This window comes from Malania oleifera, chromosome 2 (genome assembly GCF_029873635.1).
Source record: "Malania oleifera isolate guangnan ecotype guangnan chromosome 2, ASM2987363v1, whole genome shotgun sequence".
Classification (NCBI taxonomy): Eukaryota; Viridiplantae; Streptophyta; class Magnoliopsida; order Santalales; family Ximeniaceae; genus Malania; species Malania oleifera.
Window position 1 is genome coordinate 93,036,833 of NC_080418.1, and position 72,089 is coordinate 93,108,921.

At 38.4% G+C, this 72,089-nt stretch overlaps 2 protein-coding genes and 1 non-coding gene across 3 annotated transcripts; 1 reads left to right on the forward strand and 2 right to left on the reverse strand.

Moving 5' to 3' along the window:
- Positions 1-20,732: 20,732 nt before the first annotated feature.
- Positions 20,733-21,838, reverse strand: LOC131149868 (uncharacterized). Its single transcript, XM_058100653.1, has one exon. The coding sequence runs from the start codon at positions 21,716-21,718 to the stop codon at positions 21,038-21,040; it is 681 nt and encodes a 226-aa protein (XP_057956636.1). The 5' UTR covers positions 21,719-21,838; the 3' UTR covers positions 20,733-21,037.
- Positions 21,839-31,596: 9,758 nt separating this feature from the next.
- Positions 31,597-31,965, reverse strand: LOC131148281 (uncharacterized). Its single transcript, XM_058098001.1, has one exon. It carries the CDS (start codon positions 31,963-31,965, stop codon positions 31,597-31,599), a length of 369 nt encoding a protein of 122 aa, XP_057953984.1.
- A 35,118-nt stretch (positions 31,966-67,083) lies between these two features.
- On the forward strand, positions 67,084-67,189 carry LOC131149997 (small nucleolar RNA R71). The gene has a single exon (XR_009135384.1). It is a non-coding gene; the product is annotated as a small nucleolar RNA R71 (small nucleolar RNA).
- The last annotated feature ends 4,900 nt before the right edge of the window (positions 67,190-72,089 follow it).

Here is a 72,089-nt window from a genome sequence, read left to right on the forward strand (position 1 = left end):
GAAAGCTAAAAATGAGTAATGCTTCTGTGAAGACTTTGCACAATACTACAAAGTTTGTCTCAAAGAAGTTGGAAAAATCTTCCGCAGATGATGAAAGTGGAACTTAATTCCCTAGGGGAAAAGCTATATAATATGATGTGTAATGGCTCTGGTCCCATTAAACCTATAGGATATCCTCTTCTCTTTGTATTTTATCTTCAACTCATCCAAATTCTCATTTGTGCTATCAAGTTGCTTACCGAAAAATATCAGAAACTGTTCTTAATTTCGTGCATCTCATCTCTCAAACTCTATTGCATTTCAAAAACCATTCCAATCATTGCAGAACTTCACCCCATATCGATCTTCCTTGGTTCGTACACAGTCATTCCAAAAGGTATGAACTTTAATTTAAAAGGTTTAAATTTGGAGATCATCGATCTTTTCAACCAATATTCACAATATTATATAAATGACAACTCTTCCAACTTTTTCGTCCACTATGTTAAGAACAATCCCAGTTCCGAATTGGCCAAATATAGATCATTTCGCTTTCAAGTTTGAGAGGGGTCCGACTCATCAGTTAGGTTAGTTTTGAAGTATTTTGTCAAGATTCTCTTATATAATTTAATTAAACATATTGAAGTTGATACCTTTGGAATGACCGTGTACAGACCAAGGATGTTGTGGTCAAGTTCTGCAATGATGAACTAATTTTTTCAATGCCATAGATTTTGAGCGATCTTTTGAAGTTGTTCATCATCACAATACTAAATAAAATGGAATGGGATGCACGCGAAAGAAAGAGTTTGGTTCAAATATCTATACATGGGTGGGTTGCTCATGAAAATGATTACAATTCAGATGGGCTAGTAGAAGACTATCTTCGTAGTAGTGGACAGTTCCTGATATTGGTGAGGAAGCAAAACAAGGAAGACTATTAGTGACGGTTTAATAAATTCATCGCTAATAATAGACTATTAGTGACGGTTTTCATAAACCTTCACTAATATAGTTAAATAAATTTTTTTATATTTTTTAAAATAAAAACTATATTAGTGACGGTTTTAATAAATCGTGACTAATACAAGACAAATAGTAACGGTTTGGAAGAACCATTACTAAAAGGCAATTATTAGTGACGATTTAAAAGAACCGTCACTAAAATTGTTAAATTTTTCGGAGTCAACATGCATTATTAGTAATGGCTAAGGGCACTATGACTAATATTACACTATTAGTGACGGTTAAGAAACCGTCACGAATAATTGCCTTTTAGTGACGCCTTGAAATCGTCACTAATATCTTCAGAAATGTCGCTAATATTTTTTCGAGATAGTTTTCGCGCAAAAAGTGGTTTCCCACGAAGGTGTGAGTGGGAAAACTGGTTTTTAGTGACGAAACTACTAGTGATAGTTTCAATTTTGTCACTAAAAGGGACTTATTAGTGACGGTTGTCAAAACTGTCATTAATACTTAGACTAGTAGTGACAGTTTTCAAAAATCGTCACTAATAAGTCACTTTTAGTAACGAAATTGGAACCATCACTAAAAATTTCATCACTAAAAACAAGTTTTCTTGTAGTGTTAACTCATAGCACACATACAATTCAAAAATTTAGTTATATTGTTGAAATATTTTCTGAAAGGGCTGATGTGTTGTTCTTGCTAAAACCTCACGAAAATATGATTTGTGCTTCTACAATTCTCACCCTATAATCATATTACTAGTGATATAATTTTGAGCTTCATCTCTTTATTGATTTTATTGAAGTATATTGTGATTCTAACATGTACAAATTTGCTCTTTTGAGGAGTATTTCTATTGTACAAAAAATCTTGTTTTGTTTGTTTTGTTATTGACAATTCAGGGTTTTGAATCGTTGCCTAGTGAAAGGGTTGTTCTCGTTAGAGAGGCGTCTCCATCTTGAACGGAGAGAAGGATACTTCACCTCGTAACGAAGTGGAAAGGAAAATCCTTAAAGTGAGTTGCTTGAGGCAAAAACGTAGGCTACTAGTCAAACCTTGTAAAAAATCCGGTATTTAGCTCTTCTTCCCTTACTATTTAAACTCTTGTAAGATTATAACCTGTGTGTATAATTTTATATTCACTGGGAACTTGCTAAATATTGGTTTTGGTTGTGATTGAATCAAGTTACTATATTGGCTGTATAGTTCTGTTGTTGGATTGAAAATTCAGACAAGCTTAAATCTTTGAATTCTTAAGTGAAAAGCTAAAGTAAAAGGTGTGAGGTTGATAATTCTATTAAGGCACAAGTGGCAAGAAAATTCAAAATTGAATTATTGAAATTGTATCTTGAGAATATTATTAACTATAGCTGAAAATCTGATTATGATATTTGATTAAGTGAATTAACTGAAAGATAAGTTTGATTGGTAATTTCCGTTATCATATTCATATATATCTAGATTGCTATTGGTATAGTACGGTCGCTATTTAGATATTGTGATTGTGTGATTGTGGTGATATAAATTAAAAGGGCTTAACTAAATTAAAATCCTCTTAGAAATTTTTAAATACCCAATTCACCCTCCCCCTCTTGGGAATGCATCTTTAATTTTATATATTAAAAAGTGCTACAATAAAAAAAAAGTATTATAATTATTTTAATTAATTATTCTAGTTTCAAATTTTACTTTACAATAAAAATTTCATTGGATGTGAGAATTGAAAAATAATAAAAGTGTTTATAATTGGTTTTATCATTATCATTTGAAAGTTCTGTTTATTTTTCTTTTACGTATATGTAAATTCATATGATCATTCAATTTTTTATTTTAATTTGAAAGTGTATAAAATAAATAATTTAATCCAAAAAAACTATTTTATATACTAAAATTTCTAACAACAGGTTCCCCGAATAACTAAAAAGCGACAATAGAAATAGAAAACTAACAATATAAACAAACATACTTTTATAATCTATTTCTTCATTATGGAGAAATAGAAAGGAAAAACAGGAAACACTAAAGAGGCCCTTCCATGTCCAACACTTATACCCACTACTACCAACATATCTTTATAAAATAAACCCAACTAAGCACGTAATATAACTCAAAAGTACTTTAAAATACACAAATAAACCCAACGTAATAAACTTTTAAAATATCTAAATTTACTAATTCAAAAAAAAAATCCTTGGTTTCTAAATCTTCAAACAAGATATGGTCGCATAGAATAATTTGCAAGCCATCTTCCATCACATTAAAATCCAAATCCAACACAAAATTCATAATTCCATATGATACTTTATATAATTTTTGAAAAAAAAAATGAAAAACTATTTGTTTATTTTTGTAATTATTTTGAAATTTTGAACTAAAAAAAGAAAAATTGTTTTGCATAACTAGACAACCTTTGAATTTTATACCTTTGTAGTACAAGTCTTGGAAAACTAAAAAATCAGGTGAAATTTCTATAATTATTTGAAATAAAAAATAAAAAATATTTTCCATAACTAAACTGACCCTTAGGGTTTTTCTTTGTTTTTTCTTTTTAGTTTTCAAAAATAATAAAAATGGTCACTCTACTTTTTTGTGTTCTTTTTTTTTAATATATATTTTCTATGTTTCTACTCTTTTTCCTCATTTTTCTTATTTGTGAGTCCAATGCTAACCTCTCTCTATTAGCACCTCCAAATAGAATTCAACATTTTCAATAATTAAATAGACATCATTAAATTGTTGGTAGTTTATGATATGCCATTAATTGTACTAGGCCTAACATTACATGTACAAGAAGAGTTTTGGCTCGATTAATTAGTAGGTATAATTATTCACATTGGAATGTGTTATTTGTGGCTCTTATACTTTAAGAAAAGAACAAAGAAGGAAAAACATGAAGGAGGCAGCACAACAGACTCGTCGACGAGGAGCTATATTCGTCGACAAGGAGACAGCAACGGCTCGTCGACGAAGGCTCTAAATTTCGTCAATGAGTAATTACCGAGAGCAGGTGATTTCAGATTTCTGGATTCGTCAACGAAGCCTTGTGTTCGTCAACAAAGTTTCTTCTTGGTCTCATCGACGAAGCCCTGTGTTCGTCGATGAGAGACGCCTGGGTTGCAAGTAGTTTTTCAGAATTTTTGAATTTTGAATGTTGGGTGGTTGGCCAAACGGGGGGAAACCTTCGATAAACTTTTATATATGTTATTATGGGCATATATGAGAGAATTTTGATCATTTTGAGAAGTGTATCGTGTACATCTTGATTTCTTAGTGAAAAATTCGTGTGTCATTGCTTCCGTGGATGTAGGCTTTGCCAAACCACGTTAAATCTTTGTGTTGTCATTCTGATTGTGTATTTTAATTCACTTGTTGTTTTATTTCCGCTGTGCACCTTTATTATCCGATCTGACCATTTTCACAACAAATTGGTATCAGAGCGAAGTTGTTATGGCATCAGGATCATCTTCTACAAGGTTTGACATCGTTAAATTTGATGGAACCGAAAACTTTGGTTTATGGCAGAGGAGAGTGAAGGACATTCTTATGCAACAAGGAATGGCTAAGGCTCTACTTGATACTCAACCGGAAGGAATGGATGAGACAACGTGGGCAGATTTGAAAGCAAAGGCAGCATCTACAATACACTTGTGCTTGGCCGACGAGGTTCTCTATCAAGTGATGGAGGAGGATTCTCCAACAACTATTTGGCGAAAGTTAGAAAGTTGGTACATGTCTAAATCCCTTAATAACAAACTTTTTTCTTAAGCAGCGTTTATATTGGCTTAAGATGGTAGAAGGATCTAGTCTAGATCAACACATCAATGCGTTTAATCAAATCATAAGTGATCTTATGAGAGTTGATGTGAAGTTTGATGAGGATGATAAGGCTTTGATGCTGTTAAATTCCTTGCCCTCAACTCATACCTAGGAAAATCTTGTGACCACTCTTACGTAGGGAAAAGAAACTCTTGATTTAGAAGAGGTAACAAGTGCCTTGTTGAATTTTCATCAAAGATTAAAGATTTGTGATGAAGGAGAAAGACTTGTGATAAAAGGTAGTAATGAGCGAGGCAAAGGAAAGTTTAAGAATGGGTATAATCAGAAATCCCGAAATCAATCTAAGAATAAAAAGAAAATTAGGTGTTATAAATGCGGTAAAAAGGGGCATGTGAAACCGGAGTTTCCAGATTGGAAGAAGGGAAATGCTAATAAGCATGAAAGGATTTCAAAATTTGTGAATGTTGTTCAAGAAGAGGATTCAGTAGATGGTGATGTTCTATCAGTTTCATCGGAGTCGGATATTCTAATGAACTCTTGGATACTTGACTTGGTATGTTTTTATTATATGACTCCAAACAAGGAGTGGTTCAGCACTTACAGGTTAGTAAACTCTGGATCAGTTCTTATGGGTAATGATGCTTCTTGTAAGATTGTTGGCATAGGAAATGTAAAGAAAAAAATGTTTGATGGTACTGTAAGAACATTGTGTAATGTAAGACATATACCTGAGTTGAGAAAGAGTCTGATATCACTTGGCACTTTGGATTGTAATGGCTTCAATTACAAGTCCAAAGGTGGAGTCTTAACAGTGTTGAAAGGTAATCTGACTTTAATGAAAGGGCAGAAACTGGATGGAAATATCGACATGTTGCAGGGAACTACTGTTGTAGGTGGAGTTGCAACTATGGATGCTGAATCAAATGAGACTATCTTGTGGCATATGCGTCTTGGGCATATAAGAGAACATGGCATGAAAGAACTACACAAAAGAAAATTTGTTGAAAGGTTTGAAATCATGTCAGTAGGAATTTTGTAGATTTTTTGTTATTGGAAAATAGAATAGAGCAAAATTCAATTCAGCTACTTATAAGACAAAAGGAATTCTTGACTATGTACATTCAGATGTTTGGGGCCCAATTAGAGTTGCATCAAAGGGTGGACATGTGTATTACCTAAGTTTCATTGATGATTACTCACGGAAGGTTTAAGTTTACTTCAGGCGTCACAAATCTAGTACGTTTGCCAAGTTTAAGATTTGGAAGGCTGAAGTAGAAAACTTAACAGGGAGGAGAATCAAATACTTAAGGTCGGATAATGGGACTGAGTATGTTGATTCTCGGTTTATGGAATTTTGTGCGGAGTAGGGCATCAAGAGACATTTTACAGTTCGTCGGATAGCTCAGAAAAATGGTGTGGCAAAACAGATGAACCAGACTCTTGCTGATAGGGCTCGATGTCTCAGATTGAATGCAAGGCTACCAAAGAATTTCTAGGCCAAGGCAGTTAGTATGGCTTGTTTTCTGGTAAACCGATCACCAAGCGCATCACTAGCGGGTAAAGTGGCGGAAGAGATTTGGACGGGAAATGCAATAGATTACTCTGGATTGAAGGTATTCGGGTGTCCAGCCTATGTCCACGTGTCTAGTGAGGAGAGGTCTAAGTTTGATCCGAAGTCTCATCGTTGCATCTTCTTGGGGTATCCAGAGGGTGTGAAGGGGTATAAGTTGTGGGACCCGGCGGCAAACAAGGTGGTGATCAGTAGAGATGTAGTCTTTGATGAGAAGGCTATGGTGAAGCATACTCAAGAGTTTGATGATCAGAATCAGGAGCCAGAAAGCTGGAGCAATGATGAACATGTTGTGCAGGTGGAGTTGGAAGCTCAAGACAACGAAAATGATCATAGTCTTGTGGTTGCAGGGAGCTCTAGTTCGGAAAACCAGCAAGTCAACGATATTCCTATACGGAGATCCGGACGCACTATCATACCTCCATCAAGGTATGGTTTTGATGAATTAGTATCTTATGCTTTTCTTACTTGTTGCAAAGATCTAACTACCTTTCAAGAGGCAGTGCACGGCCAAGAGAAAGATAGGTGGATGGGAGCAATGATTGAGGAGATGGAATCTTTGCATAAGAACCAAACTTGGGACTTGGTGGAGCTTCCAGATGGAAAGAGACCGATAGGGTGCAAATGGGTGTATATGAAGAAGGAAGCAATTTCAAAAAAGGAAGGAGAGAAATTCAAGACACGGTTGGTGGCAAAAGGATACTCACAGAAGAAGGGAATATATTATGATGAGATCTTTTCTCTAGTGGTACGGCATACTTCTATTAGAATTATATTAGGGTTGGTAGCTCATTATGATCTTCATTTGGAACAAATGGATGTGAAGACGGCATTTCTTCACAGTGACTTGGATGAACAAATCCACATGGTACAGCCAGAGGGATTTATTGAATCAGGAAAAGAAAATTTTGTTTGCAGGTTAAATAAGTCTCTTTATGGGCTGAAACAATCTTCAAGGCAATGGTATAAACTTTTTGATTCCTACATGATCAAGATTGGCTATAAACGGTGTAAGTATGATTGTTGCGTTTATGTGGATAAACTTGAGGATAGTTCTCTTATTTTTTTTGTTATTGTACGTCGATGACATGTCGATAGCTGCAAAGTATTTAACTGAGGTGAATCAGTTAAAGGATCTGTTGCATAAGGAATTTGACATGAAGGATCTTGGTTCAGCCAAGAAAATACTTGGAATGGAAATTCGCTGTGATAGGAATGTAGGGAGATTATGGTTATCTCAGAGCGGTTATGTGCAGAAGGTGTTGGAGAGGTTTAGCATGATTGATGCAAGACCAGTGAGTACACCTTTAGCGAATCACTTTAAGTTATCTACTGATGATTGTCCAAGTTTGAATGAGGAAATTCAAGACATGTCAAAGGTCCCCTATGCTAGTGCTGTGGGGAGTTTAATGTATGCCATGGTACGTACAAGGCCAGATTTGGCGCATGCGGTAAGCGTGGTGAGCAAGTTTCTCTCTAATCCAAGAAGGCAGCATTGGGAAGTCGTTAAATGGATATTTAGATACTTACGAGGTATATCGGGATATGGCATCATGTTTGGCAAGAAACAGAATTGTCCTACAATTATGGGGTTTGCTGATGCAGATTGTGCTGGACATATAGATGACAAAAGGTCTACAACGAGATATGTGTTTACCTTTATAGGAGGACCGGTATGTTGGAGATCCATGGTACAGTCTCTGGTTGCATTATCCAGGACTAAGGCGGAATATATGGTAGTTACCGAAACTACAAAGGAAGCCTTATCGCTTACTGGTTTAGTCAGAGAGCAAGGAATACAGCAAAATGGTGTGGTGCTGCATTGTGATAGTCAGAGTGTTATTTACTTGGTGAAGAATCAGGTATATCATGCTAGAACCAAACATATTGATGTGAGATTTCATAGGGTTCGGGAATTGATTTCTTTGGGTGAACTTCTGTTAGAGAAAGTTCATACATCTGATAATGCAACAGATATTCTAACCAAATCAGTTACTTTAGAGAAGTTCAAGCATTGCTTGGACTTGCTTCATGTCTCCAAGTGATTGAAGGGAGACAAGCCCAAACTTAACGTTTTCAAGTTCAAGGTGGAGTTGATCATATTTTAGGACTCTCCTAAGGGGCGTATAATTGCCAAGGTGGAGATTGTTATTTGTGGCTCTTATACTTTAAGAAAAGAATAAAGAAGGAAAAACATGAAGGAGATAGCATAGCAGACTCGTCGACGAGGAGTTATATTCGTCGACGAGGAGAGAGCAAAGGCTTGTCGACGAAGGCTCTAAATTTCATCGACGAGTAATTATCGAGAGCAGGTGATTTCAGATTTTTGGATTCGTCAACGAAGTTCTGTGTTCGTTGACGAAGTTTCTTCTTGGTCTCGTCAACGAAGCCCTATGTTCATCGACGAGAGACGCTTGGGTTGTGAGCAGTTTTTTAGAATTTTTGAATTTTGAATGTTGGGTGGTTGGGCAAATGGGGGGAAACCTCTGAGAAAATTTTATATATGTTATTCTGGACATATATGAGAGAATGTTGATCATTTTGAGAAGTGTATTGTGTACATCTTGATTTCTTAGTAAAAAGTGTCATTACTTCCGTGGATGTAGGCTTTGTCGAACCACGTTAAATCTTTGTGTTGTCATTCTGATTGTGTATTTTAATTCACTTGTGTTTATTTCTGCTATGCATCTTTATTATCCGATCTGACCATTTTCACAACAGAATGTCATTACTCATGTAAGGTATTTGAAAAGAACTATAAACTATGATTTATTTTATAAGAGGTGGATACCAACTATAAATAGTGATGCTAGTGTTAATACATTTTCTCTTACAGTTCCTTGTTTACCATTGGCTATACATTTCCCCTATGGGTGATGCTAAATGCTAGAAGTCTAAGAAATACCAAATAATAGTGTTGCGGAATAAAAATGTCAATGACCTCCGACGAGCCTTCCGATCTCCAATCACCTGAAAAGGATGAAAAGAAGAGTGGCTTGGAGGACCCGAGATGTACTCCGGGGGATCACTCTGATGCCTAAGTAAGGGATTGTTTTTAAAGAGGTGGTATGCAACAGTGAAGTATGGTTTAGAATGAGATGAACTTACCTCTTCTCTGAATCCCCTCTTATAATGGTGGAGTTTGACCCAAGGGTGATGCGTCATTTATGATTGACTTATGGCGCGGGCGTGAATCGCTTCCTCCATTAAGGGCATTATAGGGCAAGCGTAAATCGCTCTCACTGAGCATTTGTCTTGGTAGGAGTCTCCTCTTGACTTATGGTAGGTGATATATTTGGGATATATCAGTTGCCCCCCCTTTAGTTTCAAACCTTTTGAAACTTGTTTCCAAAGTTCTAAAGTTGTATTGTTTGTTTGTTTTTTTTTTTTTTTTTCAAACTGTCTCCTTATATTTGCCTTCCTGAGCCGAAGGGCTTGCCGAGCTAACGTTGGTGGGTAGTCGGCTTATCTGAGCTGATCTTGCTGTAATTTTGGCTTAATCGAGCCGATCGTTTTCTTGTTACGCGGCTTCCCGAGCTGGCTATTGATGAGTACATGGCTTGCCGAGCCGACATTGAAGTAGTGTCGGCTTTTACTGAGTCGGTTATTGCCCAGTATGCAACTTCCAAGCTGAGAACGTTGCAATTTCGGCTTATCCGAGCCAGTTATTGATGAATATGTGGCTTTTGAGTTGACACCATGTCAATGTCGGCTTATTCGAGCTGACTTTTTTGGGGATGTGGCTTCTCGAGCTGAGATTGAAGTAGAGTCGGCTATTTTGAGCCTATTGTTGCTAGGTATTCAGTGCCAAACCGTTTTTCGAGGGGCGTTTCATGTCGAGTAGCTCTTCAAGGGCATTTTTGTGCAGAGCAGCTTTTTAAAGGCATTTTGTGCCAAGCAGCTCTTTACGAGACTTTTTTTTGTGCCGAGTAGCTCTTTGCAAGGCTTTTTGTACCGAGCAGCTCTTTGAGCCCATTTTACTTTACCTTTATGTGTATTTCTCATCAACTGGGCCAATTTTTCTTTGCCTACTAAGTTGTGCTCATCTTTTGGGCTGTCTTCAAGCCTTATAAGCGTTGCTCATCAACTGGATCGGTTTTCTTTGCCTAATGAGTTGTGCTTATCTTTTGGGTTGTCTTTAGGCCTCATGGGCATTGCTCATCAATTGGGCCGATTTTCTTTACCTATTTAGTCGTGCTCATCTTTTGGGCTATCTTTAGGCCTCATGAGCGTTGCTCATTAGTTGCACCGGTTTTCTTTGCCTAATGAGTCATGCTTATCTTTTGGGTTGTCTTCAGACCTCATGAGTGTTGCTCATCAGTTGGGCCGATTTTCTTTACCTAATGATTTGTGCTCATCTTCTGGGCTATCTTCGGGCCTCATGAGCATTGCTCATCAGTTAGGCCAGTTTTCTTTGTCTAATAAGTTGTGCTCTTCTTTTGGACTATCTTTGGAGCTCATGAGCATTGCTCATCAATTGTGCCGATTTTCTTTGCCTAATAAGTCGTGCTTATCTTTTGGGCTATCTTCAGACCTCATGAGTGTTGCTCATCAGTTGGGCCGATTTTCTTTGCCTAATGGGTCGTGCTCATCTTTTGGGCTGTCTTCGGGCCTCATGAGTGTTGCTCCTTAGTTGGGTCATTTCTTCATGCCTCATGAGCTATACTCATCTGTTTGGGTTGTCTCTTCAATAATATTTTGGTAATTTATCTACTAGAGAACCTTACTGTGATTTTCAAATGATAGGACAATTAAGTTGTTCCCATTATTTAATCAAAATAAAAGCTAACACCAAACGGCCAGTTGTGGGTTCTACAGTGTCGTTTTCATCTTTTCACGGTAATTATCATGGCTTTAATTGTATGTAAGTCGAGCATAAAAAATTAGATTTTTGATAAAAGAAACTAGCTTGAAGGAGAAAAGTCCATACCTTGAGAATCAGGCAAGGATGATTGGTCCATCCCTGGCATTCTTTGCTAGCTTCAGATATGGATCTCCATTCCTGGCATTTTTTTTTTTTTTATAGCTTTGAGAGAAGGAGTTTCTAGCTAAATCATGGGGATACACTTCGTTGTGTACTGTATGCTTGTTTGGATATAGGTTTGGACCACTTGAACTTTGCTGATTGTAATTACTGTATGCTCCAGTCCAATTGCCATCTTGACCTCTATTGCTAAGCCCTTGTAGCTGTCCATATTCATTATATCTTCTATGATCTTGGTTGTGAGAATAAGTACCAGCTGAAGCAAACCCATTTTGATTGTGCTGAACTTGGGGTTGACCCATTGATTGTATAGACGAAGTATATGTTTCCAATGTGCGCCACTCTTGGGAAATTGTGTCAAAATACCAACGAGGGTATTGGGGATCAAAAACCATATGGTTTGGATACTTATTACTCCCTTGTGACACCTGATTCCAGCTGGAAACACCCCTAGTTATGCTACCTTCAGTCACAATTTCCACTGAGTTGTTTGCTGCAAATATGAAACTTATGATTTCCTATCAAAACCTGCCTAATCACCTGTTGAGTTTGCATCAAATCTTAAAGTAATTACTGTATGCTCCAGTCCAATTGCCATCTTGACCTCTATTGCTAAGCCCTTGTAGCTGTCCATATTCATTATATCTTCTATGATCTTGGTTGTGAGAATAAGTACCAGCTGAAGCAAACCCATTTTGATTGTGCTGAACTTGGGGTTGACCCATTGATTGTATAGACGAAGTATATGTTTCCAATGTGCGCCACTCTTGGGAAATTGTGTCAAAATACCAACGAGGGTATTGGGGATCAAAAACCATATGGTTTGGATACTTATTACTCCCTTGTGACACCTGATTCCAGCTGGAAACACCCCTAGTTATGCTACCTTCAGTCACAATTTCCACTGAGTTGTTTGCTGCAAATATGAAACTTATGATTTCCTATCAAAACCTGCCTAATCACCTGTTGAGTTTGCATCAAATCTTAAAGCCCCTTGCACATTTTCTGTTGCATCACAACCATTGACCTAATACCATTGTCCAGTTTTTGGGTCAAACTTACATCCTGGATTCAGATTTTCCCACCACGGGCTCCTATTTAGATCATGTATATTCGCATTTTGATCTGCACTTACTGCAAAACCTTGACCTTCTTGATATTGTTCACAATTAAATGAATTTGCAAAACCATCAGTTTTGAGCTCTTCATTACCAGATACAACGTTTGTTTCCCCACTCAAATTTTCTTCCACTTTAACAAGAAATTCTAGGGAATTATCTCCCAAATCACTGAAGAAATCCGAGTATGATCCAAATCCATCATCGTCATTCTGTGCAGGATCTACATTAAATGAGTTCCATTGTACCTCCTTAATACCTGACGCGTTAGATCCAATACCATCGTTCACAATGGAGTTTGATCTACCCCTAAAGTCCATGGAATCAATGTTACATTCCAGGCATCTCTCGTCTCGGTAGGAAATAGTCGTCGTCTTCGCCATCGTTGGCATCTGTAGCTTCAGAGACTGAACAGAGAGAACTATTGGAGATGATTATTATGAGTCTTCCACTAGAGAAGAGCTCGAGATCTGCAACGGCAACGAGGTTTTTGTTCAGATTATTAAGAACGGCGAACATTTTGACCGCGTCGGAAGCATGTCGAACTACTTTGGAGAAGAAGATCGGGTCGCAACTGGAGCAAGCAACTTTGGATGAACTTTTGATTCTGAGTTATTCATATATGAACGAGACGCTTTACGACGTCGATTGCATGGAAAGGATTTTAAACTACTTCCTGGTGGAGTTGGAAGAGAGATCTGTTGCTGGTATCGAAGACGATGAGGGTACCAGATCCACGAAGCTGATGTTCGTCGGGAAATTGATTAACGGATACCTATCGAAGATTGCTTCGAATGCCAATTTAAAGCCAAAAAAGTTTTACGAATTAGCCGTCACTTTTACAGAACACACTCGGCTATTCGGCGACTACGTCTACAAAGCCATTGATGTCTACATCAAGGAGCATCCATGGATATCAGAAGCAGAACAGCGAGGAAGACCTCGGTGACAGTAAAAATCTGATTAAAGCCTTCCAAAAGTGGCTTTGTCTCTTGGGCCAGGACGACAAAGTCTTTAGAGCCACCAAGATCGCGATTGTGCGAGAGCTTCTCTGTGATGCCCAAAAGGCGCTTTGCTTTGGCACGGTTGGTGCCGGGGGCAGTGGATGCAGCGGCAGAGTCGAAGGCGCCTTCTAGCATTTTCAAATGCTTCTCCTCACACTAGCTCATAGGGAAACACAGGGAGAGATCGCGCCAATGCTCTGATTTTGAATTATTTGATGAAGTCGTGACCAAGGATCGAAGATTTGGAGTAGGAAGAAAACCTCTCTAAAGCGTTCCCATAGCTGGCGCCAATTTTTGTGGAATAAAAATGTCGATGACCTCCAACGAGCCTTTCGATCTCTAATCACCTGAAAAGGATGAAAAGTAGAGTAGCTTGGAAGACCCAGGATGTATTTTGGGGAATCACTCTGATGTCTAAGTAAGAGACTGCTTTTAGAGAGGTGGTATGCAACACTAAAGTATGGTTTAGAATGAGATGAACTTACCTCTTCTCCGAATCCCCTCTTATAATGGTGGAGTTTGACTCAAAGGTGATGCGTCATTTATGAGCAACTTATGGCGCAGGCGTGAGTTGCTCCTGTAATGCCTCGATCCTATGCTCGGGCCCAAGGTGCTACTAAAACATAACATATAAATTTCTCTAATAGCATAAATAAATACAACCCGCCCTAATAAGGGAAAACAGGTGTTACATCCCCATCATCATATACATAAGCAGCGGAAAAATTTCTAATACATCAAACACATACCATAGTTTCTACCTGTTCCTAACTACATACCAAATCCATATCATAAATATATAAACGCCAAAAACATAAAAATTGTTATCTATGTCTCACCAGCTCTGACAATATCTAAAACTGTCTATCACTAGCTCGACAGTATGCTAGACTCGATCCCTCGAAGGACCTGAAACATGATTTGTATAATAGGGTGAGACACCTCTCAGTAAGATGGATTATATTATTATCAGTGTGTGGCTAGCATGAGATTTCATGTAAACATATATATGATAACATTTAAATACATTTAACTAGCATTTTAACACTGTACTGAACTGTATATCTGAAAATACATAATTTCTGAGTAATGTATTGCTGGCTCAATATAGCCCGTTCTATAGTAAATATGCCCATATATGCCTAAAAGATACAACTTGGACTGCTAAATTAGCGTCATCACGCTATCACATACTACTACGACATGCTTCCCCTCATGACGGGTTGTGCGGCTCATAGGCTGGACCTAGTATATAGCCTGCCGACTATGGCTAAGTCAAACTAAGTAGTAAGTACGATTGATCCTACCCTATAACTGGAATTATGCATCGGAGGGTCACCCGAAATTCTACATCGAATTGGGCGTCGGAATTCTACATCGGGAAGTACTCCCCAGGACTCCAATCAACTATCAAATACCCACACTCTATCTAAGATGTGTGGTTGCACTATCTCCCAACATATAACTACGGTACCATGCTCATAACATAACATTATATTCATAGGGCTCTAAAATCATATATGGCAATTTACATCATAAAACTGAAATCATAATTCATTTTCATAAAACTGTACAACAACAACAACAAAACCAAGCCTTAGTCCCACTAAGTGGGGTCGGTTATATGAATCCTTTTCCGCCAATTTATGCGATCATGGACCATCTCTTTTGATAGATTCAAAGATATTAAATCCTTACTCACTATTTCCTCCCAAGTTATTTTAGGTCTACCCCTACCCCTTCTACTGCCCCCCACAGTAACTAAGTCACTCTTCCTCACAGGTGCACTATAAGGCCTAAGTTGCAAGTGTCTATACCATCTGAGTCGTCCCTCCCTTATCTTATCTTCTATAGGAACTACACCTAACTTACCACGAATATGTTCATTCCTTAATTTATCTTTCAATGTTATACCACTCATCCATCTAAGCATCCTCATCTCGACAACTTTTACTTTTTGGATATTATGTTTCTTCGTCGCCCAACATTCTGATCCATATAGTATAGCTAGTCTTATAGCTATCCTATAAAACTTCCCTTTCAATTTTAAGGGTATTCTACGATCACATAGAACACTTGAAGCACTTCTCCATTTTACCCAACCTGCTTTAACTCTATGCATTACATCGTCTTCAATTTCTCCTTCAGCTTGCATAATAGATCCAAGGTATCGAAATCTACAAGTGCTATTTATTTCTTCATCTTCAAGTTTAACTTTGTCTCCAATATTCCTCCTATCATTACTAAAATTACATTTCATATATTTTGTTTTATTTCTACTTATCTTAAAGCCTCTAGATTCCAAAGCTTCTCTCCATAATTCTAACTCAGCCTCTACTCCATCCCTAGTTTCTTCAATTAATACAATATCATCTGCAAATAACATACACCATGGAACCTCTTTTTGAATACTCTTAGTCAATTGGTCCATCACTAAAGCAAAAAGATAAGGACTCAAAGCAGATCCTTGATGTACACCTATGGTAATTGGAAATTCTCTAGTTTCTCCATCTATAGTCTTTACACTAGTCATTACTCCATCGTACATATCCTTAATGACATCGGTATACCTACAACATACATCCTTTTTTTCTAAAACCCACCATAGAACTTCCCTAAGTATCCTATTATATGCTTTCTCAAGGTCAATAAATATCATATGCAAGACCCTTTTCTTTTCCCTAAACTTTTCCATTAATCTTCTTCAAAGATAAATGGCTTCTGTGGTAGATCTCCCAGGCATAAAACCAAATTGATTTTCTGACATCTTCGTTTCTAACCTTAATCTTTGTTCAACTACTCTTTCCCATAGTTTCATCGTATGACTCATAAGTTTAATTCCACGATAGTTATTACAATTTTGAATATCTCCTTTATTTTTGTATATAGGTATTAAAGTGCTTTTCCTCCATTCATCTGGCATTTTCTTAGTTTTTACAATTGTATTAAATAAATTAGTTAACCATATAATTCCGTTATCACCCACGCATTTCCAAACTTCAATTGGGATGTTATCTGGTCCCATAGCTTTCCCATTTTTCATCTTTTTTAGTGCAAACTTAACTTCGTTAACTCTAATTTTGCGAATAAATCTTATATTTTTAGTCTTTTCCTCATTTGACAATTCTAAATTTAAGCCTTCTATTTGGTTTTCATTAAACAACTTACTAAAGTAACTTCCCCATCTTTCTTTAATATTTTCGTCCTTAACCAAGACAATATCATCCTCACTTTTTATACATTTTACATTTCCTAAGTCCTTATTCTTCCTTTCTCTAGCTTTAACAAGTTTAAATATATCTCTTTCCCCTTCTTTTGTACCTAATCTATCATACAAACTATTAAATGATCTATGTTTAACTTCACTAACGGCCCTTTTTGTATCTTTTCTTGCCTCCTTATATTTTTCAAAGTTATCTCTGTTTCTACATTTTTGCCACGTTTTATACCAAATTCTTTTTGTCTTTATGATTTTTTGTACATCTTTATCCCACCACCAACTTTCTTTGCTATTTGAGAATCTTCCCCTTGATTCGCCTAAAATCTCTTTTGCTATCTTTTTAATAGAGCTAGCTAATCTATTCCAAAGAGTATTTGAATCTATCCCATCCTCTAAGGTCCAATCCCCATCTTTGATCATTTTATCTTTAAATTTTATTATATTTTCTCCTTTTAGGTTCCACCATCTAGTTCTCCTACACTGGTTTATTTTATCCTTTTTCTTCCATTTTTTTATGCATATATCTAACACTAACACTCTATGTTGTGTGGTTAGACTTTCACCTGGAATAACTTTACAATCCTTGCATGATAAATGATCTACCCTCCTAGTTAAAAAAAAATCTATTTGACTTCTATTTTGTCTACTTTTAAAAGTTATTAAGTGTTCTTCTCTCTTCTTAAAGCAAGTATTCATTATACTAAAATCATATGACATAGCAAAGTCTAAGATCATCTCCCCAGACTCATTTTTGTCTCCATATCCATATCCTCTATGTATCCTTTCATAATTTTTATTATCTCTTCCAACATGTCCATTCAGATCTCCTCCTATAAATATTTTCTTAGTCCCTGGTATGCCTTGTATAATACTATCCATATCTTCCCAAAATTGTATCTTAAGATTTTCTGCTAAGTCCACTTAAGGAGCATAAGCACTAATGATATTTATTATCTCTTGTCCTAATACCATTTTGATTTTTATAATTCTATCCCTTACTCTAGTTACATCCACAATGCTATCTTTTAAGTTTTTGTCTATAATAATGCCTACTCCATTCTTATGTTTTTCTTTTCTAGTGTACCAAAGTTTAAATCCTGATTTATCGATTTCTCTAGCTTTCTCCCCCATCCACTTAGTTTCTTGAAGGCAAAGTATATTAATTCTTCTTCTAATCATTGTATCCACAATTTCCATGCTTTTACCCGTAAGTGTCCCTATATTCCAAGTTGCTAATCTAATCCTAGTTTCCTGAACTAATGTTTTTACCTGCCCACGTCCAGAATGATGCAGGAACCCTCGCATATTTGACACCGTACCCGGGCGCCGACACGGCGCGTTGCTTCGGGGCAACGACCTAGCCTACCCTCGCCCACTTTTCACTACACTCGGGTGGTTCAAGTGCAACGCGTCGCTTGTAAGGGATGCCCCAGTAAATATTCTGTGGAATATCTATCATAAACTATCTTGATATAAAACTGGCATATCAGACTTGACATTTAGCCATCATATCACATATCGGCTTATAGTCGTCATATCACATCTCGGCATCTAGCTGTTACAATTCAGTATTACACAAAACCTATTCATTCATACTAATTAAAACTGCACTCATACCATACAATTTTTCACTTGGTAAACCATAAATAAAATAACTATTTGAAAAAATAGACATTGTGCTGAAAATAGGGATATGAGTATCTCTAAGTTGTTATTTTACTAAAATATAGATACGTAGTTAAGTACAGGAAAAACAGAGATAATCAACCTTATCGCCTTTGGTTCGTATTAAAACATGCCTACGCTTTGAAACCTCAAATTTTCAATCGGTGAAAACGTTCAGAAAGTCCAATACTTTAATCCAAAAAAAAAAAACATATTCGAATTTAATCGGCTGGTTTTGAAAATAAAGTATTTTAACCGAATCCTAGGCTCGAAAACCTAGGAAAAGTCATAACTATATATATATATATATATATAAACATATCCAGTATTTTAATCGGTTAAAACTTACAAAAGTAACTGACATAATATAATCCCCTTACCTGATTCCCAAAAAACGACACGAAACTCTTGAAAAACGAAACCTTAACTTTTGGAGCGGGGCCTGAAAACGAGATCCATGAGCCGAGAGGAGGGAAAGAGAATCAAAGAGCACTCGTGAGTGATCCGAGAGACTTAGAGAGAGAGTGAGACGTGAGAGAGAGAGAGAGAGAGAGAGAGATATAAAATAAAAACATAACTTAGCCCATAAGTAACTTAAAATATCTCCTCCAAGATATTTTTATGTAAATATCTAAAAATATCTCCTCCAAGATATTTATTATTATATATATTTTTTATTTTTTTATTTTTTATTTTTTTCTATTCAGGTTACTACAGCTCCCCCCGTCAAGGGCATTATAGCGTAGGCGTAAATCACTCTAACTAAGCACTTGTCTTGGTGGGAGCCTCCTCTTAACTTATGGTAGATGATATATTTGGGTATATCAAATAGAAAATTCAACTAGGAGACTAAGCTTATTGCTTTTTAGCTTAGTTGGTGAAGAAGTTGGTTGGGTGCAAGATTGTTATGAAATACCTATACAGGACCAACAAACACCACTTGTGTTGATACATTTTGATACTATTATAGCACTGGCAGAGTAAATAATAGTTTTATAATGACAAATTTAAATCAATAAGAAGAAAACATACTGTTGTGAGCTCTCTCTCTCTCTCTCTCTCTCTCTCTCTCTCTCTCTCTCTCCAATTGTTCAATTTTGAAATTAGGGAAAAAACCCTTGGTTAGAGATACGATCAAAAAATCGAAACCTAAGAACTCTATATCTTGCTTTATCTAGTTTCTTAAGCAACCTCCAAACTTGGGTAAGGACATAAGAGGCAATTGTTAAAGGTAGAGGATGTATGTATCAATGGTTACGAGAACCACATGGATAGTAGAGTGATTACTCTTAGAAATAACTATTAATGTAAAAAAGAAGATGAAATGAGGGACTTACAATATAGCAATTATCTTGTCAAACGAACTCAAGCGCCCTTCAAAGTATAGAAGGGGGAGCTCTGCTATTTGGTCAATTCATATGCTACAAATGATATTTTTCATATACTTGGTCTCACTTTCTACCTTACGAACAATATTACTAGACGATTCAGCTAACTTGAGCATCGTAGGAGGACCCTCCACCCTAAGTCAACAGTGTCTAGGGCCTTGAAGCACTTTTCTCTTTAGTGGTAAGTCAACCTTTTATTTTTTGTTTTGTTTTTTTTATTTTTTCAAAATTTTATTTTATTTTATTTTGGTAGGGGCGATGGACTAAATAGCTTGACTAGACAAAATCAATCTACTTTCCAGAATTTGCACAAACACAGCATCCAAATATAAGTCTCATATATATATATATATAGAGGTACATTAATGTTCAGCATAGGCTAGGTAGACTATTATATATAACCCTAGCCTATGCTGAATATTTATGAACTTGAATAATGTTTTGGCAACCAAATAAAGATTGATGTAATCTAAGAGAGAATCAAAAGGCACCCAAATTTTCTTTTAACCAATAGGAATGAGGAAACATTAGGGTAGATTTGACTTTGTCAAAGAGTAATAGAGTTTTATTAAGTCTTCTTTTGGCAATAAAATATGGCCATCAAAACCAATTGAAATTAGGAAACATTGGGTAGATTTGACTTTGTGAGGAATGCCATTTTCCTCCTCTCAGTGCGAATGGAGCCCACCCAACGTGACCTCAGATTCAGCCCCTCTTTCCATCCTATTTCTCACTCACCTCAATCCCTTTCCCAGCTCCCCTTTCGGTGATATTTCAGTTACCCAACTCATGAAGATGCTAATTAAATTCAAAAGAATATTAATTAATTTGGACTCCATGATTTGATTTTTCTTTTCTTTTTCCCTCACATATGGAAATTGATAGTTTGCATGCCCAGGGAAAACCTAATTAGTTTGTTTTCACTCCTCCCATTTTTATTTATCTGTTTATTGCTAAATTGAAGAGGCAGTTCAACATTTTCATTTCTTTTCTCCAAAATTGTGCATCTACTAGTACTAGCTAGCATGCATGATCATTCATACCAAACAAGCAAGCCCTCACAATCAAACCCAGTTAAAATATTAATTTTTTAAAAACAAAAGAACACTGAAGGAGAAGAAAAAAATAATAATAAAACGTAAAAGTAAAAGAAAAAATCTTCGAAACGATATCATATCTCTAGCATTCCAGGTAGCTAGGTAGGTTTATAGGTAGCTAGCTGACATTGCCATTTCCGACCAAGTGAGAATTAACAAACATATATTTACATCGGTCAATGGTTCCCCCCCTGCGCCAAAAAGTCAGAACCTTCTACTTTATCCGATTCCTTTCATATCTTTCACCTTTAAAATATTCATATTTCTCAAAACATGTAACCATTAGCTCCCGGCCTGCCGGCGACGGACCCCCGCGCCGGCCTGTACGGCACCTGGGAGGGCACTCCGCCCTCCCCTATCAATCCGTCGGACACCCCCATCCCTTCCCTAGGGACGCTGCTCCCTGCTGGTCTCTGATCATGGTCGTGGTGTGCTTGAAAGTACTGCAGCTGCAGCTGCTGCTGCTGCTGATGTTGGTGCGAGCCCCCCACTGCGGCAGGAAACAACACTGCACCACCACCAGGGTGGTTAACATAATTCTGCTGCCTGTGGAGGTGGGCTCCTCCGATCCCGAAATTGAAGTTGAGACCGCCGGAGGCGGGGGAGGACGAGAAGGGCCCGCACGGACCGCCCGTGAACTGCTGCACCATGGCCCGGAAGTTGGTGGTGTCGGTGTTGAGAAGGGTGGTGGGGGTCCGCCGCGACGCCCTCGACCGCCGCCGCACCGGTTTCGAAACTCGGCCCTCGGCGTTCAGGTGGGCGGCGGCGCCGGAGTTCACAGAGGAGGTGATGGTGGTGGTGACGACGGTGGCGTCGGAGACGACTCGATCGCCCAACATGGTTTGCGGGGGGCGGGAGTCCCGGGGAGGGAGCGGTTGGGCCGGAAACGAGGTGGTAGGGGGGTAGTAGTGGAGCCAGTCTCCCAGACCGGACATGGTTTGGCTCATGGCCACATAGGAGGAAGGAGGCGGGAGGGTTGGGAAAGAGAGGTGAGCGATGGGCTGTGGTATATATGGATCGAAATTGCGACGGATGCGGACTGTGGAGGGAGAAGGGAGACTTTGGGGAGATCTGGACCGTCGGCTTGCTTTTGGCTTAATAAAGGGGAAGGGTAGAAGATGGCACGTGGGCGAATGGCGGAATAATTTTGGCGTGTTATGAGATTCTGGAAGTCTTTTTACATTTTGGGCAAGAGCGAGGGGCGAGGGGCGAGGGGGATTATTATTTATTTATTAAACCCCAAAAATTAAAAAATAAAATAAGAATAAAAATGAAGTGGGAGGTTGGTTCCGGGAAGAAGAGGCAAAAGGCGGGCAGCGCGGTTTGTCGCTGATGGCATTATAGTTGGTGACGTGGTGAGGTTGAATGGCCACGCCGTTTTGACACTTGAAAGTTGAAAGTGAAGACGGGCGATGGGTCTCCAAATGGGGTTTTACTCCTAGGAAACAACTAAGCAGCACCCCATCTGCTCCCACTCACTGTCACCATATTCATTGGCACGCTTGGCGCCGCTCAACTTCTACTTCTCAATCAAAATGGATAAAAAATTCATCAACTGCGATCGAATCCAAACACCATAATCGAATTAAATGAGTCAAATACAATTTCATTTTTTTTATTCGCATTTAAATAAGTAATATAAGATTTTGTCCGACGGATGGATATTCGCCTATCCGTTCCATATGCTCGTGTTTATTAGGCACCAAATCAATAAGCATAAGCTCTATTAGTTAAGGTCTAATCTCACACTCTCAACTTTTCCACAACCTATATGCATATCTAGGTATATCCTATGCCCATATTCAAACTCAAGCTTAGATGCTCAACTTTTTTGTGATTAAAATAAAAGTCTCTATCTCTCAAAAATAAAACATATATAATTTTGTGATTAGTTATTAAATGTTTAATATATTACCAAATTTTGATTTTAAAAATAACTAAATATTACGAATGAAAATGACGGATTATCCGTCATCCGTCATGGATTATTCAATCCAAACCGCCATAAATCCGTAACTTAAATGAGTCATATATAGATTGTAATATTCTTACCCGATAATCCGCCACGGATTAAATTTCAGGTAAGAAAGAACATCAGAGGTTCAATTCCTAATAGAAACACTCACGGAGCCAACGGTACCTGTGGATGGTGAGAATATACTCTATGAGCTAGCGGGAACCGTGGATGGTGAAAGTTCGTTATGTGAGCCAGCGGGGACCGTAGATGATGACAGTTCTCTGTGAGCCAACGGGGATCGTGGATGGTAATGGAGATGTGTCCCGTGGGTCGGGTTAGCCGAACGTCTAATTGATACACGGAAGTTGTGTCCGCATTCCGAACTTTACCTAATTAGCGAGACTTAGGGGGAGGACGCTGATCCGTAGGTTTGGTACTGCACCAGGGGATCCGAAGGGCTTGTTGGTTGCTGGAGTTCTTATGTAAATATATATATATATATATAGATATATATATATATATATATATATAAATAGATTTTGTGGATAAAACTCCAAGTGTGAAGAATCTATCACTAATTGTGTCACTAATAAATATATTGAGTAAGTTGTGTTTGTTTTTCATCACAATGAACATTATAATTAAGGCGAGATACATATTAGGCAGGAATTAACGGTCGCAAAAACAAAAAGAGAGTGATATAAATGCCACCACTAGACCTATAGCAATATTATTTAGCAAGGATATGGGGGCCAAAAAATGATATCCCTTTGGTTCATAATTTTATGGGTCATTAGCAATAAGAGAAATTCGCCACAAAATAAGTGAGGTATTAAAGATTATTAATTAAATATTTTCTCATTAAACCCTTTCCCCCCCTTTTTCCCCTTTAGCTCTTAGGTTTCACTCATTCTACATCATTTTGCTTTCATTGATGAGCATTGTGTAGAAGGGCTGACATTATGTAGGAGGGCAGACATTGTTACAATCGTCATCCTTTTCATAGTTGGCAACCCTCTCTTGATCTCTTCCTCTCACCCTCTACATATGATATTAGCCTAAAAATTGGATTTCTACACATTCAAAGATTTTCTCTAAGACTGAAGATTTGATTTTGACACGAAGTTTTGTGTCCACAATAAGATTTCAACTTCATTTTTTTTTTTTTTTAATCAATCTCTTCGCTAGTTTAAGTGATGTGTACATTTTTCTAATTTTGAATTTCATTTTTATTTTGATTATCTAAATTCTTATGCAATCCTTTTCTATGATAGATTAGACAACAAAGTTGCAGTTATATGTAGTAAATTTAAGATCACATATAACAATTCATCAATAAATTTTCTTAAGATATATATATATATATATATATATATATATATATATTTAAGACTTTGATCTTTGCAAATGATTTGTTTTAGGTAGTTCTAGAGGAAACTCTCTTTCAAACTTCATAATTTTTTTTTATTTTAATTATTTATTTCCTTTTTCTTTCACTTACTATTCTCCTTTCCTATGTAGTATGTGCTTATTTTTATGAGCATTTGAGGTACGTTTTTTAAAAATATGTTTTATTATAGGGTTATTGCCTCTAATTTTCTTTCTTAACTTTCAGTTGTTTTGTTCAATGTGTGATTGTTGTTTTCACTTTATTAAGTTTTTAGATTTTGACAAGTTCTTAACTTTTTAGTGGAGGTTTTGTTATGATTTGGCTTCTTGTTGAAATATGCTTTGATGTTTCATTTTGAAGACTAGAAGGTTTGGCTGCTATAGGATTATGTTAAAGAATACAATTTTTTCTTTCAAAGATTTTGCTTTTGCTTTCATGCTTACCTCAGTCATTGAAATTAATAAACAATGATTAAACTAGCAAAAACCCCCTATTCCATAGAATGAACTTGATAAACAATGATTAAACTAGCGAAAACCCCTTATTGCATAGAATGAACTTGATTTTGCATGCGTGTCATTGATCTTGTGGGAAAATAATCAAACAAGCACAATGATTTTGCTTATTATTTTTTTTTTAAGGAAAAAAATACATTTACGTCCCCTAAATTATACCACCGATTACAATTGTCCCCTTGAAATTTTAAGAGCGACATTTACGACCCTCCCCCCCCCCCCCCCCGCCCCAAAAATCTATATTTATGGTTGTAAAAGTCCCTTTTACTAAAATAAAATAGTTAAATTTAATGAATTATGGTAATGCATATGACACATGAATGATTATTAATTTTGTCTAAAAATATAGAAAATTAGTTGAGCCATAAGAAAAAAAAAGAAAAGGTAAAATTTTGAGAAATTAAATAGTTAATTCTATAAAATAAAATAAAAAAATGCTATATTTCCATTACACAGGTAGTACATTATACATTAATATAATAGCATATAGTATATATTATAATTTTTATTCATTTGCATAACATATATCTTATGAATTACACCATACTATTTAAAAAGCTTAATTAAAGATTAATATAAAAAATAATTTTTTACTTATTCATAAAATCTAATGCAATTCATACATAGAGAATATTATAAAAGATATTTAAAACTTAACAACAGTTCCGATAGTTCTACAATTGTTTGATTCTTTTCTTCGAGAAGTCGCTACCAATTAAGGTATCTAGAGTGAAATTAAAATAAAAGGGTATAAAAATATCTTATTATTTTAATTCATGGATGACAACTCTAATATTGTAACGCCTTGACCCTCTAGGTGGGCTCAGAGTGTTACTATTCATACATAACATGCATATCTCTGATACCAACTATAACATCTTGACCCTCTAGGTAGGTCCGGACTGCTACTATACATACATAACATGCATATCTCTAATACCATAAATATACTACCCACCCAAATAAAGGAAATCGGGTGTTTCATACTGAACTTTATATTCATACACAACGGAAAACATAAACATACATCATCTAATAAAACTTACCAGAGTTTCCAACTATTTCCTCACATACATCCATACATAACTAAAGACATAACCTGCTATTACAATCCCCAAAAAGACGACCTGGCCAAAGCCCAGTACATAAACAAGAACTTACATAAACTAACAAAAACACTATGCTTCAGAGTCCCTCTAGAAGTCTAGGACCGATTTCCTTCAGGACCTGAAATAAGATTTGTATATTGGGGTGAGACACTTCTCAGTAAGGTAGATCATACTACATCAGTATGTGACTACATGAGTTTATTCTAGTAGAAAGCAGTTACACATATAAATCATTCTAAATCCTATTATATATATATATATATATATATATATATATATATATATATATAATTCCGGCATAAGATAATTCAACTCATTAGAAGCAAAAGCTCCCAAGGTTGGGGCAAAGTAACGCCCTGAACCCTTAAACTCAGGTCCGGTGCGTTATACTTGATCATATCCTAATAAATCATAATCCATAACATACGCAGCGGAAAACATAAACATAATTTCCCAATTATAATAATAGAGTTTTCTAAAATCTATCTATAATCCATAATATATTATCCATCACCTGCATTTCCATAAATACATAACTCCCAAAACAATTCAGTATTTTTACAATCATTCCTTACTCAATAGCCTTAAAATATAAAGACATAAAACATAAATATTTACATTCCCCAAAATTAACATAGAAATATACCCTTTTCTTTTTCTATTTCCTAATAATGCTATAAAAACATCGAGCTCTCTAAGCTCGATCTTGAGGAGGTCCTGAAAAAAAATACATTTATATTCGGGTGAGACACATCTCAGTAAGGGAAGAAATAATATATTAAAACAATTTGTGGCTAACATGAGTTTATATAACAACATAAAATTTAATATTTGAAAATCATTAACATAATTTCTAAAATCATTCCCTGAACCTAATCAAACACATGCAAATGTTTAACCCACGAGATTACCCGAGGATAGGGGTGATTACCTGCCCATACAAGTAGCACCCTTCTGCTATGATATTTAGGCAACCCAAAGGTCGTAGCTAAAGCATATCAGGGCACTCACCTTACTTAGTAAGCCCTCAAGTGATAAATTGATCTCGTACTCACACAGTTCATACAAAAGTTTATTGGCGAAGGCCCTAAGGATAAGGAAATCTACTCGCCCATACAAGTAGGTTCCCTCTGCCTTAGTACGTTATGCGGCCACTGCCACATCTGTAGCTACTAGTGCACTCGCCTTACTCAGCAAGCCCTCAGGCGAAAGGTACGCCTCGCCCAATCGTAACTTGTTCTATGTACATACATACTTCTAATATTATAATACATCATTCTTTCTATCATTATTCAATCATACACATCTGTTCATATTCATGATTTAACATTGCATTACATTTCACTTTAAGTGACTCTTTCCCATTTTACATTGTTCACATTTCAAATTTTAGTTCCATTTCATTCATTTCCCTTTTCATTTCATTTCATTTTATACCCAGCATCTTTCAGCTGTTTTACCCAGCATATTTTAGCTGTTACACATTTACCCAGCATTTTTCAGCTGTCATACATTTACCCAGCCACTTTCAGTTGTTTTACCTAGCATTTTTCAGCTGTTACACATTTACCAAGCCACTTTCAGCTGTTTTACCCAGCATATTTTAGCTTTCATACATTTACCCAGTCACTTTCAGCTGTTTTACCCAACATATTTCAGCTATTTACCCAGCATATTTCAGCTATTTACATGGTTGCATTAACACACACAAGCAGCATATTTCATTTAACATTTTCATACTCAGTTCATTCCCTGTATATCATGCATCTCATACATATAACATATTTCCACACAACATTCCTATTTACTCATGTCACACAATTTAGCAGTAAAATTCATACATTGCCTGAAAATAAACCAACCCACAATTAACATTCATATACTAGAAAAATACTTTTAATTTCTTGCATAATTATTTTGAAAAAAATATTTCACTTTCATCAGTTCAATTTCACATATACATATCTAATAAACAGTCCTAAATTCAGAAAAACATAATTTAAATGGTTGACATTTTAAACCCATACCGAAACATATACACGTACATATAACACAATTTAATTTTCATTAAATTTATAAAAATTCTAATTTAATATATATTTTCCCCTTACCTGATTTCTTGAACTACACCGATAGGGACTCCAAAAAAAGTATCTACGACGCTCACCCGGACCCTGAATCAAAAATTCTAGTTCCATGTAATTAATCATGAATAAAATATTATTTTAATATTTCCTAAACCCATAAATTCTAAATAAATAAATATACCCTTAAATATAGTCAAATTACCAAATTTCTCAAATCTCACTCTCGCTTTGGAGTGGGGCCTAGAAAACCCCAATTGAAAGTTTACCTACACCAAAATGACGACAATCGTGATTAGGATCACGTGGTGGTACCCGATAGTCAATTTAACCACATATTAACAGCGAAATTGGGAAAATGGAAAAAAATTACCTTTTCCCAGGAGCAGTGCCTAAGCCGTTCCCATGAAAAATATGCTCCAGTAGAAATGTCGAAACTAAAACCAGGAATCCAACGGCACCTTCCGTTTCCCGATCCGCCGCAAACTCGTCAAGAAATTAAGAGAGAGAGAGAGACGGAGACGGAGATGGCCGTTGGACGCGCAGGAATGAGCAGAAGGGGGGGGGGGCGTGCCTTCTCTGGATCTCCTGAATCTTCAGGAGAAAAGTTACCTTTTGTTTAAAATCTACCCACCTCCTAAAGCTTAGAAGCTTCAGGAGGGTTATTATATATATATATATATATATATATATATATATATATATATATATTAATATATATTAATATGTTATGTTATGTAATTTAACTAATGATTAACATTACTTAGTTAATTACTTAATTTAATTAATTCAATTAAATATCGTTTAGTTAATTTATTAATTCAATTAAATAATACTTAATTAATAATTTATTTTATTTATTATTTTTTTTCCAATTATTTTAATCATTTTAATTTTTCTGGTATTTACAAGTAGGGTACAGGCTCATATACTGTATGATCCCTCGACTCGGTACTCAAAACTATAACTTTACCCATTTTATTTTTAAATCATGTATATGCCTAATGAACTCATCTCAGCTTTGAAACATCATATTAACACCATTTACTTCCCCCGTGGTATGGGTTGTGCATTTACAATGCTCTGATCTAGACTTGGGGGCACCAGGCTAGTCATGCTACTCTCTTCAGTATGACTTGGCCTACACCACCCTGGTCTGTGATCAACCAGTGACCCTTCTTACCAAGTCAACTAATTCGACACCCACACTCAAGAATAACGTGTGGTTGCACTGTATCTCTTATGCTAGCAATGGTACCGTGCTCTCTTGGTAATAAGCTTTCTCAAGCGGTTCATAATTCATATATACAATTTATATCGAAAGCACAATAACCTGTTTTCATTCATAAAGCATTTAAGCAGTTTCAGTATTTTTCACAATTCATTCATTCATTGGTATAAACCAACACACACATCTCTCGGTTTAACCTTAGTACATACATCTCTCGGTATTTAACCGGCATCTCTTTTCTACATTTCTTGATAACAATTTGGAACTCCAGTTCCCATATCTTATAATCATATTTCTCAGTTCAGTATATTTCCATTTAACATCTCATGTCACACTCATTTGGTTTAAAAAAGCATTATTATAACATATGGTTCGAAAACATAATTTAAATCGAAAACAAGGGTTTCAAGCACCTCCTACTTTAGGTTTAATACAAAGAAATGAGTTTTAGGAAAAATGGAGGTCATACCTCAAAACCCTAGTTTTTACCAAAACCGTAAAATCGAAAAACCGACAATTCCACCCGATGAAATTTTCTAAATAAGCAGTCATATCGTACATAATATCATAACCTACAGTTCTATCAGTTTAGATTTCTAAAATTACTAATGTAAACAAATCCCCTTACTTATTTCCGAAAAACAAACCCGAACGGTTCGAAATGACAAAACCTTAAAACCTCCAAACGGTGAAAACTCGTATATTTGCTAGACAATAGGTGATAGAGACAACTGGGAAACAAGGGAGAGCTTGGAAAGGCTTTATGGTGAAAAAGTTTTGAAACCCTAGGAGAGAGAGGAGAGAGATTTGAAATTCTTTAAAAAAAAAAAATGAGCTCAAACCTATTTATAGATGAGCAAACCCAGAGGAAAATTGGCGTCGGTTTCCCTTGTCTCCACAAAATCGTCACTGGTTTTGTGGTTAACTCACCTTGTTGACCCAAAACCAGCAACAGTTTTTCTCCTGCTTAGAAAACCGTCTACAGTTTTGGTCCTTCCTAACCAAATTCCTTATTTTTCTCTTATTTTCCTGTCTTTCTCTCTTTTATATTCATTTTCTTTTATTTTTTGGGTCCGGGATTCTACAATCTCCCCTCCTTATAAGAATTTTGTCCTCGAAATTTGCTAACAGTTCTTATCACTTCCTCGACACTATAACTGCTCTAACTCTAAGAAGAGTCGATAACCACCCACATAGCAGTCCCGTCCCAAATTTATTACTTGCACTCATTTATGGCGGAGGACTATCGTGGTTACAACATAATGTCTCAGGAGATTACAATATTCATATAAAACCCTCCTAGAGACCATACATACTCTAATCCATAAACAAACCTACTCTACCCAACGTACATATAAACCACTTACTTACCATTCTGATTACCTATCTAGCTTTGAGCATCTCTGAATAGCTGAGGATACTTATGACGTATCTCTGACTCTAACTCCCATGAAGCTTCCTCCACAGTGTGGTTACACCACAATACTTTCATTAGTGGTATCTCCTTAGTACGCAGTTTCTGTACCTTCTAATCTAGAATATGAACCGGTACCTCCTTGTATGTTATGCATCTCCGATCTCCAGAGGTTTATAACTTAGCACATGCAAAGGGTCTAGCACGTACTTCCTCAACACTGATATGTGAAACATGTCATGAACTCTGGATAGTGCTAGGGGTAATGCCACTCGATAAACAACTGTACCTATCCTTTCTAGGATCTCAAATGGCCCAATGTACCAACGACTTAACTTCCCCTTCTTCCTAAATCTCATTACCCCTTTCATCGGGGTGATCCTTAGGAATATTATATCCCCTACCTCGAACTCTTACTCCCGTCGACGAGTATCTGTATAACTCTTCTGCCGATTCTGTGCTGCTCTGATTCTTTCCTTGATAAGCTTAACCTTTGCAAAGGTCTGTGGAATTTGTTCTGATCCCAAAATCTACCACTCGACTAACTCATCTCAATACAAAGAAAATCAACACCAACGACCATACAAAACCTCATATGGTGCCAACTCTATAATGACCTGGTAACTGTTATTACATGTAAACTCCATGAGCGGTAGATACCGAATCCAACTATCCCCAAAATCTAGCACACACGCCCCACAACATATCCTCTAGAGTCTGAATAGTCATCTCGAATTGTCCATCCGTCTAAGGGTGAAACGAGGTACTAAATTTGAGCTGTGATCCCAAGGCATCGTGCAAACTTTTCCAAAAACGTGAGATAAATCGTGGGTTTCGATCTGAAATGATAGAAACAGGGATGTTGTGGAGTTATACAATCTCCTGCGCATATAGCTCTGCCAGCCTATTCATGGAATAGCTGACTTTGATAGGAATAAAGTGTGTAGTCTTTGTCAGCCGATCCACTATAACCCAGATGGAATTCTGCCCATGCATCGCTGCAGGTAACCCTGATACAAAATCCATCGAGATATGCTCCCACTTCCACTTGGGAATGTCAAGTGGCTAAAGTGGTCCTACTGGCCTCTGGTGCTCTGCCTTAACCTGCTGACATGTCAGGCACTGCTATACGAAACGGGCGATCTTTCTTTTCATGTTAGGCCACCCGAAATATTCCCTCAAATCCCTGTACATCTTCATACTCTTTGGATGTATTGTGTAGAGTAAACGGTGTGCCTCCCATAGAATGAGCCTCTTCATCTGGGTGTCATTCAGTACGCAAATCTTGATGTGAAATCTCAATACCCCATCATCTAAGATATTGAAATCCAGCTTTAAACCATCCTGAACCCCTTTCATAACCTTTACCAGCTCTGCGTCTTCCTTCTGAGCAACTTTGATTCTCTCTTGAAAAGTTGGTTGAATAGTTATATTGGCAATGAATTCCTGTGGATCTTTGTCCACCAACTCCACTCCTAACCTCTCCAGATCCATCATGATCTGAGGCTACATAACAACTGCTGAGACTGACGCGTCCACTAACTTCTAACTCAATGCATCAACTATCACATTAGCTTTTCCTAGGTGGTAACTAATGGTGCACTTGTAGTCTTTAATCAGTTAAAGTCATCTACGTTGCCTTATATTCAACTCCTTCTGGGTGAAGAAGTATTTGAGGCTTTTATGATCCGTAAAAATCTCGCACCTTTCACTGTATAGGTAGTGCCGCCAGATCTTTAATGTGAAAACAACAACTGCTAGTTCCAAGTCATGCATAGGGTAGTTCTTCTCATACTCCTTGAGTTGGAAAGAAGCATAAGAGATAACCTTACCCTGTTGCATTAAGACACACCCAAGTCCTTTCTGGGATGCATCACTGTAAATCACATAGCCATCATCCCTTGACGGAATAGTCAATAATGGAGCAGTGACTAAATGTTGTTTCAGCTCCTGAAAACTCTGTTCACACTCCCAGTCCACTCAAACTTGATATTCTTCCTCGTAAGTTGTGTCATAGGACTTGACAGTTTAGAAAAGCCCTCAACAACTCGGTGATAATACCCAGCCAGACCCAAGAAACTCCAAACCTCATACACATTTCTTGGTCTTGCCCAATCAACTATCGCCTCTACCTAGCTCGGATCCACTAATATTCCTTCCTTGGATACTACATGCCCTAGAAATGAAACCCGTTTTAGCCAGACTTCACATTTCTTCAATTTAGCGAATAACTTCTTCTCCCTGAGTACCTGAAAAACCAATCTCATATGAGTCTCATGTTCTGCTGAACTCCTTAAATAAACCAGAATGTCATTCATGAACACCACCATAAACCTATCTAAGTACTTATGGAACACTCTATTCATCAGGTCCATGAATGCTACAAGAGCATTCATCAAGCCGAACGGCATAACCAAAAATTCATAATAGCCATACCGGGTTTGGAAAGCTGTCTTTGGTACATCCTCCAATCTTGCCTTTAACTGATGATACCTAGATCGTAAATTGGTCTTAGAGAAGATCTATGTGCCCTATAGCTGGTCAAATAGATCATCAATCTTGGGTAACGGGTATTTATTCTTTACTGTCACCTTGTTGATCTCTCTGTAGTTGATGCACATCCTCATCAACCTATCATTCTTCATCACGAATAGTACCGGTGCTCCCTAGGGTGAAACACTTGGTCGGATGTAACCCTTATCTAGTAGCTCATGTAGCTGCTCTTTTAATTCCCTTAATTTTGTTGGAGTCATATGATATGGATCCTTTGAAATCGGTGACGTGCCTGGAGTCAACTCTATAGTGAACTCCACCTCACGATCAAGAGGCAATCTCGTCAAATCCTTTAGAAACACATCTGGAAACTCCCTTACTATAGGAATCTCCTCTTGCTTAAGTTCTTTTCTCGGCGTTTCTTTTACAAATGTCAGGTACCCCTGGAATCCCTCTAGAAATAACCTCCTAGCCTAAATAGTTGAAAGGATTCATGGTGTAGAACACGGCCTTGCGAACTTGAATTCCTACTCATCCAAAGGCCTAAATACCACCTCTCTCCTATGGCAATCGATGCTAGCATAATTGGCTAATAGCCAGTCCATCCTCAGAATGATATCAAAGCCATACATATTAAACAAAATTAAACGGACTAGTAATACTCTCCTTTGAATCTCTACTGGGAAATCCCGGATCACCTTACTACATACGAGTACTACCCTGCCGGTGTAGCCATTACGAATTCATCATCTAACAATTGCACCTCTAACCCACATAGTTTGATGAATCCCCGGGAAATAAAGGAATGCGTCGCCCCTGAATCAAATAGTACTATAGCTTTATTCAAAAGCATATAAATATTACTTGTCACCACATCTCTGGTGTTCTCTACATCGCTTGGAGTTAGGGAATACACCCTTTCCTGAGTTGTACCCCTTTGGTATCCACCACGTGGCATCTAAGTACCTCCTCTATATGGCTATTGTGGGGGGGTGCGTTGCTTCCTGGCGTGCCACAATCGCACATTAGATGTCTTGGCTTACCACACCGATAGCAAACACCTGAACCCATCAAGCACTTCCATGCATTTTTCTTGCTGCAAGTAGAACAAGTTGAGGAAGATGTGGTACCCTGAGATGTACCACTACCAGTCTCTCACCGCTAGCCTTCACCACCACTATATTTCTTCCAAGTGCCCTACCTCGGACCTGAATAAGAACTGGGAGGCACTGGCCTCTTTTTTGGGTTCCGAACCTCGGTATCATCCTGCAGACTCTCCTCTGCCACAGTGACTTTATCCACTAGAGTAGCAAAGTCTTGAATCTATAGTATCGTTGTCTGCTTTCAGATCTCCTTCTTCAAACCCCTCTCAAACTTCCAAGCTTTCTTTCCCTCATCCGGTACCATAAATGGAGCAAAGCACGATAACTCCATGAATCGGGCAACATACTGCTGAACTGACAATTGCCCCTAAGTCAAGATCATAAACTCCACCATCTTTGTGTTCCTGATAGTGGCTGGAAAGTATCGCTCAAAGAAAACCACTCTGAAATGGCCCTATGTCATCACCACTAGTACTAGTTAATGCTCTTCCAGCATCCTTACCGACTCACACCACCTCTTGGCTTCCCTAGTAAATTTAAATGTCACATATGCCACCTTCTGCTCCTCTATACAATGCATAATAGCCAAGATCTTCTCGATCTCCCAAAACCAATTCTCTGCTTGGATCAGGTCTGTAAGAACCTAGAAAATATAAAAGGAATTTCTTCAGATTTCGTCTACGAAGCCAGATTTCTTCGATAAAGGCAGTAGACTTTTCGTCGATGAAATTCAGAGGTTCGTCGACGAAGAAAAGTCTAGAGGTCTAGAAAAGTTTAAATATCAGACTTCATCGACGAGGCTGCCGACATCCGCGATGAAATCCTTGACTTTTCGTCGACGAAGGTACTTTTCGTTGACGAAAACCGGACGAGTCAAAGGCTTAAAAAAAGGAATATTTTTTTTTCTTATTTTATTAAGTTTTCTCTACTTTCTCTCTCTAAACTCTCTCTCTCTCTCTCTCTTTAGATTTCCTTGCCGGTCGTTAATAGAATCAAAAATCTGAGGTTACCACAAGGATCATGGAGGGATTCTCTACAACTTCTGTGGATCGAAATCTTGATTCGAGCATTTTTGGGTTTTAGGCCAAAATCGAGGTAAGGCTCGATTTTCATTTCTGATTCGGAATATGTGTAGCAGTATGGATTATAAGCATGTTTGGTATTGTGGTTTGTACATTTCGGAGTCTCGGTTCGTAGTTTTGAGGGCCGTAGAGTTCGTGGTTTGGTTTCGGGTTGAGGTAAGGGGATTCTGTTTAAATTAGTTCATTTTTGAAATTAGGATCGGTAAGCTTGTAGGCTACGATCGTATGTATGTTTTGACTACTTATTTGGGGAAATCTATCGGGTAAAAACACAGGATTTTTGGGTTATAGTTTTCGAGAAAATTAGGGATTTCGGGTATCATCTCTTATTTGATTGGAAAATCATTTATGTTGTTTAAAATGTATTATTGAGGTAACCGTAATCCATATTTGCATAAACTGTATACTTGAAAATGTGAACGATATGATCTATCGTAAACCAAATAAGTGTGGTACGTGTGTATGTATGTAAATGTTCCAGGTATTTGTGAAAAATAGTTATGTGGCGGCTTATTACCATACGCTGAAATGTATAGGGACGTGAGTTCCAAAGTGATTCCAGGTTTTGTGAAAATTGGCTAGGGGAGGCTAACTACCGTATGCCGAAACGGCTAGGGGCGGCTAACTACTGTACGCCGCAAGAGCTAGGGGCGACTAACTACCGTACGCTGTGCCCTGTAACGGCTAACTATCGTGGGAAAGAGTGGCCGGCTCTATATCCGGGGTGTGAAATATCACCAGTATGATTCGGTTGGTCACCGAATGTTGCAACGGACCACAATGGGCCTAGGTTGACGCAGTGTAGTTTGCACATGGTAACGTAATCGGGGTTAGAACAAGTGACCTTGTGTAGTTGCATATGTAGCAGTGGATTCACTATTGGGCCTAAGTCGGAAACCTTTGTAGTTTAATGTGTTGGAACGTAATCGCTGTGAGACTAGGTGACTTGTGCAGTTGTGAGTAGTGTGACGACACTGACCGTATGTATGTATATATGTATTTGAGTATCATATGAACAGGAATGGATTTTATGGAAGTACTGAAACTGTATGGATTTGTATGGAAATGTATGGAACTTGTTTTGAAATTGTACGTATGTGTTTCAAACTGTATCGTATGTATGTGTTATGAAGTATGAAAATGACACTTGTATGCCACACACTGATATAACCTGTTTTCTCCCTTATTGAGAGGTGTCTCACTGCGAATATATATAAATGTTTTCAGGTCCTTCGGGTAGCCGAAACTAGCATCCTAACATCCGGAAGCGGGGGGTGTGTTTAGCTACTGCTAATACCTGATAGGTACAAGTTTTGTAACCGGGTTGTCGTGATGGATTTTGTAGACACCCATAGTATGTATAGTCTTGTGGGAATGTTTAACCTTGTATGGTATAGACTCTGGTATGGTACAGTTTGATGTAAAGAAAGACCGTTTTCCGCTGCATATATTGATGAGTATGGACATGTATTGTATGTATGTATATAGGGCATCCGTTACCCCACGGGGTTAGACCCTCTTGTATATGGTATCATGTATGTTTTATATTGATACAGAAAGAGGTTAGGTTACTTAATTCACCCCTGGATCCCATTTCAGGGTTCGGGGCGTGACAGCTTGGTATCAGAGCTAACCAGGTTATTAGGTCTTGTAGACTTGGTTAGGAGTATTGATGTGTACATACCAGAGTATAGGATGTGGATATGGGTAGAGTTGGTCATGGGTTGTTCGGTTGCTAGATCGGGAATTATCGATGGTATTCTGTGTTTTTCTTGAGATGACAATTCCAGTAAAAGCAGGGCAGATCATTTATAACTTTCGTGTCGGTGTGATAGGAGAGACCTGGACCTGGCAGGAAGTATTTAACATAATTAGTGTAGATCATTGTGTTAACTGTATGTGTTGTAGGGATTCTAACCGAATCCTATTCTGTTTTTAGCACGGAGTCCAAGGATAATAACTTGGAAAGTGGCTCCGTGGAGATGGCAAGTGATGAGTCTCCTTCCATGTCTCATAGTATGGCGAGACATGTGATTCGGGAAATTGGACGAAGTGTCAGGAGATGCAAGAGCTCTCCTACTGATGCGGGGTGCACCATTGAGAGGTTCACACGCATGCACCCTCCAACATTTACGGGAGGACCGGATCCGATTGTGGCGGAAGATTGGATTGAGAAGACCGAGAGGATTTTGGGAGTCCTCCACTGCACTGAGAGGCAGAAGGTCTTGTACGCTACCTTCCAACTGGCTAGGGAGGCAGGGCGATGGTGGACAGCGGTGAGTCTGCTTGAGAGGCAGAGAGTTGGTTCATCTAATATGATGTGGGGCCGCTTCAAGGAAGTATTCTTTGAGAGATACTTTCCGGTCTCCACTCGGGATGTGAAGGCTGACGAGTTTTTAGGCCTGATGCAGGGGACTTTGTCGGTGTAGAGATATGCTTCCAGATACATTGAGTTATCTCGATTTGCACCATACTTAGTTCCAAATGAGCATGAGAAGGCTCGGAGGTTCGAGACGGGTTTGAGGAAAAACATTCGCCGTCTTGTGGGGATGCTGCAGATCCGTGAGTTTTCTGTTCTGGTGGATAAAGCCACCATAGTTGAGACCAACCTTCCAGGAGATGAGGTTGTACAAGTACAGGGGAAGAGGCCAGTATCTTCTGGTCCTCAGAGTAGTTATCGGCAGGGATCATGGAAGAAGAAGAAGAGCTATAGTTCCAAGTATCGACAGAACACCGAGCGACTGAGTTCTCAGGGGGATCCATCCTCCGCACTGTGTGCGAAGTGCCATAAATGGCACAAAGGAGAGTGTCAGCCATTCAGAGGTGATTGCTTCAACTGTGGCCAGTCGGGCCACATGACGAAGTATTGTCCGGAACAAAGAAGGATTATGCCTGCACAGAGCCAGAACCGTGGGAGTAATCAGGTGCCTTGGGGAAATTATCAGGCAACCACAGCTCCGGCTAGAGTATATTCACTTTCTCCAGCAAATGTGGAACATGCTGGGAACGTGGTGATAGGTACCATGTTATTGCTTTCGAATAAAGCTGTTGTTTTCTTTGATTCGGGGGCAACCCATTCGTTCATATATGCTAGTTTTGTGAAATTATGTGAGGCAAAAACCTGTGTGATGAATGAAATGTGGTCTGTGATTACGCCAACTAGGAGTGTATCAGTTTGTAGTAAGATGTTAGAAAACTTCCCAGTTGTGATTCAGGATAGACTGTTACCAGCAAACCTTGTGGTGTACGACATGTTGGGTTTTGATGCTATACTGGGAATGGATTGGTTATTCTCTAGTTATGCGGTGATAGATTGTTGGAAAAAGGTAGTAGTGTTCAGACCTACTGGGAAGCAGGAGTATGAGTTTGTGGGATCGTGTGTACGTTCGACGCGACAGATCTTATCAACATTACAGGCGAGGAGGTTACTCTTGGACGGATGTCAGGGGTACTTAGATTGTGTGCAGGAACCGCCGCGGATTGAGTTGAGACTCGAGGACATTTGGGTAGTCAGCGAGTTCTCGAATGTGTTTCCAGATGATTTACCCGGTTTACCTCCGGATCGTGAGGTGGAGTTTGCAATTGAGTTGCTGCCTGGCAAGGCACCAATCTCTAAAGCTCCATACCGGATGGCTCCAGCAGAACTTCGGGAATTAAAGGAGTAGTTGTAGGAATTGCTGGACAGGGGATTCATTCGACCTAGTGTCTCACCCTGGGGAGCTCCAGTATTATTTGTGAAGAAGAAGGACGGGTTGATGCGTATGTGCATTGATTACCGTGAGATTAACAAAGTGACGGTGAAGAACCGTTACCCTTTGCCTCGTATAGATGATCTCTTTGACCAGTTGTAGGGAACGCAGGTCTTTTCAAAGATCAACTTGTGGTCAGGATATCATCAGGTGAGGGTTATAGTAGAGGATGTAGCGAAAACTGCCTTCCGAACCAGATATGACCACTACAAGTTCTTAGTCATGCCTTTTGGGTTGACGAATGCGCCGGCGGTGTTCATGGATCTGATGAACAGGGTTTTCCATGAGTACTTGGATTGGTTAGTGGTGGTGTTTATTGATGACATTCTGGTATACTCGAGGAGTACGGAAGAGCATGTGGGTCATTTGAGGTTAGTGCTACAGAGGTTGCGAGAAAAGAAGTTGTACGCTAAGCTGACGAAGTGTGAGTTCTAGTTGAATCAGGTCCCATTCTTAGGCCATATGGTGTCTGAGGGCGGTATCTCTGTTGATCCTAGCAAGATCGAAGCTGCGGTTGACTAGGTTAGACCGAAGAGTGTGTAGGAGGTTTGGAGTTTTCTAGGACTGACGGGTTATTATCGTCAGTTTGTAGAGGGTTTCTCTAAACTGTCTGGACCTATGACACGATTAACTAGGAAGGGAGTTCAATTTGAGTGGACTAGTGATTGTGAGCAGTGCTTTCAGGAGTTGAAGCACCGGCTGGTTACTGCTCTAGTGTTGACTATTCCCTCGGGGGATGGTGGATATATGATTTATAACGATGCATCTCTGAAGGGTTTGGGATGTGTGCTTATGCAACAGGGTAAGGTAGAGGCGTATGCTTCTCGACGACTAAAAGAATATGAGAAGAATTACCTTACGCATGATTTGGAGTTAGCTTCCGTGGTACATGCACTGAAGATTTGGCGACACTATTTGTACGGGGTGCAGTGTAAGATCTTCACGAACCAAAAAAGCCTCAGGTACTTTTTTGTGCAGAAGGAGCTAAATATGGGGTAGAGGCGGTGGCTAGAATTTATTAAGGACTACGATTGTACGATCAGCTATCACCCAGGAAAGGCTAATGTGGTAGCAGATGCATTGAGTCGTAAGTTAGAACATGCAGTAGTATCTGCAGTTGTAGCTCAGCATCATGTCAGGCGAGATCTGGAAAGCCTTGGCGTAGAGTTGGTGTTTGGGGATCATCGGGCTTCCATTGCTAGCTTGGTAATCCAACCGACCTTGTTTGAGCGTATTAAAGCTGCGCAAGCTAATGATGCAGAGTTAACAGAGATTGTGGAGAAAGTGCAGCAGGGTTCAGCTGCAGATTTTAACATCTCGGATAAAGGCATGTTGAAGTTTAGGACCAAGTTGTGTGTTCCAAATGATGAGGAGATCAAAAAGACGATTCTGGAGGAAGCGCATCATTCTTTGTATACGGTACATCCGAGTAGTATGAAGATGTATCAGGATTTGCGCGAGTCCTTTTGGTAGAGTGGTATGAAGAACGATATTGCCCGATTTGTGGAGCAGTGTCTGACGTGTTAGCAAGTGAAAGCTGAACATCAGAGGCCGGCAGGGCCGTTGCAGCCTTTGCCTATTTTGGTGTGGAAATAGGAGCATATTTCCATGGATTTTGTTACCAGATTTTCGACAGCGCTTCACGGGCAGAATGCTGTTTGGGTAATTGTGGACAGGTTGACAAAATCTGCTCACTTTATACCGATGAAGGTTAGCTACCATTTGGGTAGACTAGCTAAGATGTACATACGTGAGATTGTAAGAATGCACGAGGTACCGGTGTCCATTGTTTCAGATCGGGATCCGAGGTTTACTTCTCGATTTTGGAAGAGCTTGTAGGAAGCATTGGGGACGAAGCTTACTTTCAGTACAGCGTTCCACCCCCAGACTGATGAATAGTCGGAGAGGATGATACAGATCTTAGAGGATATGTTACGGGCTTGTGTATTGGACTTCGGTGGTAGTTGGATTCAGTTTCTGCCACTAGTGGAGTTTGCCTATAACAACAGCTTCCAGGCTAGTATAGGGATGGCACCATTTGAGGCTTTGTATGGTCGGAGGTGTCGATCTCCTTGGTATTGGGATGAGGTCGGTGAACGTCAGGTTTTAGGACCTGAACTTATACAGCAGGCGTCTGAGAAGGTGGGTTTGATCCGAGAGAGGATTAGATCAGCTCAGAGTTGGAAGAAGAGTTACGCGGATGTTCACCTCTGTGAGTTAGAGTTCAAAGTGGGAGGTAAGGTTTTTCTGCGTATTGCTCCAATGAAAGGAGTGATGAGATTCGGTAGGAAGGGCAAGTTGAGCCCGAGGTATATCAGACCATTCAAGGTACTTGAGCGAGTGGGTCCGGTAGCCTACAGAGTAGCATTACCTCCAGCACTTTCGAGGGTCCACGATGTGTTTCACATATCTATTCTGAGAAGGTACGTGTTGGATCCTTCACATGTTATCAGCTACGATGAGTTGGGGCTTGAGGATACTTTAGCGTATGAGGAGATACCTGTTCAGGTTCTGGACCGTAAAGTTCAGAAGCTCTGTACCAAAGAGATTCCGTTAGTGAAGGTATTGTGGCGAAACCACGAGGTAAAGGAGGCTTCTTGGGAACTAGAAACGGAGATACGCCGGAAGTATCCACATTTGTTTGAGTAGTATTTTGATAGTAGGGTAGTATGAGTATGTATGTATGTAATACCCTGTTATCGTATGGTATTAATGGTTAGTCTTTGGGTGAGTTTTGTTGTATTGTAAACTCCCGAGACTTTGTATGTATGTAACCACGGTATTTTCCTCCGCCATAAGTGAGGGAATGTATGTATATATTGTAACGGGGCTGCGTATAAATGGCCGACGTATTCGTAGAGTATGTATGTATCGTAATAGCTGGGTATCGTGGCCGCTGTATTCTCTAGAGTGTGTATGTACATATTGTAACGGGGCTGTGTATAAATGGTCGCCGTGTCCTCTAGAGAATGTATGTATGGATGGTGACCGTTTGGTATTAGTATGTATCTATTGTGACAGCTTGGTATCCTCTAGAATACGTATGTGTCTATCGTGACAGTTTGGGTTCGCTTTAGAGTGAGTATGTATATAGTAGTATGAATGTATTGTAATGAGAGGTGGCAAATTTCGAGGACGAAATTGTGTAAGGAGGGGAGATTGTAAGAACCCGAAAAATATAAAAGGAATTTCTGCAGATTTCGTTGACGAAGCCAGATTTCATCGACGAAATTCAGAGGTTCATCGACGAAGAAAAGTCGAGAGGTCTAGAAAAGTTTAAATATCAAACTTTGTCGACGAGGCTGCCGACATCCGCGACGAAATCCTTGACTTTTTGTCGATGAAGGTACTTTTCGTCGATGAAAACTGGGCGGGTCAAAGGCTTAAAAAAAGGATATTTGTTTTCTTCTTCATTAAGTTTTCTCTACTCTCTCTCTCTCTCTCTCTCTAGATTTCCTTGCCAGTTGTTAATAGAATCGAAAATTTAAGGTTACCACAAGGATCGTGGAGGGATTCTCTACAACTTTTGTGGATCGGAATCTCGGTTCGAGCATTTTTGGGTTTCGGGCCAAAATCGAGGCAAGGCTCAATTTTCATTTCTAATTCAGTATATGTGTAGTAGTATGGATTATAAGCATGTTTAGTATTGTGGTTTGTAGATTTCGGAGTCTCAGTTCGTAGTTTTGAGGGCTGTAGAGTTCATGGTTTGGTTTCGAGTTGAGGTAAGGGGATTCTGTTTATATCAGTTTATTTTCAAAATCAGGATTAGTAAGCCTGTAGGCTACGATCGTATGTATGTTTTGACTACTTATTTGGGGAAATCTATCGGGTAAAAACACGGGATTTTCGGGTTATAGTTTTCGGGAAAATTGGGGATTTCGGGTATCATCTCTTATTTGATTAGAAAACCGTTTATGTTGTTTAAACTGTATTATTGAGGTGACCGTAATCCATATTTGCATAAACTGTATACTTGAAAATGTAAACGATATGATCTGCCGTAAACCAAATAAGTGCGGTACATGTGTATGTATGTAAATGTTCCAGGTATTTGTGAAAACAGCTATGTGGCGGCTTATTACCGTACACTAAAATGTATAGGGACGTGAGTTCCAAAGTGATTCCAAGTTTTGTGAAAATCAGCTAGGGGCGGCTAACTACCATACGTCGAAACGGCTAGGGGTGGCTAACTACCGTACTCCGTAAGAGCTAGTGGCAGCTAACTACCGTACACTGTAACAGCTAGGGGTGGCTAACTACCGTACGATGTGCCCTATAACGACTAACTACCGTGGGCAAGAGTGGCCAGCTTTATATCCAGGGTGCGAAATATCACCAGTATGATTCGATTGGTCACTAAATGTAGCAACGGACCACAGTGGGCCTAGGTTGACGCAGCATAGTTTGCACATGGTAACATAATCGGGGTTAGGCCAAGTGACCTTGTGTAGTTGCATATGTAACAGTGGATTCACTGTTGGGCCTGAGTCGGAAACCTTTGTAGTTTAATGTGTTGGAACGTAACCGTTGTGAGACTAGGTGACTTGTGCAGTTGTGAGTAGTGTGACGACACTAACCGTATGTATGTATGTATGTATTTGTGTATCGTATGAACTGGAATGGATTTTGTGGAAGTACTGGAACTGTATGGATTTGTATGGAAATGTATGGAACTTGTTTTGAAACTGTACGTATGTGTTTCAAACTGTATCATATGTATGTGTTATGAAGTATGAAAATGACACTTGTATGCCACACACTGATATAACCTGTTTTCTCCCTTACTGAGAGGTGTCTCACCCCGAATATATACAAATGTTTTTAGGTCCTTTGGGTAGCCGAAACTAGCATCCTAGCATCCGGAAGCGGGGGGTGTGTTTAGCTACTGCTAGTACCTGATAAGTACGAGTTTTGTAACCGGGTTGTCGCGATGGATTTTGTAGATACCTGTAGTATGTATAGTCTTGTGGGAATGTTTAACCTTGTATGCTATAGACTCTGGTATGGTACAGTTTGATGTAAAGAAAGACCATTTTCCGCTGTGTATATTGATGAGTATGGACATGTATTGTATGTATGTATATAGGGCATCCGTTACCCCACGGGGTCGGACCCTCTTGTATATGGTATCATGTATGTTTTATATTGATACAGAGATAGGTTAGGTTACTTAATTTACCCCTGGGTCCCATTTCAGGGTTCGGGGCGTGACAGTGTCTACACTCCCTACGAAGGTTGGAGGCTTCAGTTGGGTGAACTGGTCAATAGAACATCCCATCTCAGCTGTGGGACGATCCTGCCCCCTAGAAGTTTGCACAACTTCAGCCATAAGTTGTTGAGCGAAGTCTCGCAATACTACTGTGGAGTCACTGCTAGCCTCATGATCAGCCCTTTCACTGCTACTGCCTCCGGTTTAACCTTGGTACATACATCTCTCGATAATTAGACGACATCTCTTTTCTACATTTCCTGATAACAATTTGGAACTCTAGTTCCCATATCTCATAATCATATTTCTCAATTTAGTATATTTCCATTTAACATCTCATGCCACACTCATTTGGTTTAAAAAAGCATTATTATAGCATATGGTTCAAAAAACATAATTTAAATCGAAAACAAGGGTTTCAAGCAACTCCTACTTCAGGTTTAATACAAAGAAATGAGTTTTAAGAAAAATGGAGGTCATACCCCAAAACCTTAGTTTTTACCAAAATAGTAAAACCAAAAAAAACTGGTAATTCCACCTGGTGAAATTTTCCAAATAAGCGTCATATCGTACACAATATCATAACCTATAGTTTTACTAGTTTAGATTTCAAAAATAACTAATGTAAACAAATCCCCTTACCTATTTTCGGAAAAACAAACCCAAATGGCTTGAAACGGAAAAACCCTAGAACTTATAACCGGTGAAAACATGTATATTTGCTAGACAATGGGTGATAGAGACAACGAAGAAGCAAGGGAGAGCTCGGAAAGGCTTTATGGTGAAAAAGTTCCGAAACTCTAGGAGAGAAGAGAGAGATTTGAAATTATTTTAAAAAATGATCTCAAACCTATTTATAGGTGAGCAAGCCCAGAGGAAAACCGACGCCAGTTTCCCCAGTCTCCCCAAAATTGTCGTTGATTTTATGGTTGACTCACCCTGTTGACCCAAAACCGGCGACGATTTTTCTCTTGCTCAAAAAATCATCTACGGTTTTGGTCCTGCCTTACCAAATTCCTTCTTTTTCTCTTATTTTCTTTTCTTTCTCTCTTTATATTCATTTTCTTTTATTTTCTAGGTCTGAGATCCTACAAATATCCTTTTTATAATTTAGGGAGTGTAAGTATCTCTTCCAATAGTTTAAGAAGGCGTTTGTAATACATGCTATAATTTAAGGAGTATAAATGTATTTTATCCTATTTTTTATTATTATTTTTTTGTTGTTGTTCTCATTATTCAATATTGTTGTATCATTTTAAAATCATCGCGTTTCGAAGTTTGTGAACACATATAAAGAAAATGTTAAGCTAAAATGGAAACGGAGAGTATTGATGATGAGTCTTAATGAGCCTTGATGAGGATGAGCTATAGATGAGGATGAGCTACTAAGAAGCCATCTTTGATGCGCTAGAGTAAGAATTTCGGTGTGCTAATCCATCCCATTGAATCCCATTAAAATACCTTCCTTTACTATCCATCCCATTCAACTATATAATGAGAAGTGTGTGCGTGAATGTGAGGTGAGTGAGTGTGAGAGTAATTGTGTTGAAGGTGAGATAGAGAAAGGTGTGAGAAAAAGGTCGAGTTGAGTGGTGTCTCCTCTTGTATTTTCCCCCAAGTTATAGTGAAATTGGGTGTGCTCCGACGACGTAGGTCAAATTAGACCGAACCATGTTAAATCTGGTGTTCATATTTTGCATGTTTAATTTTTCTTGTGTGTGATTATTGTTCCTAGATCCCTAACAATTGGTATCAGAGCCAGATCAGAGAAAATTCTCCAAATTAGAGCAAAATTGCCAGATCGAAGCCCCTACCTAGTATCTCAGAATTGAGTTTTGAGCACACCATCATGTTCCTCTCAACGAGACGAAGCCAACGATGCAAACTAGAGCTCAAATGGAGGTCCCATGAGCCCGCACGGGCCCACGCGCGCCTCCGGTAGTCTGCCATCATGTCACGCGCCTTCACGTGCCTCCTAGTAGCTAGCGTTTAACATCACGTGCACTCACGTGCCAACCAAGCTCACAACGTGTGCTGCAGGTGCCTCGTCAACATCTAGTTAGCGACTCGTCAGTAAGGTGTCAGCGCCGCGTTAGCAAAGTGTCAGCGCCTCATTAGCAGTTGAGTCAGCGCTTAGTCAACAGCCGCATCAGTGCCATGTGGCATCCATTCAGTAGCCACATCAGCAGTTGGGACCCATTGTGCCATGCCAGCAATTAGACCTCACTGCCACGTCAATGATTTGGCCCTACTTGCCACATCATCAACCACGTTAACAGTCAGTTAACGATGTCAGTAACAGTGTCAGTAACAGCGTCAATTAACAGCATCAGTAATGGCGTCAGGCATACTCCGTTAAAGAGGAGAAAGTTTGACCAGTTTAATGAAAGGTTGACCAGTTTGACTAGGCTTTTCAGAGCCATTTCAAGTCCATTTTTCGAACAAGTTAAACCCTTTGCAAGGTTTTCAGCCGCTCCGGATCCAACTGTGCTATCCATTTGAGTTGATTCCATATCTAGATAGGAAAATCAATATGTCAAATGAAAAGAGCTCAAAGATCTAAGACTACTTGTTCGGTAAAGAGTTGCACTTACCATTGAAGGGAAAGTCAGAATCCATGAAGGAGAACGAGTTTGAGTTGCTTGACTGAAAATCTCTCAGTGCTATCAGGATGATGCTAGCAAAGTCTGTTGCCTTCAATATCAAGCACATGAGAACCACTAAGTCTCTTATGGATGCGCTTTCCAACATGTACGAGCAGCCATCAGCCTCCAATAAGGTACACTTAATGAAAAAAGTTATTTACCATGAACATGTCCACAGGTGAAAATTTTAGTAGAAATATGAACAATTTCAATGAGCGGTTGGATCAACTCGCCTCATTTGAAATCATGTTTGACAGTGAAATCCGTACCTTACTGATTCTTATTCAGTTGCTCAACAGTTGAAAAGGTATCATTACTGTGATCAGTAGCTCCACAGGAAAATCAAAGCTGAAGTATGTGTGAGTTTTGGTGTAGTCCCAAGAGGGGGGTGAATTGGATATTTAAAAAATCTAGGTCACCTTTTGCCCTATTTTTAAAACAAAAAATATTCCAAGCTTAGGGTTTCTCAAACAATCACGAGATATTATTTTAAGCATATACAATAATCACAACACAATAAATGTAAACATACATATGCAGAAATTTAAATAGTGTAGGGAAAAAGAAAGCGAACTCGGCGATTTTTACAAGGTTTGGCTGTCCTCGCCTTAAGACAACCGCTTAAGGATTTCCAATAACCACTCCTTCAAACAAGGCAGAGCCACCTTGTACACACTTCTTCACTAGGGCAGGGCCACCCGTTACACCACTCCTTATAGGCGAAGCCGCCTCTCCAAACGATATCCCCTTGTTTGGCATGGTTCAAAACTCGAATCGCAAATACAAATGAGAAAAAGAGTTCGTGTATAATAAAATGCTTCTTAAAAAGCTAGGTTTTACAATGAAAATCCAAATGCACTTTCACAAGATATGATTTAAGTTCAATAGAGTTAGGGTTTCTATAATGACCTGGAAAATAATAAGAATAAGGAAATAAAGGAAAAGGGGATTTTTGGTTTGGTTTGGACCAAACCGTCAACGATTTGGTGGGGGTGTAGAAAAATCGTCAACGATTTTGTAGTTATCGCAATTAGATAAAAGGGTAAACAGTTAAAATGGTTTGATTAAAGACCAAATCATCGACAATTTTCTGAGAGCCCAAGAAAACCGTCAACGATTTTTGCCAAGGACAGAACACTATTTAAGTGCTGCATGTCATTTTTCTTTTAAAATTACAAAAGCTCTCTCTCTCTCTCTCTCTCTCTCTCTCAAGGCTGCGAAACCTCTCCCTCTCTCTCTCTCTCTCTCTCTCTCTCTCTCTCTCCTTATTTTCTCACTCTAAACTCGCCCCATCAACGATTAGACTCCGTATTTAATACCTAGTGGCGATCCTTGTCAATTTGACCGAGGCAGAATTATGTTTTGAAGACCTCGGGAACCACTCCAAAACTAGGGTAAGAGAGATGTTTTTAAGTTTAATGAGTTATTTGAGTTAAGAGGACTTAGTAATGTTCGGTTATAATGCATTTTGAGGTTGAACTGATAAAATTAGAAATTTAGAATACAGGGTTTTGTGTGAGTGTCGTAGGCACCAGGTTAAGATCCCTGCGAGCATTCCCTTGGGAAATCAGGTAGGGGTGATAAATACTTAACTATTTGGAATTTCATTGATGAAACAGAATGTGTGAGCCTGAGAAAATGTGATTTCAGGGTTTTGGAGTTTCTAACGCTGCGGGCATGAATTTAGGAAGTTTGGTAAGCCTCTCATTAATCAAGTAAGGAAAATATGTTATGCCGGTTAATTTATATATTTTTACCAGTAAAATATTTATATATATATATATATATATATATATATAGTTATGTGCTTTCAGAATATGATTTTTGGATAATTTAGAAGTATGACATTGTGAGTATGAAATTATGTATTTTCAGGAAAATTCAGAAATTTGGGATATAGGAAAGTTTAACAAATGATATATATTATTTTTATATAGTACGAAAATACAGTTTTTTCCTGTACAGATTATAGTATAAGAGTTTCATTTAAATTGTGTGGCATGAGAAATATCAAATATAGTACAAAGCTTTAATACAAAATTTTATACAGCTGTTATCGAACCATGATATTATAGTTTGTACAGAACCATGATATACAGTTATTATAGAGCTATGATTTACAGTTATTACAAAATCATGGTAATACAAATATTATACAGAATCATGGTTATTTCAGTTTATTACAGAATCAAGGTAAAACAATAATACACAGACATAGTATTATATAGTATCAGATCCTTGATGGACCAGAACAGACTATAGAGCACGATACAGTAGCCAATACAGTATAGATAGTGCAACCACACATATCAAATAGAGTATGAAATGAAAGTTGATTGTGCCTGGAGGAGAGATGAAGAGCTCCCTAGCAGTCAGGACTAGGTTGAGCAGGCCAATTGTATTACAGAGGTTTACAATTTGACTTAACCTGGTAGGCTAGCCAGAGTTAAGCCTAGCCCACAGGCCGCATAACCCGAATCATGCGGGGTTAATTCATGATATACAATTATCCATCCAGGGAAATTTTTATAGTTACATATGTATGTAGATTTATAGAAAACAGAAACTATAAATATTATAGCTAAAAGTATGATTAAATAGAAAATTCAGGAACATTTGTATTTTAAGTGACATAGGTGTGAGTTATGATATGCCTTACACTAAAATATTATCTCAGTTACAACTTGATTAGTAAATGTATTATTCATGTAAACTCATTTTCTACACACTGGTAATAACATATTTCGTCTTATAGAGAGGTGTCTCACCCCAGAAATTCAATCATTTTAGGAAATCCAAACCGGCGTGCGAAGCGAGCTCCGAGATAGAGGGGGCTTTAGTATTGCCCTAGCTGTAGGATAAGTTTTTGAGTTGGGAGTTTTATTTTTGGGTATGCCCCTAGGACATTATGTTTCTTTTAGGAGATGTATATGTATATTTTGGGAAACACTGAAACTTTGGTATTGTAAATAAGGTTAAAGTATTTTTATGTTTTCCGCTACATAGATGGTATGTTTTATAAGCAGGTATCCTTGGTACCACTTTGGGTCCAGGATATTATAATGAAAATCATTATGGGTATCAGAGCAATAAATGTTGTTGCAAAAAGAATATAAAAAAACAAATGATAGTAATTTGGGGGTCGTTACAGTTTCTCTCTCAAAAAGATTTTTGGAATAAATTAGAGTAGATGAGAGTAAATAATCTGTTGAATCAGGTGTAATCCCAAGAGGGGGGGGGGTGAATTGGGTATTTAAAAATTCTTTGACACTTATTTAATGCTTAAACCCTTCTTATATATTTACCAATGAATTCTTGTAACTCAATTACTTATGTGTAAGGCTATCCAACCTATGCATGCAATATATACAATTTAAATGCAGTGCTGAAAATAAGGAGTAAAGGGAAGAGAGAAGACAAACACAGTTTTACGAAATTCAACCGACTTGGCCTGCGTCCTTGCCTTGAGCAACCACTCAAGGATTCACTAAATCCTTGTTCCTTAAATTGGGATAGAGCTTCCCTTACAATCCGCTGCTTACAAGTGGCACAACTCCCTCCTACTCCGCTGCTTACAAGAGATACACCTCTCTCCTCACACACCGGTTCACACATCGAGCCGTGTATACAATAGAATCTGAAAAATAAAACTTAAAACAATGCTTCTAACAAAAGCTTGTGAGTACAATTCAATTTCCTAATACATTAACATATGATATAACTTGAAGCTCATGAATGTATGAAAAACGATGTAATTGTTTTAATGTATGATATGTTTCAACACACAAATCCCTATTTAACCAAAACTCCTAAGTAAAGATATATTTAAAATGTTTTGGAGTATACTAGGGTTCTTGGTTCACTTTGAAAAAAGGCACAAATATATTTGAAGTGAACTTGTTAACAAAAACTTTGTCTTGAATATTAAATCAATCAAAATCACAAAGTTTTTCTTCCAAGTATTCAATCACAAACTGAGTATATTGTTTTTCAGAAATTATCCCTCAATAGAATATATAGTTAGAAGTACCAAGGATATTTAATCAAACGTTAATATAACTAAAATATAGTTCCTTTAGAAAACACACACTTGACTCAAACCTTTCAATCAACCACACAACTTAAATCAAGTAATGATCTTGTTTAGAATAACTACGTATATGTATAGTACTTTCAAGATCAACCTTTTAATCAAAATAGGTTTTTCTATAATAAGCTCAATGAATGATATATATGTCTATTTATATACTCTTGAATCAAAAATCAACCAACCAAGTTAAATAAGCTTTCTCAAGTAATGATCTTTTCAAAAATCAATTTTTTATACGAATATATACACCCAAGATCAAAACTTTTCTAATGATAATCAAGAGCACGTAATGAGATGAGATAAGAAGTTCTTAAGAATAATAACTTGAAAGATCAAACCTCAATACTAGATTGAAGTATAGTTAAATAAATGAATGCCTTTTGATATTCGGAATAGATTTGCCCAAAGACAATGAAAGTAGAATGACGTGCAGACAATCAACTCTAGTTTTTTCTGCAATCTTGCAATACGATGTGTTCTTCTCTTGTTGTGTGTCTCCACTTCGTTCTAGGGTTTAGATATTCAGAATATATAGTGTCTTACCCTTAGAATTGATCTCAGCTGTTGGATCAATGAAATAGATCGCGAGTCCTTTTAATAAAAATCTGATTTTTAAACTTTCCCGCGACTTCAGGCAACCGAAGTGGGGCTTAGGCTCTTAAAGTGGCAAGTTCAGATGCCTGAGGTCCTCAATTCAGGCGATCGAAGTGCCTCAGCCAGGTTCTATGTTTTCCATTAATTTTTCAGGCTACCGAACTTAATCTTCAGGCAACCGAAGAAATTCTTCAGGCGACTGAAGTTGAGTTCAGACTACCGAAATACCCTTTTTCTCAATTTTTTCTTTCTAACTTAAAAATCTGCTTTGCTTTCTTTCTTGACTCTTTTATAAAAACTTTTTCCAAGATTTAAAAACATTTCTAAGTCCATGAAAATTCACTATTGATGTACATGAAATGCATGAATCCTAAAATCATTCTAGGTTATGTTGAGCCTCAAATTAAATCATATGACAGTGTAGGTACATGAGTTCTAAATACCCATTCCCAAGATTTTCTTGAACTTTGCCGCTTGCATCTTGATTCTCGTACTCTTTGAGTTCCATGGATCTTACCAAGATTTGTTAGCTTTACTTGAAGGCTTCCATGACTCGTTATCTTTCCATGCATGCTTAATATAGTTCCTGTAGTTCCTTTTCACAAACTCCATGCACAGATCAAATACCAAGTGATTTGTCATTATCAAAAACGGATGGGACTCGTAGATTCAACATAATCTTTAAGTGAGTAAATGTGTATAATAATAAATGTGTTAAGAGGACTTAGTAATGTTCGGTTATTATGCATTCTGGGATTGAACTGATAAAATTAGAAATTTTAGAATACAGGGTTTTGTGTGAGTGTCGTAGGCACCGGGTTAAGATCCCTGCAAGCGTTCCCTCAAGAAATCAGGTAGGGGTGATAAATACTTAACTATTTGGAATTTCATTGATGAAACAGAATGTGTGAGCCTGAGAAAATGTGATTTCAGGGTTTTGGCGTTTCTAACACCGCGGGCATGAATTTAGGAAGTTTGGCAAGCCTCTCAGTAATCAAGTAAGGGAAATATGTTATGCCAGTTATTTTATAAATTTTTACCAATAAAATATTATATATATATATATATATATATAGTTATGTGCTTTCAGAATATGATTTTTGGATAATTTAGAAGTATGACATTGTGAGTATGAAATTATGTATTTTCAAGAAAATTCAGAAATTTTGGGATATAGGAAAGTTTGACAAATGATATATATTATTTTTTATATAGCATGAAAATACAGTTTTTCCCATACAGATTATAGTATAAGAGTTTCATTCAAATTGTGTGACATGAGAAATATTAGATATAGTACATAGCTTTAGTACAAAATTTTATACAGCTGTTATCGAACCATGATATTATAGTTTGTACAGAACCATGATATACAGTTATTACAAAGCTATGATTTATAGTTATTACAGAATCATGTTATTACAGATATTATACAGAATCATGGTTATTTTAGTTTATTATAGAATCAAGGTAAAACAATAATACACAGACATAATATTATATAGTATCAGATCCCTGATGGACCAGAACAGATTACAGAGCACGATACCATAGCTAATACAGTATAGATAGTGCAACCACATATCCCAAATAGAGTGTGAAACGAAAGTTGATTGTACCTAGAGGAGAGACGAAGAGCTTCCTGGCAGTCGGGACTAGGTTGAGTAGGCCAATTGTATTACAAAGGTTTACAGTTTGACTTAGCCTAGTAGGCCAACCAGAGTTAAGTCCAGTCCATAGGCCACACAACCCGAATCATGTGAGGTTAATAGATGATATAAAGTTTCCATCTAGGGAAATTTTTACAGTTACATATGTATGTAGATTTACAGAAAACAAAAACTATAAATATTATAGCTAAAAGTATGATTAAATAGAAAATTAGGAACATTTGTATTTTAAGTGACATAGGTGTGAGTTATGATATGCCTTACACTAAAATATTATCTCAGTTACAGCTTGATTAGTAAATGTATTATTCATGTAAACTCATTTGCTACACACCGGTAATAACATATTTCGTCTTACTAAGAGCTGTCTCACCCCATAAATTCAACCATTTCAGGAAATCCAGACCGACGTGCGGAGTGAGCTCCGAGATAGAGGGGACTTTTGTACTGCCATAGTTGTAGGATAAGTTTTTGAGTTGGGAGTTGTATTTTTGGGTATGCCCCTAGGACATTGTGTTTCTTTTGGGAGATGTATATGTATATTTTGGGAAATACTGAAACTCTGGTATTGTAAATAAGGTTAAAGTATTTTTATGTTTTCCGCTGCATAGATGGTATGTTTTATAAGCAGGTGTCCTCGGTACCACTTTGGGTCTGGGATATTATAGTGAAAATCATTATGGGTATCAGAGCAATAAATGTTGTTGCAAATAGAATATAAAAAACAAATGTTAGTAATTTGGGGGTCGTTACAGTTTCTCTTTTAAAAATATTTTTGCAATAAATTAGAGTAGATGTGAGTAAATAATCTTTGAGTGAGTAAATGTGTATAATAATAAATGCTCAAAGATTCAAGTGCAATAAATGATTTTTTCACAAAATATTTTTGGAATAAATGAGATTTGGAGAAGCTAGGGTTTTGTTCTCAAAAAGATATTTTCAAATGAATTAGTAAATGAGAGTTAAATGCTTCTTTGATTTGAGAAAATGAGTATATGAAATGCCCAAATATGTAAGAGTATGAAAGTATATTGGCAAAAGTTGTTTCAAGTATTTGGGCTTGATATTTATAGGCAATTTCAAAATATAACTGTTTTATGACCGTTAGGAATATAATAATAACATATTTTGAATTTTTGTGGCCATTTTCTGCTCAAAATAAGCTCAACCCGAGAGTTCCGATCGACTTATTCAAGGTTCGGTCGACAAGCCCAAAGGTGAAATTCCTTTTAGCTTGGTTCAGTCAATTGGGCCATTGATTCGGTCTGTCAGATCTTCATTCCATGAGTACTGGTTGACCGGGCTTATGATCCGGTCGACTGGGCCTTTATAAAAATGCATTTCAGCCTTGTTTTAAACTTCAAAATCTTTTCAAACCTTTTGTATAAGTTTAGCTTTTTAAGAGAAAGGTTTTCCATGAAAATTTTGAGTTCCTAGGGTCAGTCTATGGTTGTTATTGAGCTTCTCATCAAATCGAGTAAGACATGCATATGCAATTAAACTAAAAGCATTACAACTAAAACAATGTATGTCTTCACTATTTGCTCTTCAATTTGCCGTGTAATAAGCTGTGTGATGAGAGCTTTAAAAGCCTTATGACTTCGATATTGCAATGACCATTTGTGCCTTCTAAAATATACATTTGTTCATACGTTAAATGTACAAATGAGAAAAATATGATTTGTCATTATCAAAACGGGATAGGACTCAAAAGTCAACAGTATGACAAGGACGTTAGCATGATTTTGATGGAAGAGATCAGGATGCAGTCAAATAGTGCTTCCACTTCAAGTTCAGCCTTGAATGTGGAAAACCAAGGGAAAGATTCATGGAAAGGAAGCGGGCATGGACAATTAAACAATTGCAACAGATCTAGGTCCAGGCAATCCAAATCTAGAAATTCCAGAGGTTCCCAGGGCACAAAGAACATTGAGTGTTGGAATTGTGGAAAGACCAGTCATTACAGGAATCAGTGCAAGGTCCAAGGAAAGAATATGAGGTGAATAGAGAAGCAAATGTCGCTTCAGAAAAAGGTGATATGTTGATATGATCTTTGGATAACAAGAAGGAGTCTTGAGTCTTAGACTCTGAGCCTCATTTCATGCCACTTGCAGTAGAGATTGCCTAGAGGAGTATACACCAGGTGACTTTGGTAAGGTATACCTTGGCAATGATCAACCTTGCGACATAGCCGGAAAGGGAATTGTGAAGATCAAAATGAACGGGTTTGTATGGAAGTTGAAGGATGTCAGATATATTCCAGACCTAAAAAAGAACTTGATCTCAGTTGGAAAATTGGCTGATAAGGGATACAACACACTATTCATTGGCAATAAATAGAAGATTTCAAAGGGTACACTGACGATTGCACGAGGTAATAAAAGTGGAACACTATATGTGACCTCTAATTCCTGCATGTCTGTTTTAGTTACTACAAGATATTACGATAGCAACATTTGGCATCAATGACTCAGTCACATGAGTGAGAAGGGACTCAGGGTGATGCACTCAAAGGGAAAATTGAGTGATCTACGATCCGTGGAGATTGACATGTACGAGGATTGCATACTCGGGAAACAAAAGAGAGTCATTTTCCAAACATACACCCGTACCCCAAAGAATGAGAGACTTGAACTAGCCCATTCAGATGTTTGGGGACCGATGACCCTCTCATCCACAAGTGGAAGAAATTACTTCGTGATGTTTATCGATGATCATTCTCAGAAGGTATGGGTTTACTTTCTGAAATAAAAATCTGATGTCTTTGATGCTTTCAAGATTTGAAAATCAATGGTTGAAAATGAAACTGGTTTGAAAATCAAGAAGCTGAGAACCGATAATGGTGGTGAGTATGATGACACCGGGTTCAAGAAATTTTTCTATGAGCATGGTATCAGGATGGAAAGAACCGTGCTAGGTACACAATGGCGTAACTGAGTGGATGAACCAATCATTGACTGAAAGAGCCAGAAGTATGCATATGCAATCAGGCTTACCAAAGATGTTTTGGGTAGAGGCAATCAACACAGCAGCATACTTGGTTAACAGGAGTCCATCTGTACCATTGGACCACAGTTTACCAAAAGAAGTATGGAGTGGAAAAGAGGCGAGACTTTCATATTTACAAGTTTTTGGTTTTGTTGCATATGTGCATATCAGATCATGTCAGAAACAAGCTTGATCCAAACTCCTAAAAATCCACCTTTGTCAGTTACAGTGAAGATGAGTATGGGTATCGCATTTGGGATGATGAAAACAAGAAGGTGATCAGAAGTAAAGACATGATCTTCAATAAAAAGGTGATGTACAATGACACACACAACAGAACCCACATAACCAGTTTAAAATGATACAACCTATATAGACTTGGATGATATCCAAGAAGGTGTTGGGACATGACGACGAAACATTGAGAATCCTTAAGTGGAGGACACACAACAGAAAAATGTCCAGAATCCTTAGGCAGAGGAACCTATGGAGTAGATCGTCGCTCCACTGACTCCTACTCCAGCTTCAGACCTTAGGAGATCTTCTCAGCTCCATATACTAAATAAAAGGTATATGAATTATTTACTTCTTACAGATGGAGGAGAACCCAAATGCTATGATGAAGCATGTCAGGCGGGAGATTCGAGCAAGTGGGAGCTTGCGATGAAGGACGAGATGACATCCCTCACCTCCAACAAAACATGGGAACTAGCTAAGTTGCCCAAAGGTAAGAAGGCTTTTCACAACAAGTGGGTGTACAAGATCAAAGAGGAGCATGATGGATCCAAGAGGTACAAAGCTCGGTTGGTAGTCAAAGGCCTCGAGCAAAAAGAAGGAAATCGACTACACTGACATCTTTGCACCAGTTATGAAGCTAACAATCATCATATTAGTCTTGAGCATTATTGCCTCGGAGGGCCTACTAGTAGGCTCACCAAGGCTTGGGTCCTTAACTACCAAAAATAATATTTGTAACCTAACTAAGCCTAAGTTCAGTAGAACAAGGAGTGAGTCAGGTGTCAAACTTCAGGGACTCAGTGTTGTTGTTTATCACTTCTAGCCTAATTTACTACGCTTTGCTTAAAAGGAAAAATATGAGATTTTTTAGCTATTTTCTAAACTACACAAGCAATGAGAGTAAATTATATTAACACTATTCCTAGAAAGCAGGTCTCAAATCATGAATCCAACTTAGGCTGTCATTCGCAATAGTTATATCTGGTTAGATATCCGTACTAGGCTAGACAGTCAAGCGAACCATTCGAATGGCATAGGGTAGCTAAAGTGCACCAATCATCCAGAGCATGATCAGGAAGCAGGGTATACCATATCTAGCGAGCACGAGAACACCCTATAGGAACCGTAACCTATTACATATAAGTGACTAAATCCCTAGCTATGCTATCCTATCCCGTAGAATTTCATCACAATTAGAGAAGTAAATATACAAGAAAGTAAAGACATGGTATTTAAATTGTAGAATTGAAATCAAAGTAGAGTAAAGAAACGTGTATTGAAAATGGCATCAATTTTAGCTCAAAGGCCTATCACTAGCCATCAGAATTACAATCAAAGACCAACTATCTATGCGGCAGCACCCAGAACTCAATGGTTGTCACATGGCTTCAAAGAATCTGAATCCAAACCAAACATGGAATTGAAAAGAAAGCTGAAAATCTAATCTAAGTGGCACCCAAAGACACTCTAGGTCTGTCACTAACCAAAGAGGGGCCAAAGGGGAACCCTAATCACATATTCGAAGCTTAGTTTTTTTCCCAAAAGGGTTTAAGAGCATTTGAATTCAAATTAGGGAAGTTTTGGCAAAAAATCTCGTGAAGAAGATTGTTGGGCTCGAACGTTGTCGACCAGGTCGCACCCTAGTCTTCCCCTGGTCGCGCCCTAGTCGAGAGTCACGGGAATTCTAGGGTTCAAACTTCAGACTTCCTTGACTTGGTTGCGCCATTAAGATCTCCTGGTTGCACCCTAGTCGAGACTCTCAGGATCTCTACTTCAATCAGTCTCATGCTCAGCCGACCTGGTCGCCCCTCAGGGTCTCTTGGTCGCTCTATTGGTTGAACCTCTCAGCATTTCCACCTCAATCTGAACTTTGGAGTCTTCATTTTGTAACTTGGTTGCCCCTTGTGTTTGTTGGTTGCACCACATGGTTGAGTAAGGTCTTGTTTGTTTTGATGATCTAAGGCTTTGAGGACTTAGTTGAGCACCTAGTTGAGCCTTGTGTTTCCCATAAATCCAAATTATGATTAAAAAAGGGGGGGTAAATACAAGATAAATGAGGACAAAACATAAGTAAATGGGGGCCTAAAATAGTGCATTTTAGGGACACGTCACAACCCCAACTTGCAATTTGCTAGTCCTTAAGCAAAGAAAAACTAAGAAAACTATAAAAGATAACCAAATTCCTATCTACATATCGTGGGAAATATGATTGCATTTACGATATACAACAAGGCTTTAAACCCCTAGGTGAGCCTAATGGACAAGTTATAGTCTCGTGAGGGTTTCTAGTGTGAAACCCATGAACACCAATCTCACTAGACATTAAATAGGTTCAAAATCATGACATTTCCCATATAGGAATATAACCTTCTTACAATTAGGCTCCTTCATACATCACTTCATTATATAGACAAATCTGAAGCAAGTCACTCATACATGTCTCAACAGTGTATAGTTATCAAGAAAATCATAACCCATAGAGAATCAACCAGTAACTATAATTCAGAGTTAATATTATCATATAAATTCGAGTATAGATAGGCATAATTACAAGGCATATGTAAAGTGAATGATTAATCGCACTCGGGTCACCCTCGGACACCTACAGAATGGTCATCTCGACTCAACCTCACCGTTATACTCTCAAAAACACTCAAGAAGATGGGGTCTCTTTTGTATGTGAGGAAAAACATGCATGATCAAACATCTCACATACTTTGAAGAATCAATGATGAAAGTGGAGTGGATTAGTCTTATAATAATGGGATCTAACCTTTTAATGGGGTGTCGGGTCCTTCACCCTAGCGTCTTCTCACCTACTCGCCACATCCTACCAAGACCACCCTAAAGTGAATGATTACGCGCTTAAATTAAGGTGTATATTTTTAATTAAATACCTAATTAGTCTTAATATTTCAACAATGTGTTCTATTTATAACATTTGGGTTTTATTAAGTAATTTATGAATTTTTGGTATTTTTTTATCGCAAGGCAATTATCGGAAGCAAAAATTGACACTACTTCATATTTTGGGCGTGACTTCCTCGTTCAAGCTCCAATCGAGACAATTCAAAATTCAGAGGAAATCTGAGGGAGTGTTCTACAACTTTTATGTTTTGAGTTTTAAGAGATACGGATCTTAGGAGAGACAAAACTGGGCTTGTTCGCTGGGAAGCAAAAAAGAAGAAAAAAGAAGAAATAAGAAAAACAAAAAGAAAATATATAATAATATGTTTGATTTGACTCAGCCATGCAGCTGGGTTCTTTTGGGTGTGCGCTGGGCGTAGGGCTAAGGGGGTCCTTCTCTATATATTTTTATTTTCTTTTCTCCTTGCCCAACAAGCTCCCACACAGCCTCCTTCTCTGCCTCCCCTCTCCAACTCTCCTTCCTCTCTCTAACTCTCCCTTTTCTCTTCTCACTACTCTCTCGGCCTCACACTCCCTCTCTTCCCTTCTCTCATTATTCTCTTTGCTTCCTTCCTTTTCTCTTATCTCTTCCCTTTCTCCTTGCTTCCCTGCTCCCCCATTGCAAACTCCCTCTGCTCGTGAACACACAGCCGCTGCAACTGCTGAAGGAAGGCCACCACTGCTGCCCTCTTGCCCTGCTGTGCTACCACCCGAGAGCCTCCCTGCTTCCCTCTCCCTTACATGCTACTGTTGTGTGTCACTACTGCCAGCCCATGAGCCTGAAGGCCTTGCTGCTAACAAGTTGCTACTGGAGGCACAAGGACCCGCGAAGCCCATTGATGTGTGCTGCTCCACACAGCATCCTATCTTCTTCCTCCATATCTCTCTTTCTCTTTTTTTCTCTTTTATTTTAGTTGTTTTTTTTTTATTATTGCTTTTAAAGAATTAAATAATTGTTATTTTTTGGGTAAGATTTTAATTAAAGTTTTAATTTTTTAATATTGTTTGGGTATTATTATTATTAAAGTTTATGTATTTTCTTTCTCTTCTTAATTAGTATTATTATTAAAATTAGTATTCAGTTGAGTTATTTCCTTTAGGATTTAAAATCTTGTTGGTTTCTATTTAATTTAAAGTCGGTTTAATTAAAATCAGAATTTTTTTTTACCTTGTTTAGTTATTGTTTAGTTGTTAAAGTTCTAATTTTGGTTTAAGTTCTTAAATGCGTTAGAAATTTGGTTATTGTTGAATATGTGTTTGAATGAGTTTATTTTTAATTGTGTTCTTAAATTAAATAGGAATGTTATCGTCTTTAGTTTTTATTCCGAAGTTCAAATGCATGTTTCAATTCTTACTTAGCTATTAAACGTAGGATCATTTCTTGTTGTTAATTTAGTTGTTACATTTAGTTCGTGTTAGGATTTAGAATTTAAATTGCACGTTGTTTTATTCATTAAATAAATCTCAACAAACCAGAAAACTCAAATCTGAACTGTGTTCAATGACCTTTTTGTTTCTTATTTTTTGATTGGAATTACATAAAATTTGGAATTAAACTACATTCCTTGAAGAGACGATCTGGCCTTTAGGCTAAATATTACACGACAGAACTCCTATACTTGGGATAGCTTCCAAGCTGCTCATTTTTTGAGTGAGTCATTGAACATTCATAAACTTGGTGTGAATACATCATATGCACCGAACAACCAAAGAAGCTTCATACATGCAGGGATATGGTGTGTTGTGTCCTTAACTTGACCATTTTGTATTTGGAGAACGTATTCTATGTATTTTTCTCATTTTTCCTTTCTCTCTCTTTTCTGCTCATTCTTTTCTTATGCATTTTTCTTTTATGGCCAGCTAGAACAATCATCACAACTTATGTCATCTTCATGCTACCAATAGGAAACTAAGCTCAAAAAGGGAGTTCATGAATTATGTTCATCTCTAGGGGTGGCTTAGCTCTCACGTCTTGAGTAGGCCACAAGACCTAGTTTATATCTCCTCTCTAGACATCACTTCTAGGCTCACAAATGCAAATAAGGAGCCTAGCATACAAAGGAGATCCGAAGAAGGAATGTTGAGTTTCGTGAACTCAAAGTATATGTAAATGACTATCATAAAAAATGAAGGGCTCAACAAAACCTCACAAGGTGTCATAGTCACCATGGTTGTTCTCTCAGTACTCACAAGGAACCTTAAGTAAAACAAATCATGTGAAAGGGCATCCTAGCCTTGTCATATACCATGTGAATACCAGGACATATACAACAACATTAAAATGAATGAACTACTAGTTAACCCTCTTGGAGTTGTCAAATAGGTAAATGAACTATACCGCATGAAACCATGCACAAGCAACTCACTTCATTGCTAGTGAGCATAATATAGTCATCTAAAAGATACAACCTATGGTTGTAACATAAAAGCTATATAGAAGTATGTAAAGGGCATCAAACGTGTTAACATGGCTAGTAGAAAATGTTCACTGAAAATTTAAAAATCATGTCATTTTTGTGCCCAAAATGTGTCATGTAGAGCTTTCCTAACCCTCTACCCCCAACTTAAAACTTCAGTGTCCCTACCGAAGTAAGAACAAAAAACACCTAGAAAGTAAGGGAAGGAAGCACTGCATGGGGACCATAGAGTAAACAAGTGTACCTCCACAAGTAAGCATCCCGCATAAAACCAAGATACATGAAGAAAGGCAAAGGTACACTTAGCACAAAAGATAGAAAGAACATCACCATATATACATTAAGCACTCAAGAAGTCCAACTGGAGATAGATACAATAAGAGCAAAAGTACAGCCAACTAAAAGTCATAGTGATACAAAAGGGACAGGAAATACAAATAAAAGAAAAAAGTAAACAATTATGTGCATAAGCACAGTACAAGTACAAAGGCAAGCGCAAATGGAAAGATCCTAAATTACCAACACTAATCCTCCTCAGTAGAACCACTGGAATCATAATTAGAGTCACTGTCCCCAAGATCGCCAAACTCATCAGATAGTGTACTAATATCAAACCGGTGAGGTGCATCAGATCACACACTTAAAGCAGACTCATCCTCATTGGAAAAACTACTAGACACCACCGGTGACTCGGTCGAAGCTGGAGCGGGAGGTGGCACACTAGTAGCTGGACCAGAAGGAGTAGGTACATGCGGCAGAACAGGTGGTGGTGGAGTAGAATTGCTCAGTGGTACAGGTGATGAAATCATGCGGAGAGGCGCTGGAGGCACTAGGATATCTACAACTAGGACAAGTGCCATCATCACAGAAGATGCAGGCTAGCCATGCTCCATCTCTAGAGACTTTGTGGCTGCAACCAGAGATGTCGGAGTACCGGGTGGCTCTGCAGTGGAGGGTATATTAGTGGAGACAGGAGGTGGCTCAGTAGATCACATTGGGGACTCCTTAGAATGAAGCAATGGCTCATCCTCACTGCTAATCTCGATCTCGATCATCACCACTAGGCTTACCAATGAAGTAATATATGGTGCAGGGGACTGATGGTCGGGTACAAAGGAGCAGGAGACCACATAACTAGTGAAGGAGGCAAAGGTGGCTATAGATGGGTAGATGAGGAAGAGACCTCATATGTAGCTGCAGGGGATGGAGGATTAGAAGGAACCAAGGGTCTAGGGGTCGAGGCTGAAGCTATGAATCTCAAAAATCTAAATTTTGCTAACGCACTCGGGAAACAGATTCAGAATGTCTCTACAAGAGCCCCAAATCCCTGAGAGATCATCTCCCTGGTCTCCACCAACTCATGTCGCACCTCAGACCTGAAGTCCTAGAACTCCTGGCACAGCCGGCATAAGTCATCCCCTGCCTGAGGCACAGTGGGGGATGCCAGTGGAAAAGGTGCTGTCGCTGGAGGTACTGACTCTAAAGTTACCGTACCGAAGGTGGAGGGCTCAGTAGTCCTCCTCCTCTTCTTCTTCGGTGCTCTGCGAGGTGGTGGCACCAGCGGGTGTGTTGGATCCTCGAGGTCACGGTAAAAGAGTGGCCCTAGAAACTCATACCCCGGTTCACCCTCAAAGGGTGCCTATCGGTGAACCTTCAGCCATGCCATGGCCACTAAATTCAAGCACTGACGCCATGTCCACTCCGTGGTGACCTCTCCAATAAATATGTGCACATCCATATAAGCTAGGTTGATCTTTCGCACATCAGGAATGATGAGCTAGGAGTATAAAATGAGGGGCCTTTTCGACTCCCTAACTGGCTGACCATGCACCGGCCTCGGTGTAGGCCTCCTCAACCTCGGGTGCTTCACGTTCTACTTGTAAAACGTGAGCATTTAGTTCATGATAAGCTAAGGGATATCTATCTTACTATTCTGATGCCCGGCATAAAAGACCTACAGATGAATAGCGTGCCTCTTTGAGTGATGTCTAGATGCACAGATGTTGCACTGTAGGATAAGGTCCAAAAGAAGCAGGTAGTCAGGTACCCTGCTCCATGTCATTCATGTACCTCGTTGCATATTACCACCATCATTGTAGAGGTCGTGAAGCATACTGCTGATGATGTGGTGGACATTTGAAGAGTCAAGGGCCTCCCAAAGCGTATCATCTACCTCCTTGTAGGACCATGCCCTCCCGATCAATGCTGAAGTCAAATCAAACTCTATGCCTTGAACCGTAGTAGTCCAGATGCCGCTCTGAGGATTGTGCTACAAGTTCCAATAGAGCTCTCAGACCAAAACTAGATGATATATGGTGGTGGGCGGGGTTATATAATGGTCCATCTTCGTTCACTCGAGGACCTCTACGCAACATCTCTTGCGACGGTGGGCGTGAGTCTCATCCAATTGGAATTTGTACACGGGCTAGAAGTCATAGTCCTCAAAGGTCATCCTCAGTGCCCTTAATCCCCTAGAAGTCTGTGCCAGCCCTCTTTAGGCTGCGCGACCCCTTGTCGTTGCTGGCGCAGGTGGAGTATGGTCAGACACAAATGAAGACTCGTCCCTCGACTGATCCTGGACCCTTTTTCGCTTGGTGGTGGATCTTGATGACTGGGACTACTTTGAAGTAGCCCAGTACTCTAATTGATGAGGCATCGTCGAAGAAGGTCGAAAGATTCAATGAAGGTGGTGAACTATAAAGGTAGAAAGGAAGATGGATGATGGAGAAGGGGAAGGGACATGGATGCAACGAAGGAAATAGAAAAGCCCTCATGCGTAGGGGAGATGAATGGGCGAAACCCTAGGTGCGAGGAATGAACAAAGAGGTTAAGGATGGTCGTCGGAGGGTTGCCAAAGCTCTAGAGAGGTGGAGGAGGCTGGGCGACCAGGTCGAGGCTTGGGTGCGACAAGGAAGTGTAAAGGAACAAGGAGAAGTGGGATTAGAGCTTCACGAGAAGAGGTGTTTTAACACATTTTTAACAGGTTCGACTAGGTCGCACCAGCTTTGTGCTGGTTGTGCCCTGGTTGCACCCCAAAGTGAATCAAGAAAATAGGGTCTTGACCAGGTTATGCTAGAGTAGAGTGCTGGTCGTGCCTTATTCAAACTCCTCGGGAGTTTGGAATTTCAAAAGATTCAAAGGCTCAACTAGGTCGCACTAGAGGTAGTGCTGGTCGCGCCCTAGTTGAGCTTTTTAGGAATTTAGAAGTTTAGAAGACTTCTAGGGCTTCAACTTGGTCACACCTATGCATAATGGTCACGCCCTAGTCGCACCTCAACTAACCTATGTCCTATTCTATGGACCCTAGACTCAACCTACTCTACAATGTGAAACCTACAGACTCAAAGAAAAAAATAAAAATAAGAAATACAATTGGGTTTCCTCTCAGAAGCGCTAAGTTTATCTTTTTCAGTTAGATGCAATGAATGCTAATTTCAAACTCACTTAGGTTCGAAAATATGATTTTCTTCCACCATGCCCCCATTAAACCACTTCTCACTTACCCAGAGCCCTCCCTCTAAGCTAGAGACCGAGTCATAAATGGGAAAGATCTACTCGTACGGATCCTTTAGGCCAGATATGGAGTGGCTATTAGGTTGAAGTATATCCTCAAGAGGGTCCCTCCATAGAATCGAGGGGACTACTACCTCAACACATTCATTAATCATGTCAACATCCATAACTTGGACACTAAAGGGTGGATGTTGGGAAGCATGAAATACATTCAGCTGGAGCTGCAAATTTCCAAAGGACACATCCATGATCTCTATCCTACACTAAATACAGGCAGTAGCTAGAGCTAAGAATGGCCATCCTAATAGGATAGGGACTAGATCCGTGGTTGGGTCAGTAGGTTCCATATCCATGACAATGAACTCAATAGGATGATAGAACTCTTCAACTTTGACCAAAACGTCCTCTGTCACACCCCAGGGCCTTTTCACTAATCAGTTAGTGAAGCTCAATGTGATTGGGGTGGGCTTTAGCTTTCCTAAATTGAATTTTTTATAGACCGAGTAAGGGAGTAGGTTCACACTCGCTCCTAAATCTAAAAGAGTCTGATCAATAGTGTAATCGCTGATGACACATGAGATGGTGGCAGTGTCGAGATCTTTAAGTTTTTTAGGAATATGACCTAAAAGAATTGAGCTCACGTGCTCGGTCAGCCTAACTTGTTTGTTCATGTGCACCCTCGACTTGCGCTTTTAGGTGTACATGTCCTTAACGAACTTGGAATATGTAGGCACTTGCTTGATAGCATCTAAAAGAGGAATATTGACCTTGACTTGCCTAAATGTGTCCATGATGGACTCAGTATTGGTTTCCTTCCTAGACTTTGAGGGTGCATGAAGGGTTGCAGGATATGGCACTGTGGGGACGTAATGGGGAGTGCTCCATCAGTGGAGGGGGTAGGTGTCTTGGTATCAATTACCGAATTGGAGAAAGGAGGATTATATGGTTTAGCATCTGGCTCTTCCTTCATCTTCTCCCTACCCTTTCCTTGGTCTAACTTCTCCTCAACCCTATTATTTACCTCCCTACTGCTCCTAAGAATGGTCACAACCTGGGCTTGCTCATAATACGTCGAAGGACTAGCAGCCGACTCACATTCTACCCCATACTGGCCATTAGGGTTCACTAGAGGTTGACTTGGCAACTTACCATCATTTCTCCTACTCAAAGATGTAACTAGTTAGCCCATGGTGGCTTCTAGCTTAGAAATAGACTAGGAGTGGGAGTGGAGTAATTGTCGATCAATTCGATTATCAACCTTAATACCTTTAAGGGCTTTCATCACCGTCTTCTGAAAAGATCGATCATATTGAGGGTAGACACGAGAGAATTTTGAGAGTTTTAAAATGGGTGAAGAGGCTGAGCAGTGGGTGATTGCTGATGTCTTTGAGCTTGAAAACCTAGAGTTTGTGGCCTTTAGGAGAAGTTAGGATGTTTACTCCACCCAGAATTGTACTTGTTAGAGTAGGGATCATTAGTCGGCATGTCGTACCAATTATAGGTGACCTTAACTTCCTCCTACACAAACTCAGGTGGGGGAGGCACGTGGGGGCAATCATTACAGGTGTGAGAGGGATCAGAGCAAATGGAACACACCTCTGCACACGCCACTGGTTGAGGTTGTTGTCCTAGGGGCAAGAACTGATCTAATTTCTTAATGATGGTGTGCAATGTAGGTGTTAGGTCATGGCCGACAGCTAATTCATAGACTTCCTTATGATGGGAAGAAAAAAGTTAGGAGGGTGTATATGTAGCAACAACATGTTGCTAAGAATTCTTGGTGAGGATCTCAAAGAGAGCCCAAGCCTCATTCTCATGCTTCGTAAGGAAAGTACCTCCACAAGATGCATCTACCGTGGCTCTATCATGCTTAGGTAATCCTTCATTGAAGGTCTGAACTAATTGCCACCTAAGGACTTGATGGTGAGGGAATTTATGCAAAAGGTCCCTAAAGCATTCCCAAGTCTCGAAAAATTGTTCCCCATCTACCTATGAGAAACTGGTGATTGCCTTTCTCAACTGGTTATTCTTCTCAATAAGAAAGTACTTTTTCAAGAACTCGTGTTGCATGGCGGCCCATTTGGTCACCGAGTTTGATTTTAAGGAATTCAACTAATATTTGGCTTTTTCCTTAAGAGCGAACAGGAATAAATTTCAAGAAACTCATATGGATTTTCAGTAGAATTCCCAAAGAAGTTGGGAAGCATCGAGATGGTAGAGGTCTTGATTTCAAACTACGCTGCCTTAACATCCAAAAATTGGATGTAATATGGTGAGATGTATGCATTGGGTGTGAAGTAGTCTCTAAAAGGCAAAAGAGGTTGCTCCTCCAGCGTAGGTTGATGAGGGGCAAAAGGTTCCAAATTTTGGTAAACGGGAACCAATCGGGATTTGGCCATGAATTTGGGTTCAAAAGACTCAACTAACTTAGGACTAGAGGTAGAATTCCTAATTGACATATGGGATCTCTTAATCTCAGGGTCTATAGGCACTAACCTAGGATCCAAAGAACGTAAACTCAGCATATACAAGTTCAACACACCATCAAGACTTCAAATGTCACACAAAAATGAAAACAAAATAAAATAAAGAAAAACAAAACATGTAGTACTCTAAACTAGTAATTGGCTTACTATCGTAACTCAGTCCCCGGCAACGGCGCCAAAATTTGGTAGGCTCGCCAAGGCTTGGGTCCTTAACTACCAAAAATAATATTTATAACCTAACTAAGCCCAAGTTCAATAGAACAAGGAGTGAGTCGGGTGTCAAACTTCAGGGACTTAGTGCAGTTGTTTACCACTTCTAGCCTAATGTACTTCACTTTGTGATTAGAACATAATATTGCATATTTATGAACATTTATACGCCATCTTAGTGCACATAAATAAGTAAATCATCTATGTAACATGCATATAGAACTTATTGTGTGATTTTTGTGATTTGTAGGTAAATTGCAATAAATAATTGATTAGCCCTTGGGTGGAGTATGGAATGGCTACAAAGAATTTAAGGATTCAAAGTACTAATTTGTGAAGTGAGGAAGGATGTTTGGAAGAATTGAATAACATCCAAGAGTGCTTTAATTCGGGTCAATTGAAGTAATGTAGCAGTTTTGTGTAGCTTGGATAAATTGGTCATAACTTTTGACTCGATTATCCAATTTATGCAAACTTGGTCGCATTTCAAAGAAGACTTCAAGTCCTACAAATTTTCTTTCACAATAAAGTCCAAATTACAATTTTTAACCATCCAAACTTGAGCTAGAAGAAAGGTGACGAGATTAAACAATAAATTTCAACAACACAAGGAGTGCAATTACCATTTTGGTAGGTGAAGGTGTTTGTGGTAGGTATAGGAGTGTAACTAATAAATTGTGTTAGGCTTTGGAGTGGAAGTAGTAGTTTTTCAACCTATAAATAAGAGGCTTGTGTTAGCCTTGGGGGGGGGGGCAGCTGCCTTATTTTCTTGTATTTTCTCTCTTATTTCTTTGTAAACATTCAAAAGTGTTTAATTTAAGTATTTCTTCTTTTCATTCTAATGGCCAACTAAATTTCAAGTTAGGCTAAGTGTGGAGTCCTACATCCCATTATTGGTAATTCTCATCTTAGTCTTCAAGTATTTTATGTTTAAAATTGATTAATGTTCAATGATCTTTTTCTGAAAACTTTTGGTTTGTAAACCTCTTGATTGATTGTAGACAAGTTAAATCTTGCCACAACCAATGCTTTTTGTTCTTACATTCTAAAAGTTTGCTAAAATATTTTCATTTGACATTATTCAACAATTTTTGTCAAACCTATGCATTTCAAGCGGTATATTTTCCGATCAAGTTCAATAGGTATATTGATGTTGGTTAAGTTATAAATATGAGATTTGATTACCAATGACGAGATTAGGATGAAATCTAAAGCCTAACCCTTTAATTAAATTGTTATAATCAACTGACAGTTGTATTCATTAAAATCAATCCCCACACATCTCACTCTGAAATAATTTGTGATGTATGAACTCTTAAACTTACCAATTGAATCCCTATGGAAATGACTTTAGGAGTCCAAGATTTACTATGCTTGACAATGGAATTTTCCTACGCTTGGGAATTGGACAATGATGAAAAAAATAAAATGAAAAGCACTTTGCTTAAGAGGAAAAAGTTGATATTTTTGAGTTATTTTCGAAACTACACAAGCAATGAAAGTAAATTATATTAACACTACTAGAAAGTAGGTCTCAAATCATGAATCCAACTTTGGTTGTCGTTCGCGATAGCTATGTCCAATCAGCTATCTGTACTAGGCTAAATGATCAAGTGAACCATTCGAATGACATAGGGTAGCGAAGGCGCACCAATCGTCCAGAGCACGATCAGGAACCAGGGTATACCCTATCTAGCGAGCATAAGAACAACCTATAGGAACCGTAACCTATTACATACAAGTGACTGAATCCCTAGCTATGCTATCCTATCCCCAAGAATTTCATCATAATCAGAGAAATAAATATGGAAGAAAGTAAAGACATGGTATTTAAATTTAAGAAATCAAAGTAAAGTAAAGAAACATGTATTGAAAATGGCATCAATTGTAGCTCAAAGGTCTATCACTAGCAATCGGGATTACAATCGAAGACTAATTATCTACACTGCAGCACCCAGAACTCAAAGGTTGTCATATGCCTTTAAAGAATATGAATCCAAACCAGACATGGAATTGAAAAGAAAGCTCTAAATCTAATCTAAGTGGCACCTAAAGACACTCTAGGTCCGTCACTAACCAAAAAGGGGCCAAAGGGGAACCTTAATCACATATTCAAAGCTTAGTTTTATACCCAAAAGGGTTTAAGAGCTTTTGATTTCAAATCAGGAAAGTTTTGGAAAAATATAGTGAAGAATATTGTTGGGCTCGAAAGCTATCAACCAGGTCACACCTTAGTCTTCCCCTAGTCACGCCCTAGTCGAGACTCGTGGGAATCCTAGGTTTCATTAGGCTTCCTCGACCTGGTCACGCCATTAAGATCTCCTGGTCGTGTCCTAGTCGAGACTCTCGGGATCTCTACTTTAGTCAGTCTTATGCTCAGCCGACCTAGTCTGAAACGCCCCGAACCTTTAAACCTAGGTCCGGTGCGTTATACCTGATCATATCCTCATAAATCATATTCCAAAACATACGCAGCGGAAAAACATGATCATAATCCCCATATAACATAATACCAGAGTTTACTAATTCTAACTATATTCTATAATAAATCATCCAACACCTGGATTTCCATAATTACATATATCTCCAAAATATTTCAGTATGTTCACAACTTTCTTTTCTCCACAGACTTAAAATATAAGGACGTAAAACATAAATATTTGCATCTCATAATTAATATAGAAATATACAATTTTCTTTTACTATTTCCCAATAATGTTATAGAACCTCGAGCTCTCTAAGCTCGATCTCGATGAAATCCTGAAAAAAAAGATACATTCATATTCGGGTGAGACACATCTCAGTAAGGGAAGAAACCATATATTAAAGCAGTGTGTGGCCAACATGAGTTTATATATAACATAATTTTTAACATTTGAAAATCCTTAACATAATTTTCAAAATCATTCCCTGATCCTAATCAAATACATGCGAATGTTTAACCCACGAGATTTCTTGAGGATAGGGGTGATTACCCACCCATACAAGTAGCACTCCTCTGCTTTGATACATTTGGCAACCCGAAGGTCACAATTTAAGCATACCAGGGCACTCACCTTACTCAGTAAGCCCTCAAGTGATAAATTGATCTCGTACTCACGCATTCAACAATAGTTTATCGGCAAAGGCCCTAAGGATAGGGAATTCTACCCGCCCATACAAGTAGGTTCCCTCTGCCCTAGTACATTATGTGGCTACTGCCACATCTGTAGCTACTAGTGCACTCGCCTTATTCAGCAAGCCCTCAGGTGAAAGGTACGCCTCGCCCAATCGTAACATGTTCTACGTACATACGTACTTCTAATATCATAATACATCATTCTGTTCTGTCATTATACATTCATGCACATTCATTCCTGTTCATAACTTAACTTTACATTTCGTTTCACTTTAAGTGACTTTTTCCCATTTACATCATTTGCCCTTGTCATTTCATTTCATTGCCATTTCATTAGTCATTTCATTGCATAACATTTCATTTCATTACTTCGTACTACAACTGGTCTTTAGTCATCATCAATTAGTCTATGTAGAAACGTGCTAAATCTGCTAACACAGCTCCTTTTAGCTGTCATTAGTTAGTCTACACAGAAGTGTGCTAGATCTGCTAACATGGCTTTTTTTCAGCTGTTTTACATTTACATGGTTGCATTTAACATACACAGGCAACATTGTCCATATCATATTTTATTTTCATTGTTTTACTTACTTAGCCTGCATATTCAGTATGTTCACAAACTTTCTTTTCTCCACAGACGTAAAATATAAGAACGTAAAACATAAATTTTGTACATCTCACAATTAACATGGAAATATACCCTTTACTTTTTATATTCCCCAATAACGCTATAAAAACCTCGAGCTCTCAAAGCTCGATCTCGAGGAAATCCTAAAAAAAAATACATTCATATTCGGGTGAGACACATTTCAGTAAGGGAAGAAACCATATATTAAAGCAGTATGTGGCCAACATGAGATTATACATATCATTTTATAATATTTACAAATCATTAACATAATTTCTTGAAACCATTCTCTGAACCTAATCAAACACATGCAAATGTTTAACCCACGAGATTACCCAAGGATAGGGGTGATTACCCACCCATACAAGTAGCACCCTTCTGCTCTGATACTTAGGTAACCCTAATGTGACAATTAAAACATACCAGAGCACTCACCTTACTCAGTAAGCCCTCAAGTGTTAAACTGATCTCGTACTCAC

Bases quoted from the DNA above. Each gene is read 5' to 3' on its own strand.
- LOC131149868 (XM_058100653.1), bottom strand. From the start codon at position 21,718: ATGAGCCAAACCATGTCCGGTCTGGGAGACTGGCTCCACTACTACCCC.
- LOC131148281 (XM_058098001.1), bottom strand. From the start codon at position 31,965: ATGGATCTGGAGAGGTTAGGAGTGGAGTTGGTGGACAAAGATCCACAG.